The 72,089-nt window shown below is 37.7% G+C and overlaps 4 protein-coding genes and 3 long non-coding RNA genes across 14 annotated transcripts; 3 read left to right on the plus strand and 4 right to left on the minus strand.

Annotated features, from left to right (window-relative positions):
- Positions 1 to 10,574: 10,574 nt before the first annotated feature.
- On the minus strand, positions 10,575 to 12,274 carry LOC6548599 (cyclin-K). The gene has a single exon (XM_001973908.3). The coding sequence runs from the start codon at positions 12,063 to 12,065 to the stop codon at positions 10,860 to 10,862; it is 1,206 nt and encodes a 401-aa protein (XP_001973944.1). The 5' UTR covers positions 12,066 to 12,274; the 3' UTR covers positions 10,575 to 10,859.
- Positions 12,275 to 13,902: 1,628 nt separating this feature from the next.
- LOC113564611 lies at positions 13,903 to 14,888 on the plus strand. Its single transcript, XR_003408131.1, has 2 exons — positions 13,903 to 13,958; positions 14,359 to 14,888. It is a non-coding gene; the product is annotated as an uncharacterized LOC113564611 (long non-coding RNA).
- A 920-nt stretch (positions 14,889 to 15,808) lies between these two features.
- On the minus strand, positions 15,809 to 17,308 carry LOC113564608. The gene is made up of 2 exons (XR_003408127.1): positions 17,122 to 17,308; positions 15,809 to 16,353 (listed from the first exon to the last, which is right to left on the minus strand). It is a non-coding gene; the product is annotated as an uncharacterized LOC113564608 (long non-coding RNA).
- On the plus strand, positions 15,895 to 53,499 carry LOC6548598. Of its 7 annotated transcripts, XM_026982859.1 has the most exons (11): positions 16,347 to 16,500; positions 24,720 to 24,853; positions 24,911 to 25,005; positions 26,052 to 26,219; positions 26,277 to 28,702; positions 31,940 to 33,271; positions 44,329 to 44,939; positions 45,451 to 45,624; positions 48,284 to 48,483; positions 49,781 to 49,930; positions 51,685 to 52,997. In XM_026982859.1, exons 3-11 carry the CDS (start codon positions 24,927 to 24,929, stop codon positions 52,995 to 52,997), a joined length of 6,453 nt encoding a protein of 2,150 aa, XP_026838660.1. In that variant the 5' UTR covers positions 16,347 to 16,500; positions 24,720 to 24,853; positions 24,911 to 24,926. The 7 variants fall into 7 exon arrangements, with proteins under 7 accessions (XP_026838658.1, XP_026838657.1, XP_026838660.1 ...); XM_026982857.1 differs by lacking the exon at positions 16,347 to 16,500 and adding an exon at positions 15,895 to 16,289 and having other exon boundaries at positions 24,720 to 25,005; XM_026982856.1 differs by having other exon boundaries at positions 16,319 to 16,398; positions 24,720 to 25,005.
- On the minus strand, positions 17,596 to 18,348 carry LOC113564607. The gene is made up of 2 exons (XR_003408126.1): positions 17,929 to 18,348; positions 17,596 to 17,872 (listed from the first exon to the last, which is right to left on the minus strand). It is a non-coding gene; the product is annotated as an uncharacterized LOC113564607 (long non-coding RNA).
- LOC26526484 lies at positions 39,590 to 41,266 on the plus strand. Its single transcript, XM_015157324.2, has one exon. It carries the CDS (start codon positions 39,768 to 39,770, stop codon positions 40,506 to 40,508), a length of 741 nt encoding a protein of 246 aa, XP_015012810.1. The 5' UTR covers positions 39,590 to 39,767; the 3' UTR covers positions 40,509 to 41,266.
- A 2,239-nt stretch (positions 53,500 to 55,738) lies between the features above and the next one.
- Positions 55,739 to 58,722, minus strand: LOC6548596 (zinc finger protein 93). Of its 2 annotated transcripts, none has more exons than XM_001973905.3 (7): positions 58,398 to 58,722; positions 57,900 to 58,164; positions 57,638 to 57,838; positions 57,159 to 57,585; positions 56,830 to 57,103; positions 56,578 to 56,766; positions 55,739 to 56,516 (listed from the first exon to the last, which is right to left on the minus strand). In XM_001973905.3, the coding sequence occupies exons 2-7, from the start codon at positions 58,053 to 58,055 to the stop codon at positions 56,081 to 56,083; spliced, it is 1,683 nt and encodes a 560-aa protein (XP_001973941.1). In that variant the 5' UTR covers positions 58,056 to 58,164; positions 58,398 to 58,722; the 3' UTR covers positions 55,739 to 56,080. The 2 variants fall into 2 exon arrangements, with proteins under 2 accessions (XP_001973941.1, XP_015012010.1); XM_015156524.2 differs by having other exon boundaries at positions 56,578 to 56,781.
- Positions 58,723 to 72,089: the final 13,367 nt, after the last annotated feature.

Consider the following 72,089-nt stretch of genomic DNA (forward strand, 5'->3'; position numbering starts at 1 on the left):
AAGCTAATCATCACTTTTATCGTACTGGGGGCTCTTCCAATTTGACCTTCGATAAGCTGAAAACCCTTTTTTGCCACATATCTGCGGTAGTTAATGCTCGACCTTTAGTATCAATTTCAGAAAACCCTGCCGATCTTAATGTTTTAACTCCAGCGCATTTTTTGAATGGTGGCCCGCCTTCATCATTTATCGAAGCCAGATGTGACAAAGTTAAAATTTAATCGCTTGGATAGCTGGCAGCGCATCGCCTACCTGCAACAGATTTTCTGGTTCGATGGAAGGTAGAGTATTTCCCCTTACTGCAGCAGCGATCTAAGTGGCGCACTCCCAAGGCTGGGTTAGTTGTGGATGACGTGGTCCTCGTTAAGGATGAATGTTTGCCGCCCCTGAAGAGGCCTTTAGTGAGAGTCGTTGAGCTGCTGTCTGGAAGAGACAGTCGCCCGAGTTGCTGTGCTGAGGACACCAACAGCATTGACTAAGCGGGCAGTGAATAAGCTGTGTCTTCTTCCCCTTAAGGATGCGGTTGAAAGCCCGAGGGGAGTATGTCGGGTCTCGCAGCCGCCAGCAGCATCTAAGTTTATATCCAGTTGTTTTCAACATTGGGGAAAACAATTAGTCCATGGCACCTCAGCTATATCTATACGGATCAGCTGCAGATCGCTCTCTCTTGTACTCCCGCCTGCATTTTTATCGTTGCGGTTTTCGTACCCCATGCACGCGCATTGCTGCCAAATCTCTCGAAGAAACAATAAATAACATCGCTTGAACTCGCTACCATAAAAACCATTCGCAAAAAAGGCTAATAAAAATGCTTATCAGCCCAACAATTGTTCTGTGTTGATTGACAATATACATTTTTTATCATATATTATATATATATTCACTTTATTTATATGATTGATATTCTTTATTATTAATGATTCATCTTCATCTAATTTTCTTTAAATTTATGCCGTAATTTTTCTATAAAAATACGATGCTATATTATTGGAAATCTCTGTTTGAAAGGCATTCAACAGAGGAAGTGTACAGGGTTCTGTGAGACATATTCCTTAATTCTTTTTCTAGGCTCCTAATCCAGGGAGTAATCCTCGTGTTACAGGCAGAAAGAAGCGTTTCCGACCATATAAAGGATTAGGATCAATAGCCGAGTCGATCTGGCAATGTCGGTGCGTCTGTCCGTCCGTATGAACGTCGAGATTTTGGAAAGTTTAAAAGCTAGAAAGATCAGGTATGCAGATTCCAGAGACATAGATGCAGCACAAGTTTGTTAAATGATGTTGCCACGCCCACTCTACTGCCCAAACTGCCACAGTTTCGGTATAGCCGAGTAACGAGGAACTCGAGGAACTTGTTGGCTCAGTATTATAAATCATTTTCCGAACTCTTCCAACGTATTTATACCAAGCAACAGGGCTTTCTTAACTCAACTTTGCAAGCATTGGTATGACGAGCGTGTGAATCCTTTCAACTTGGGCATTTCCGGGTCAGGTGTACCACCCGCTATGTAAGGAAAGAATTGTATTTAGTGTCCTGCTGCTATAAGACTGCGCCAAAACCGTACTTGGACGCGTCTGTGTGGATTTCTGTCTGTAAGTTGGGGTTGTACAACTTAAAAACTGGTTCGCTCATGATATTTAGTATTAATATTATAAATATATTATATATAATATATATATGGACTCATTATTTGGGTCAATAAATTAGCTTATTGGATTCCAAATATAAATTTGGCATATCCAGAGTAATCAGTTGAAAGTAGTAAGTGGTTTCATAATTTTGTGACGCGTAACGCGCACATTAAATAAATATGAAATGTAACTAATAATAAGCTAAGGATCAAAACATAAAATAAATACATATGAAACGTAAATACAATAATACAAAAACGTAAAACTAATAATAAACTAAAACATGATATAATTCAAAACATTTGCGCGCGTACACCGACGAGCAACGCGGAGGGTCACACTGGACTGAGCAGGCTGGCTACACTGTTCCAGGCAAATGCCACGCAGGCAACAGCTAAGGACATTTAATCTTTCAAGATAACTGTCCCTTACTTTTTTTAGATAGAAATTTACAAGACTAAAATAAAAATGAAAAAATATCAAAAAATGTTTCAAAAGTGTGGGTTTGGTTGTTCTGGGCGATTTGCCGGCGTTTCAAAAAGTTTTTAGACAAATCGATAGAAATTTAAAAGACTAATACAAAAAATTAAAAAATGTTAAGTGTGGATGTGGCAGTTTTGGGTTGTGGGCGTTAAAGTGGGTGTGTCAACATCAGTTAATAAGCTTGCGATGCGTCTATGTCTCTGGAATCTGCCTGTCTATTCTCAACATTTTAGCTTTGATAGTTCCTGAGATATCATACGGACGGACAGACGAACGGCCATGGCGAGATCGACACGGCTAGTGATCGTGATTAAGAATAGATTGTATTTTTTTCAACATTTTTTTTAAACTTATTAAAAATTATTCCTTTTAGTTTCAAAGTAATGATATATATAGAATATGTAAAGCGAACGTTATTGTTTCTATCTTTTTTTTTTCTATTTTGCACGTTTTATCTTTTTAGTCCACTTAGGCCAGTTACTCTCTTATGACACTTTTTGTTGTTCTTTTTTGTGCTTGCTGATGTATGGCCTCAAATACTCCTTGCCATAATTTATAATGGTAACCAAGCAGCGTTTAGTTTATAGAACATATCAGAACATATCAGATTCCTCTGTATCTATTTGCTTATTAAATTTATACTTTATTCCTTACCATAGAGGGAAAAACAAGAAATAATTATTTTTACTACCTTTAGCTGCAAGATTAACTTGGCAAAGCTTAAAGGAGCGGGCCCTTCTCTGAGTCCCTTACCATAAGGGGGAAATATATATTCTACTAATATATATTCTAGACCAATGCAGTGGCTATATGTTCCCCAGACATGGGAAAGGATCTTATCATTTCTTATCTTCAAGAAAATGCTATACGACCGCTTGCATCTTTATTTAGGGGTTGAATCCACGCAGGAGTTCGTGGCATCACAATTCTATATATCCGTGTTCATGTGTGAACATATCTCATTGAATTAACCGTTGCACACAGGCTGCAAAACCGTGAACCAGGCACAAGCAAAGTCCTCGGTTATATCTAGCGCTACCCAACGCGACCAAGACTTCGCTGCGGACAACGCTTCCATCACTCACGGGCGGAGCACCCCTAGTAGCCGCTTACCATTGGAGAATTCTATGAAGATCCATTTACGGGCGGAGACAATATCATCTGCCTAAGATGATATCCGCTTCCGTGAAAAACTTACAACTATAACAGCAGCCGCAACCAGAAAAAAAACCAGCCTTACCGCACTCCGAATTCCACGTGCGGATCACAATTTGGGAAATGTCAAGGGTTCGCCGCGGCCTATTAAAGGACGGCGCACGCGCAGCTCGGGATAGTCATCGAGAAGCCAGGCAGTAAATAATAAACCCGTCAGTGAGAAAGCGCACTAGTCGATAAGAAACTTGTCAGTGAGAACGCACAAGACGCAGTTAGAAACGGCGAGGACCGTAGGAGTCCATATTTAGTGATCTGGTAATAAAGCTGACTTAAGCCTGAAGTCCTGTCTTCTTCTAGGTCGGGCCCTCACACAAATCATAAGTTTGGTGGAACGAACAAACAATAACTCTCTGAGCTACCCGTTGGAACTCGTAGCGAGCAGAACCAAGAATAACAGTGAATATCTGGTGGCCAACCGTGATAGTCCTAAGTTGGCAGATAAGTTCGGGAAGGCGTGGCTATACAACTTGAAAAGGGATGACTCTCCCGCAATAGCAAACGCCCTAGGGATCAAGCTGGATGGCTTGGTCGAGGAAATTCGGAAGACGCTTTCCGAATTCTTCGAACAGACCGCACACAAGGCCGAATCGGTCGCTATACTGGAGGCGTTAGAAAAGGATTACGGAAAGAGACCGGCCGTAGAGCTTTAAGTCACCGGCGTTGAAGGTCTGGTGAGGAGCCTCGACTTCGCTAGCATGACACGAACGACGGGAAGGCAGCCCCGATAGGAAGGAGAGGCTACAGCGAAAGCAGCAGCTGGCGGACAGGTTACAGGCGGCGGGAAGGTCGTACCCACTAGAAGGGAAGTGTGGATGGCAAATGGGCGATATGAAGAAGTCAACTCGCTGATCGAAGTCGATATAGGACTCCGAGAGAGGACTGTAACATAATCGGCGCTCTAGTACTGGGTTAAAACTTCCTAACAAAAACGGGAGTGAGGATGGAGTGCGCAGGACTCAGCGTGGCAATACCGGTTGGCACAACGGGTCGAAGTGAGAGACTGACAGTAGCAATCGTGGAGAGGGCAGCAGACTTCTCGAAGGAGAATGTTGATGCATTCCTAAAGTCGGAACTAGCCGACTTAGTAATGCTGCAAGGAACATCAACAGGGGACATCAATGAAAAGTGATGTCTTTCGGACTCAATTCGTCGTCGGCGACTTTCGAGCGGACCAAGTGATAGGCCCCGAGATGATGCACACGCCTTCGCATACAATGTTGATATTATAGTGATCGGAAAATTTTTCGGTAAATTTTTTTTGATGGAATTGCAGTACTTAGGGCATCGCATAACGGACCAAGGCATTGAGACGGATCCAGAGAGGGTGGCGACGATAGCACAGATGAAGCCGCCAGGAAACGTGAAGGAATACTGGCGTACCAATACTGGCGTGTCTCGACTTCGCAAAGACATTTGTGTTGCAGACAGACGCCAGCGATTATGGGCTTGGCGCCGTCTGATCGCGGCGAGCGAGTAGTATCCTACTCCAGTAGATCGCTGAATGGAGCGCAGAAGAACTACTCTTCAACGGAAAAACAATGTTTAGCAATAGCGTGGGTCTTCAGGAAATTGACACCATACCTGGAGGTCTACCACTTTGAAGTGATAAAAGATAACATATATCCCTGAAGTGGCTGAATAGCAAAAAAAGTTTTATGAAATACAAGCCAAATCTACTACACGCAACCGGGAAAATGGTAACCCAGGTGCCAGAGGAACCATTTGCCGTGTGTGCGGATTTTGTGGGCCCCTTGCCTCGGTCAAAGCACGGGAATTCAATGCTTCTGCCGTCCGACCATTCGAGAGCGAGTAGTAGCCAGATACGGAGTGTCCAAGGTAATGATGCGGAGTGCAGTTTACAAGCAGGGCATTCAAAAAGTTCCTGGAGGAGCTGAGAGTGCGATACCATGTCGCATGACAACACAACGGAAAGGGCCAACAAGACCGTCAAAACAATGATCGCGCAGTCGCTGAGAACTATCAGAGGACGTGGGATAAGAACTGGCTAGAGCTGGCAGTGAATACGAGTGTGGCGGATATTGGATATTCGCTGGCATTCATCACGCAAGGAAGAGAGCCAATGCTGCCAAACGCCTTATTTGACGAGCAGACGGCTGGGATGGGCAGGATTACACATAAGCCGGTAGAGAACGCAGGAAAATTTAAGGAAATCTTCGAACTGGTGCGGAAGGAAATCGAGAAGGCGGCGCAAGAACAGACGCGCCATTATATCCTGCGGAAGGACCCTGGAAACCCAAGCACCATCTGGAGCACCATCTGTTAAATGCAGTCGAAGGCATTGCGGCGAAGTTGGCACGGAGGTTCGGCGGACCTCTCAGGATACAAAAATTCAAGTCACCAGTGATTTGTATGCTGGGGCACGCGGCGACCAGGAAGATAAAGACGGCTAACATCAGCGACTTGAAGCCAGGGAGTGCGGGCGCCAACAGGCTAGAAGAAATTGAATGCTAAAACAGAGGCAGCAGAACCCGCTTGGTGAAGCGGTATCGAAACAGCAAGCAAGGAGCAGGCAAGAAAACCGGGGTTTCGTCGCGAAGAGGATAACTCAAGTCTGTCTTTAGACGGATACCGATTCCTATCCAATTAGCCAATTCCTGGCGTCACCCCTGGTGTCGCGATCTCCATCCCCGGTACTGCCGAAGTAGATCCCGGACGTCGAGAACCAGCACACCCGGTGGCACGGCACGCTCTCCTCCGGGAGCGAAGATGATGAGGGGGGAGACAGTCACCCCGGAGGTGTCGTCGGAAGATGATGAGGTGGTTTGAGGGCCAGGATGTCTTACCGTCACGTGCGACAAACAAAGCAGGGAGGACGCGGAATGGCCTCGGGGTCGCGCCGACGGCGTGAAGTTCAAATACAGCACTTGTGATGAGAAGCAAACAGCCGCAGTAGATGGGAGACTGGAGCAGAGCGCGAGGATCGAGATGCCACGTCGAGCCGCTAAACTTGTCGGCTACTAGGCTGAGAAAACAAGGCTGAGATCAAGAAGGTGATGGTCAACGAGAGGAGGCTGGAGAAGGGCGTCTTAAAAGTCCCCACAAATCGAGGTGCAGGAAAGCGGCCTAGCAACCGAAAAAGGTTGGAACCTGGGACTCCGGCAAAGTGCATCTTTAATAGTGCATCTTTTAATATATATAACAATATATAAAAGGGAATGCCAGCGGCGTTTGCAGCATAAGCCTGTACTTGCACTCAACGCTAAGCACACAATGTGATCATCAAGGCGCAAAATAAGCTGGACTACATTTTTCCACGTGTGCACATTTTGAGCAGCAGATCCAAAAAAAGCTACCAGACCTAATTGATTTTGCTATCACTAAAAGGATTCCTCGAATTCTAATATCTGGTGAGTCACTTCCAGATTTAGCATTTGATAACTCTCCAGTCTTACTTAAGCTTATGCAAACGCCACAAATGGAACGAATTTATAAGATTACAAGCTATACAACCAACTGAACAAGGTACAAGAAATTATATTCACCCAGACTGAACCATCTACATAATGCGGATATTTATAAATTGGCTGGTATAATTTGGTGAGCACTAGTTGAAGCTGCAAACACACGCCACCAGAAACACACGCTTTATTAAAACACAACAAAACAAGCCGACATTATGAACAGCTGTTGCTTGAAAAACGACGACTACGAAGGGAGTGGCAGCATCACAGATCACCAAACAAGAAACATCTTAAGGGTAGCCAAACCAAAGCCTTAAAGCTAGAGGAAGTAATTGAAATCGGTACTATGAAAAACTGTATCAAAGCTTCAGTTGTCATGGATTTGGACATACCCAGCGATACGGCATCCAGGAATTTCGCTGCCTGAAATGTGAAGGCTTTCACGACTCGGAAGAGTACTCAAAAAAAGGAGGAAGAGAAAGCACGCTGCCTTCACAAGCCAAGCCGATCACCCCGCGTCATATAGAGGATGCCCAGTATACAAAAAGGTACAAGTTGCACCCAAAGTCAGGCCTGTTTTGAGCAAAAACAAACCCTCGCCCATCCTATTCCCAGCCGTCACCAACGGGACAAGGATGCTAGGTCTAACATTGGCGGGTGGCCTATCCAGTTTGCTGCTTATCCCAATGTGCGGGAGAGCGCCGATCACCTGATCGCTCGCTCGTTTGTGGGGAGTGCATACGACGGAGAGATAGAACACCCACCTTCGGTCTAACGCGCTATTTATTTTTAACATATACACATACACACACGCCTGTAAATTAATGATTAATTATAACGTCTAAATATATTCGACCTGTGTTTACTCTTGCCTGGGAACCTCTCTTACAAATTCTTCCTGTTAGCGATATACAAGGGGATACAACTGTTCTCACGGCTCGCCGACGATGCTTAAGTGTATTTAAATGATTTAATAATCGAGCTTTACCTAGAAAGAAAGTAATTAAGAAACTGCCCCACACCATAACTTAACATTTCTTTGAAACTCTTAAACAAATCGGTTACCTTCTAATATGAATGCTTCGTGGAACATATCTAAGAAAAAATAAATCTATACTGCAACTTTTGGGAATACCCTTGAAATAAATGTACTATACAATTGTTTTGAGTACATTGGTACCAAATAATTCACATATTCTCATATATTAGACTGAGATCACTCTACAACCTCACGATTTGCGCTGTATACTTACATTATTACTTACATTGATCCTAGAAAGTCTAAAGCCATTTAAGTTTAGTAAGTTATAACGGCACCATATTTAATAGCTGTCTAGATCGGAATGTAAGTCCACCTCCGTCACGGTGCGCGAGTTACAAACCGTGGCTTGAAGGGTAACGCTGTTTCAATTAAATACATATCTAGTCTGCGAAACTATTAAGTGAAAACACGTCTATTCTCGATGATATAAATGTAATATACTCGTGTTGTGTTTTCTGGAAATTGAGTACGATGAGTGCGTGACTTATAGCATTTGTGCATGCTCATTTGCTTGTACTTATTAATATATTATTCTTTTTTTTCGACTTACTAAACTGTTTGCCTATCTTTAATTTTTATTTTTCTTTATGGACTTTTTGTCCTTTCTTTGATTCAATGTTTTCCGTGATCTGCTCTAACTATGTGTTTTGAAAATCTTGGTGTTATTTTATTTCTTCGGTTCTTTTTCTAAATTCTGCTGTTAACGGTATTGGGTCTGTTTTTGTTCCATTCAGTTTCTGTATTCTTTCTTTGGTCTTTACTGTCATTTCTGTCTGTACTTGGGTGTATAATTTTATTTTAAATTCGTTAAGTTTTTGTAAATAATCATGTTCGTCTGAATATTCGAATGTTCTATTAAAAATGTGTGTCTTTCCTGTGAATAATTGTATCTTATTAACGTTTCTGCCATAATTTCGTCTGGTCTTTCCTGACTTTGTAAATAATCCTATTGGTTCTATTAAGCGTTGAGTGCAACCGTTCTACTGTTGATTGTTGGAATGATGTGAAATATAAGTAAATGCTAAATTGCTTACAGATGTCTTTGAAGAGAACAGAGTTAAACTTCGCTCCTTGGTCGCTTTTGATTTTCCTGACATTTTTATAGACTTCCGAAATCTCGCAGTTTTCTTTCTTTCAGTAACTTAGGAGTCCGATAAATAATTTTATGTGTGTTCTTGTCGTGGGTAATTGGAATATCTCTACGGCTTCCCTGTTTTTTCGCTGTTTTTGCTTAATTTCTATAGTTATTTTGTTGTTTTTGGTTTCTCATGGTATTGTTGTTGTAGTTTCCGTTGTTGGTTCGTTGTCCCATGTTCTTGTCAGTTCGTGTTATGGTTGTATTTGTAATTTGTATTGTAAATGAGCATACAATAACAACCAAACAACACTATGGACAACGCTCGAAAGAAAGAGTAAACAAATCTCAAAAACAAAAAAAAAAAAGGTAATCCCAAACGGTTTAATATTTTTTTTTTGTTATGATGAGTTTTGATAATAATTATTTTTATGTTCAGGAATCGCATGATTAAAGAATTCCTAAGAAATCACATCTGTTGTGACCAATAACAACTAAAATATAGGACATTTCGCTTTCAGGGCAAACAAAACGTATTTTAAATTAAAAGAATGTCAGAATGATCATTATGTATTTACTCATGTACCGTTTGTTCGATATAATCGTAACAAGTAAGAAATATAATGATGGAGGGTTAGAGTACGAGCGTTGTTTTGATATTAGGAACTATATGGAAAGGAAAGTTTGGCAATAGTAAGATTAATTTTCTAGACTATACGGGACAATTTGACGGGAATTTTTATTTTCTAATTCCTCAAGACGGACAACGTTGGCCGATACTTAGAATCAGTGCTTGATCTGCTAGCTACAACAAGTTCCAGCTTTCTACATTTTTAAAAAACCAATTTTTTAATGTTTAGATCAAAAATGAAATTTTGAATGCATTTAAGCAACTTAAATCAAAGTTTTAGTAGTACTCCGCAAATTAAAGAAAATAATTTTAAACTTGCAAATTTTTTTGTCATAAATGAAATATTTCCTGAAAATACAAATTTAATCAAATTCTGATAAACTAACATTTGGAAGTCCATAAACGCGGGAATAATCAAAAAACATCTTATTTTTATAGCCGTTATTTAAAGAGTAAAAAACAAGATAGAATGTTATAGTGAAGTTCCCCGACTATCAGATACCCGTTACTCAGCTAGTGGAAGTGCAAACGAGAAATTTTAAAATTTTCTGAAATATCGGTAAAAAGTGGGGAAAAAAATAAAAAATGAGTTCAATCAAGTTCAAAAAAGTTGTTCAAACGCAAGGATTGTTTGTTAAAATCATTTTTTAAAATCCGGTTTTTTATATTTCGTTGAAAAGGCAAATATTAAAATGTACCGTAACATTACAATATGATGGAATTCCGTATAGTTAAGTAAGTTATTAACACATATCTGACTAAAATATAATTTTTTGACTAGCAATTCTAAGATCTTACAACTTGCTCTATAATATTTATATCCGGGTTATGTAGGAATGAACACAAAGGCATAATGGGATTTATGACCTGTTGGAAAGTGGGGCTTTCAAAATTTGTGCACATATTTGTTGAATTCAAAAAAAAAAGGTCTTATGTACACTTTTATTTGCCGTAACGCACGGGTTCCGGGTTCGCTTTGTCGCAACGCGTCGTTCATTGGCACATGTTAGGGTCAAATTTGATTTCTATATTAACATGATAATAAAATTTAAATTAGAGAATCTCATTTAAAATATTTGTTTTTAATTAAATTGGTTTTATTCAGTTTTTTTTCAGTTTCAGTTCAATAATGTACATATAAAAGGGTAAGGGTAAGCAACTCTGCACAAGGAATAGAAATCAGAGAAAAGCAATCGAGAATGTTACGCTACAGTCTCGAACAAAATTGAGTATAGAGTCTAGTAAAAAAAAAATTCCAAACACAGATCTCACCTCTACATCCTACTCCGAACGGTCTGTTAGTACTAATATAAAAATTATTCTTTACTTATTTATTCGTCATTGCATCCATCATGCATCTCTACTGGTACCGCTGCTGCGATGGACGCACGCCTGTGCTGTAGTAGCCACTGCTTCCTGGTGGCAGGCTGGGCGGCATTGGCGGTGGTGGTGCAGCACTTCCGCTATAGTGTCCGGCCACTGTCTGCTGAACTCCCCATCCGGAAGAGGGGTAGGTCGCCATAGGCACAACCGGCGGGGGCGGCGGTGGCGGTGCATGATAAAGGTGGTAGCCGGGAGGCTGGCCAGGAGGAGTTGGGCCCTGTAACATATTCTGGGAGTCGCTAGAACCTATGATTGGCACGCCACTGGCTATGGACTTAATGCTCTGAATGTTGCTAACTTCCAGTACCCCCCCGTTGCCACATGCTGGGGACGGCGGCTGTTGTGGAACGGAAGGTGGACCAATACCTGTCGAATTGGAAAGCTTGACGGCTTTTGGACTGTCGGCCCTGCTTGGCGGTTTTTGGGGCGGACTGCTCGGCTGGTGCGCTTCTTTTTGAGTTGATTGGTATAGGTCTAGAACTTGGTGGCAGATGTCCTCGAGTATTTCCATTGTCACATCAGACACAAACATGTCCCACCAACGCTGGTGCTGTGGCTGGCGGCCTTCCCAGTCTTGCACAGTGAATTTGCTTAGCTTGCTGGCCAAATGGATAAGAGCCACGGCGATAATCTCCGGCTCCCACTGTAGACAGACTACGGTGCTGAGAGAGTCGTTGACAAAGTTCCACGCCATTTGAACCATCTTCTGCAGCTTCTGCTGGTCGCCTTTGAAACACTTAGCGTATTTTAGAAGAAAGGTGTATGGATGCTCTACCTGCAAATCGAATTTGATGGTCTGCAGCAGAATGCGCTCAAGCGTCATCACCTCCTCTTTAGGGTCGTCGCCAAACGAGTAGAAGTAGTTGTCGGTAAGGATGCCACGAGCAGTTTTAATAATGTCGCGACACTTCTTAGGCGTCTCCTCCACCTTGCCAGCAAAGAACAGGCAGCAGCACGCAGTCACGTATCGGGGGAAGCTCCGGAACGAATGAAACATGTAAAATCGGTGAAAATATACAACACCGGTGGCCATCGTGTTGTGGCCCAAGCCCATCTTGGTGCCACATTCCATGATAAATCGAGCACCCTCTTTTCGGTACCGGCGCTCCGTATCGAAACTTATTCCGTCTAAGATCGAGGGCGTCTCCCGCAGCTCCTTTTTGTCGTAATACCAGCACGGCATCGCGGCAATTTAGGCTGCGGGTACAAGACCGCGTCGTTGGTAAGGATTTGTGTTGAACCGTAAGCTAACTGCTTTTCAGTCTATGCGGGACCTCGTCGCGCTGTTTATTCTAAATGGATCAGTCCTCGTTTTATATGTTCAGTTGCAGTGTTACCATGCTGCGCCAAAGATGTTTAACCAAGATGTTTAATCGATATAAGGAAGCCCCTTTTACACCAAGAACATGGTGATTTTGAGATTATGGAATAACTTTATTGGCAATTAGATAAGGGAAAAAATAGTCTACTTCCATCTTATGCGCTTTACAGTGGATACCCGATGTGCGTTTTGGGGCCCTAGCTTCGAAATAGAGATTTACCAAAATTTACATGTGGTTTTGATGCTTACACTTTCGTTTCGTTTCTATTTTTTACGAATAACGAACCTAAGCATAGGGCTTAGTTATGGGAAATAATGAAGTTTTCTTTGCTTTTTTTGGTATTTTACCTAATGGTATTTTGACATTGTTATCTTGTTTATTTTTGAAAATTGGTCTACGCAGTTTAATTGCTATTTAATTTTAATCTTTTATTTAACGCTGATAAAATGCAATAACATGAGTAAGCGTAGTGTAAACGTTTTTTTCGTATTAATACTCGTGCTAAGGTGATGATGGATTTTGGTAATAAAATCCGATGAGTATGTTTTTTAAAATTGTAATAATAATAATGGATGATGTTAGCAGTAAGAATTAGTAAATTAGTAATGTTTGTATTATAGATTTACTTTTTTGAAGAACTGATATATATACATTAGTGCAATTGCTGTTCAACAACAGATGCGTGATTTGTATAGAGCGAGATCAGTTGTTCTCTTGGAACGTTACTAATATAGGATCCAGCTAGTGAGCATTTGATTAAACCATGCCGCTCAAAAAATGCTTGATTTAAATAATTTTACAATTGTCAAAAATGTATTTAAATTTCAAATATATTTTGTGTTCTTAGCAATTCAAAATGGATCAAAAAATATGCTGCACGTAAGCCATGTGCTTTTTCTAGCTCTTTAGCAGTTCCTTTTTAGCATAACGAGAATAAAATAAATCATCACTGAAGAGGGTATAGAATCGTAAAGTCCGTCGTTCGTATGTCCACACTGTCCCACAATACCTTTGCGTGCAAAAAGGGTTATCGCCAGACGCGCAATACGCGCAAGTCCGTCGTTCGTATGTCCACACTGTCCCACAATACCTTTGCGTGCAAAAAGGGTTATCGCCAGACGCGCAATACGATCATCTTATGTCATTTAAAATTTATATCATGGTTCTTGATCCCTGCTTACAGGTTAACTAGCTCCCCCTGTTATATATATCGGACGATTGCTATTTTCATTATTGCTTATTTCATTAAATAAAGAAAGCAGGGTAATGAATGAATGAAAATATAAATTTATCGCGATAGAAATTGGCGATAAAATAAAAAAAATTCGAATATTTTTTAAATTTTGGCCAACATGTTGACATATCGGAACAACAACTGCTCTCGGGACTCCACCGCGGAGACTTCATTTATCGGTTTTTTTTATACTATTTTTGAAGGCCTCGGTGAATGATTAATGTAAACATCTTCTATTTACCTACCAATTCCCTCTCTCACTGGCTAACTTTTGTATTGTGCTGTTCATTGGATATTGTTGGAACAATTATCCAGCGAACTGGTCAAACTATTCAGCCTTTTTTTTTTTTTCAATAACCTGCTCCTAGAATTCTATGGCCGTTCATATTCTTCAAAACGATACAAGACAAACTCTGCAAATACTTCTGATATTACAATATTATATGCTTACAAGCAGTCTTCTGAAACTCTTTCTCATAATAGTATAAAAGAATGAAGTTCTCGGAAATGAAATAATGAAGTGAGTAACGAGTATACAAAATTATATTAAATATAAATACATATAATATCGATAATTTCAATCTTTTGATATATTATAACCTCACGTACCTAATATTTTAGGTATACTATATCACCAATAAGCAAGGAATGCATTTTCTCATTAATAATATTTTTTTAATATTAGGCAGATTACAAATTTAAGAAAAAAAGAAAAACTCATTAATAACAAAGTAAAATTATTAAATTTTTTTCTTTTTTCACCAAATGATTTAGTAAATTTATATAGTGAAAGTATTTATCAATCAATTCCAATATTTTAACTTCATTGTTTTTAAAAATACACGTTGGTGAATTCGTCTGCGGATACTGCATGTTACGCCTTTGATTGCGGACGATTGATCAGTTTATTTCTTTGGCAGCGTCGCTCAGTCTTATTCTCCTGAGGCGGAATACCCCCAACGCCACAGCTCGCAATATAAAGTGGAAAACTATCGACGTCTCCACAACAATAAAAACCTACGACTTCTAAGTTGGTACAATTTTGACGTTTGATCACCCTTGATCGCCGATTGCGTTTATGCGGATTGTGTGTTATCCTGGGAAAGTTTGGTCGCAAACCTCATTGCACGGAGCAGACCGCCAATATATTGTGCCGCAGCGGCAAATTCCTTATGCTTGGAGGCGCGGTTGCTCGGGACGCTCCTGCTGGCCAGATTGGGATTGCCCTCGGGAGCGATTGTTAATGACCGAGGTTTTGTTTTACAAATTTATTCCTGCCAACGCATTATGGGCCACTTGTTCTGGGCAAAATGATTAACTCCAGAACGGAGATAGATATTCAGTTTATGTTGTTTGTGTATGGTAACACTAGCTCAATTCTTTTATGATACCAAAAATTGTGTGTTTGGCCCGCCCCTCATTTATTTTTGTATTTTATAACTCCAGAACGAAGAAAGATATTTAGTTTATTTTTTTGCATTGATTTATTTTTTTTGCATTGCATTTATACCATAAATCTGCGTATCCCAAGAACTGTGGACGTGGCACCGCGCCTACAATAATAATAAAAATTGTTTTGCATTTGGGAAAATAAAAAGTCCCAAAAATAAAAATTTCCCCCAAAAACGTAAAAAGGGATATTTTTAATTATAATAAGCTAAACAAGAATTAAATAAGCTACATCATGATGTACATTTCATTGGTGGACTTTGCTCTACTCATTTTTAATCCATTATCCATAGTCAATTTTTACCCTTTTTTTTTTAATCCAGTTAAGTCTTTATGAAAAAAATGCTTTTGTAAGCCAACTACATTTTTACTAACTTACGCATAAACAGGTGTTTTTTTTTTGGTACTGACAGTGACAAACATCTACCAGTATAAATAAACACGGATATTGATATGGAAATGTAAACGGACTTATTGCAGTTAAATAAAATAAAAAATTAAATATTTATTAGTCCGGTACTTTGGTTTTTATAATCTTTGGGAACACTTCCTCTTCTTTATTTAGAAAACATTCAAAAGCACTCAAAAAAAGATTCTGCAAATTAAACTACCCATTAACAAAAGCATTGTAACAGAAATATTCTAGAATACTTGTTACGGAAAACATCCAAGAGACTTTCACGGAGTGCTTACAGCTTACACGGGAAGGCTTACAGAGTGATTGCTCACGAAATATGAAAGAGACTCTTACTCTCAGCAAAATAGAATCTTTAGACTTGTAGAAAACACCTTGCACTCAAAAGAGAGTGAAAAAAGTTGTGATATATATTATATTCATGTCTTCAATGAATTCCACTCTAACGCCCACAAAGCGACCAAAACTTTTAAAAAAAGTTTTTTTCCACACTTTTAAAAAAATTTTACGTTTATTTTCATTTTATTATTCTGTTTCCCAATTTCTATCGATATTCCAGAAAATGTTTAAATTTCTCGTCCGCACTTCCTCTAGCTGAGTAAGCGGGTATCTGCCAGCGATTTTTTTGCTTAAATAGTACTCATAATAGTAAATAGTACTCAGACGGTATTTGCCATTTTCCTTGCGCCCTTCTCTAGCCGACATACTTCTTAGATTCCCGATGTCTTGAAACATGTCTGCATGTCTAACCTGTTTCTTTGTTCGCCTTGCTCATGGCTTTAAACGGATCTCTCTGTCTCCAACTGTATCTCAGTTCTCTCGACCACGTTTAGTCTAAGACACGTTTACAGCTCTGCTCCGCTCGATTCAGTCTCTATCGGAGCGTTGTCTTTGCGAGTTAACCATTTGCAATCGTGCGGTCTTTTTCAATGTGTCTGTAGCCGCCACAAGTACAAACATACGTATTTCGTCTGCGGATATACAAATGTACATAGGATACACATACATATACTTACAGTGCTTATGTCTCTCTTTTGCCAAAAAAGTGTATCTAAGTGTTTACGTGAATAGCAGAGAAAGAAAAAAATAGCTCATTGTAAATAAGACATGCTGAACATACTATGCCTTGCAAAAACTTATAAAAGTAACCAGAAGATCGTGAAGATTTCATTCTTGCGCTCTTCATATTGCACAACCGGTTGGGAATCTTTCTATTGAACAATCTATTGCTATTATATATGTGTACATACATATGTACGTTTTCTTTTACACCCAAATACAAAATGAAGTATGGATATACAATATGCGACTTATTAACAACACAATCCATGTAATGTATACATATGTATGCATACATGTGCAACTAAAAAGCTTTTACAGCCCTCGCCGCTTTCCATTTTGAAATACATACATATGTATGTACATATTTAATGTACATAAGTATGTACATATTTTAAAATAATTGTACCAATTCCATCTTTCGTGCATGAATTTGATCAGTTCCACAAAAAGACTATAATACCTAGATTATGTCAAAAATACAAAAAAAAAAAAAAAAAAACAAAAAGGGTTACTTTTGCTAATTACAAGAAAATATTATCGAGCAAATATAACATGGTAGTAACAAAAAATGTAGTGACGGTTAAACCTCCAACATACATATGAAACTTCTAATGTTGTGATGGAAAATTAATTTATTCTTGACAAATTGTAAACTCTCTTTTTATATTGTTTTTATATGCCACGTTACATAAACACTTTTTAAGTCATTTAAAAATATTTAAAACTACCTTATACACAGTAATCCCCTACTCCTTACAAATTCAAATTTTCTAATATTTACACCTTTACACTTTCAAAATTAATATTACATTTTGATTACTTTCGATAACTCGTTTAGACCGGACGATGATAGGTTCATAATTGTATGTCCATATGACAAAATGCACTGCCGTCCACAGTGCTATACATATCAAAAAGTCACCGATCTGCAGGCAAAATTACAGATAACTAGAAAAAAAGCAGACTTTGGCAACAAAACGCTTCTATACCCTTGTAACTTAGATGTATTTTGAAACCCAATATTTAATTAGGAAGTCCAAAACAAAAATGATATATAGATGGGGCCAGTCGAAATTTAACATATGTACATATCAACAAATGTATTTACCACTGAACGTTTTCATGCAATTCTATTTAAAGCATTAATTTTAAAATATAAATAAACTACATTTTATAAATTTATTGCCCTATGAATAATATTATAAGAAATATTATCGTTGTTTTGTCACCGAAAGATTTTGTTCAACATGATACTAACTACACATTTCTTTACATTTTTTTTTTATTAAGATTTAATCAAAAATTATAAATTTTGTCATTTGGCTGTACAGAATAATCGGATCCGGGTCTTTTTCGGAAAACAGTGTTCCAAGATAAGTCGCCTTTAAAATTTCAGGTATTCAGGCCACGAAAAACAAAAAACGTCATATACAAAAGAGGCACATTGTTGGTGGCAAAATATTGGGCGAAGTCTTTGGACAGTAGTATTTGTTTACATTGAATCGAATCTGAAAATAGTTTGGATCATTCGTAACTATTGCTTCAGCAACAGCAGCTACTATACCATTTATTTCAATATTAATTACAATTCCCATGTTTACATTTGTATTTTGGGATGCCTTGTGAGACCGTATCTTGGCCACCAAGAATTGCTGAATATAGTACAATATTATTTTTGGGCCAGTTTACCTGAGTACTGGGCCTAAAGTAGAGAAAAGAAAAAGTGAGTCCTCTGATCTGTAGGTCGAAAGTAGCGTTTCCGAAATATAAAGTATATATCAGGATCACATGCCGAAAGCAAAATTCCATCTTCATTCCATTCCTTTCGAAGAGTAAGGGGCATTGGATAGTCGAAAGATTTGACTACACGTTCTCTATACGTGCTTAAAATTGTTTTCTCGTTTAATTTCGTTCGTTTGTATTCGTTTCGATATTAGAAAAAACACATGAGAGAACTTAATCAGAGATAAGGAACTTAAATCAAGTTCCACAACTATCAGATAACCGTTTTCAGATAGTGGGAGTTGGAAAGATAAATTTCGAAATTGTTTTAGCAAATCGGTAGAAACTAGTCAGACAAATAATAAAATAAAAAAATCAAAACATTTTTAATAGTGCGAGCATGGCAGTGTTGGAGGGTTTTTCGTCGTGGCTAACAGTTTTGTTGGCATATATTTATATAGAAAGTTGCAAGACAAATGATACAATGGAAAAATAAGCAATAGGTTTTTCTAAATTGTGGCCGTGACAGTTTGTCTGCATTTATGTCTCTGGAATCATAATGCATAACCTCAACTTTCTACACTCAGAGAAAAAACCGTTCTTAACGATCTCGATTTCAGTATTTTCGTTCTCAAAACCTAGCCAAGATCGCATCATTCACAGCATACTCAGATAGAGATCGAACCATTCTCAGGTTGCAAATGATTATCGATAATTTTTATCGATATTGAGAAAATTTGTAATCGCTATCGAGAAGAACCGAGTTCCGTATCGAGAAGAACCGAGTTCCGTATCGAGAAGAACCGATCTTCGTATCACGACAAACAGATCTCAGTATCAAGAAGGATCGATCGCGCTTTTATCTTACATACATGTTACATTCTTTTTATATTTTTCAACATTTCACGTTCAATAATTAAACAAATACTTAATGCTCAGGAACAAAAAATTGCATTAAAATTAATATATTAAAATCAAACCTTGGTTAGTACATACCGAGTTGGCGTTGCATCTGGCGAGGCTTGCTTAACTTCTGATGAAAATTTCTTCGTAGAACCTATAAAAATCTATTTAATTTAATTTTCTTTGTCGAAAATAATCTTACGTACACATACGTAAAAAAATGTCGAAAAATAAATTAAAATAACATGAAATGCACTCACATAAAGAAGCATTTCTTTTTATAAGTTATTTTAGTCGAATATTCAGCACAACAAAATTTTTTTAATATACATATGTATGTACATACATATGTACAATGTATGTACAATTTTTTACAATACCTATTATCTGACTCCAGGTTGGCAACCTTTCATGTGAAGCCAGCATGTACAAGCAATTGTTTCATTGTGAACGATTGCACATCTTGGGTATAACTATCACATATGTACATACCCACACATGTGGAGTAACCTTACATTTTGTCGAGATTTGAGAGCACAGGAAGACGGTTAGGAATCAAACTTGTCTCTGCCTCTGAAATCTCTGAAGTTCCGAGATCAAGGCGTTCATAGGGACAATGTCATATCGTTGCCATTGGAATATTTGGAAAAAAATTATCTATTTTTTAATCATAAATTGTTTTTTATTCGGTAAAACCCAGCCTTTTATTAAATATATAATTATTATAAAATTTAAGCAAAGGCTTTTTTCTGCCTGCTGCTTACTTTAGTAGAGATCTTACGATTTCTTTGTATTCCTTTTAATAAAAAGATGGTACTTTCTGAAAAAAATATTTGTTTTGTGGTGCTAGGAAACAGAAACGAAAAATAAGAGGCGTGAGTTCATTGACTTTTTTCACTCGTTCACGCTTCGGAGCCACTGAAGAGTTTTTTCCCATATTCCAGTATTGTTGTGGCTCTAGTAGTAATTGGCAATTCAAGCATTAAACAATGCAAAAAGTGTGAATTTCAAATCCAAATTTGAAGCTAATAATGAAAAAATTTCAAAACCAACGAATGCAGTTCAATCCTTCAAATTTTTATCCAATGGCAGGAAAGATACAACGCTTATTCTACTTTTAAGGATCTAATTTTTATATTTATTTTATTTTTTTTTTGTTCTTATAAAAATATTTGTATTTTAATCTTTTAAAGATTTGAAGATAAGCAACAATGAAATAATTATACTCGTTGAAATATCTAGAATGAAGCGTTTCGAATTCCACAAAGAATTCATAAATGTATACTCTTGAACCAAAGACAATAGAATAACAAGATCCGTAACGGCATACGATTTTTTGTGCTGGCTCTAGAGCTGGCTCCCAGGCTCTCTCTTTTGTCCGAGCCAGCAGCTCTACATATGCATGTATTGTAAATTTAACAAAATTGCCTTTCACTTACAAGTTAATGTACTTTAAATCAATATTATTTTTGATCAATAGCCACCATGTGACTCTAATTTTGCATTGCCTTAACATGATAATTTTTTGAATACATCATAGAAATAGTAATGAATAGTACATAATAATACCTAATTAATATCATAAATTACTGTATACTAGACCAATTTTCGTTTGAATATATAGCTGGCGACATGAACAAAATTTCAAAAAAGTGATTCTTAGGTGCTTATGTCCGCTGGTCTTGCCTCAAGTATTCAATATTGCACTAAACAGGTTGCATATTTGCATTTATTTTATTGTTTATTTTATTATTATTTATTGATAGCTGATGGAAAAAAAATTAAATTCAGCATTCTATCTCATAAATGAAAAAATGACAAATAATTCCTACCTGTTAAAAAATATTTAAATAATTGACGACTGAAAATAAATATATGTATATATTTTAAATATAACGATTATTAGATAATATTAATAAGAATATTAGAAAACTAAAATAATAGCCACGGCATCAAATAATGTTTTATTATATATGTATGTATATATATTAAAATTAAATTGAACAAAGCATTAATCAAATTTGTTTCTAAGATCAAAACTGATTTCGGACCGAAAATCGCCCTTCAGTAGCGATATTCCCGTAATTTTCCTCGCGAGAGTTCGAAAAAACAAGAACATATCTCGCAGGCTTTTTCTAGCAAAGTTTCGAACACAGAAGTCAAGCCGAATTCTGTCGTGGCTCTGCCGCTGCCTACGCCCGCAGTTCATATTTGTTGTTTTTTTTCGAAGTAGTTCAGAGCATTGACCGAAAATGAGAGGAGACAAAATAACAGTAAAAAAAAAGCGATGTATAGATTTCTGAATACCATTCCAATAATTGGTTGGATATTTATATATTTTTAAGGGTTATTTAATTTATATTTGTTTACTTAAGGATTTTTAATTTTGCAAGAAATTAAAAGGTCGCTATAGGCAACGCCAATGCGTCCGTGGTTAATTATTTGCCTATGTAATTCTATTTACATGGGATCATTATGGTCGGAAATACCCTGGCACGCGCCTGTCAGAATTTTCGGTATCGTTTCCCGTCACCCCTTTCCTTTTTATTTTCATTCAATTGTAGAACGTGACAAGTGGTGTTTGCAAAATTTTCAACGTGAAATATATAAAACCGGTAAGTAAAGTGTTTCGCATTGATAAGTAAGCATAGCTAATTGCATTCCAAACTATATAATTTTGCGAAGTCTTTAAATATATGTACATAATATGTAAAGCGCAAGAAATATGAATGCTAAAAGGACATATACAGAATGTACACAGAAAAAATATACAATGGAATGCAATAGGGATGTTGATTTTATTATAATTATAAAATTAGCCACGCCCAAATAGAAATTAAAGTTAAAAATGGGCCGCGCTATTTAAGTTTGTTTTCATGCGCTTTTATTTTCAATTTGGTGAATTTGTACCCCCAAATTTAAATTTTAATAAATCGCGCGAAAAAATCCACAACAAAAAGCCACTCACAAGATAAATATTTGTTTGAAAAAGTCGCCCGAAAAAGAAAGTCTTATTAAAATTGCGCCGAATAAAAATATAGGTTTAAAAATATTGCGCTTAAGGAAATATAACAATTTAGCCAAAATATGGTTTTGAACGCGACAAAATTAAAACATTTTTTTTAGGTGACGCATTTTTTTTTTGTACGGGTTGCTTTTTGCGGTTGCTATTGCTTTTTGCTATTACATATTTAAATATTTGTCTTTACAGATAGCATAAGCACATTAGAAGGCCAGCGGAGAAGGCCTTGGCCCACGCACTGGCATGTGTGAAAAACAATACAAATAAGAATAGGAAAAAATTAATGTAAATTAAGAAAAAATAAAAATTTAATTTAAATGTATCACTTGTTCACGTTTTTTGGGAGATTTTTGGATTTACAGGTATTTTCCTGAGGAATTCCCGAGGAATTCCCAAGAATGTATGGCTGTTACGCATATTGCTATTCTAATGTCTTTGCTTAAACAGTATCATTAGTTCTCTCTAACGTCCGCTTAACGGCCACATTTTTTCTGATTTGTATTGAAGTTTTAATTTGTCATACCCACTCTAACATTTTTTAAAAATTCGTATGTAAAAATTGCGAGTGAACAATCTCGAAGATTTCTATTTTCTAACTTCGAGGCTTTAAAAGCAAATGCAGGTAAAAAAAGTAGGTAATCTATCGAGTTTTTAAACTTAGTATTACTTAAATGGTTTCATGGCCCGAATATTGCTCACGTTCCCGACAATATAAAGTATATATGTATGTACATATATTCTTGAGCAGAATCAATAGCCGAGTCGAGAATAGCCTGTCCGTCCGTCTGTCTAAGGAGCTAGACAGTTGAGATTAGTCATGCAGATTCCAGAGACATAGATGTAGCACAAATTTGTTAAATGATGTTGCCACGCGCACAAACTGCCTAAAACTGCCCCTCCCACACTTTTGAAACATATATTTTTTAGTCTTGTAAATTCCTATCGATTTTCCATCAAACTACTCTAACGCCCACAAACCGCCCGAACAACTATCACGCTCAAAAAACTTTTGAAAAAATCTTAAATTTGTTTTCATTTTATTGTTTCCCTATTTCTACCGATATTCCAGATAATGTGGAAATTTCTTGATCGCACTTCAACTAGCTGAGTAATGGGTATCCGATAGTCGACTATACTTGACTATAGCATTATCTCTTGTTAAATATATAATTACTGCTAGGGTACATAAGCTTCGTCTTGCCAAAGCTAACTTTCTTCCTTGTTTGATTTTCTTATTTTTCTATCCTATTATTATTGGTATTCCAAAAAATTCTTTATTGCACTCCCACTTGTAGCTTATGTATGTCTAAAAATGTTTTTTTTTATAAAGGAAGTTTGTCTATGTTTTATCAATGAATAATCGAGTTCGATAATGTCAAACAAAATATCTTATCTCTAAGTACTATCTTATCCGTATACACTGTGTTTCCATGTGGTTGAATCATTATTCACCTGGGGTCTTAAGTTTTGTACAGCACATACATATACCACTGTTGACGGGAGTCCACGTCGTGATGAAGTGCTCCAGAATAGTGTGCAAAGCCGATTTCTATATATACATGAAGAAATAAAAATTGCAAATTGATAGGTATCGCAAATTTTATAACAAGACTTTGAAAAAGGTTCAGCAGAATATATGGTAAATGTGCAAAAATTTTAAATAATAAACACATTTCAAAAGTTTGAATGTTTTTAGATGTTTTTTAATTTACAACAAATTAAAAAGCTTTTTTGGGGATTTCTTAGGAACTAGTCTAAAGATTTGATTGGAAATTAAAACCTGTATATCTCATTAAACTTCCTAACACTTTAGATTCTCCAACTCTTTATATCTCCACTATATATATCTTATATCTTGATATCAACTTTTGTGACGAAACATGGCTTTTATAATCGTCAGAAAATTTTATATTTGAAATTGTTGAAGAAAGGTTGGAAGGTCGTCACTTTTACCTAACCTCGTTAACGAATCTAGTATACTCTTTTACTCTACGAGTAATGAAGAATGAGCACGCAAGCTATGAGCAAGGGCATATCGTTCGTTAGTACCAAAGCGTACCGCAAACGCATTGGTTGGTACAGGGTCTACACTATTCTTCGGTTTTTTTTTTTGCATGGGACAGTTATAAGGGGTTTCCGGTACCGTTAAGCTGTGCGTGCATACTTTCCACACACTAGTATATGTATGTTCTTAATAATATTAGCGAACTCCACCAAACATTTCCTATAAGATCCACTCTCTAATTTTTGACATTTTACTACGTCTCGTTAGCGAGTTAGATAACGCTTATCATTGCTGAATTGAACAATTTTGTAGTGAGTTTTCAAAATTCAGTGTTGTAATTCTTACATACATAACTCTTGTTGTTCAAAAACCAACAGCTTGTGACCTTTTTGAAATTATAAAAAGCATATTACGGATAACAATTGGTTTTAGCCAAAGACTCAATCTAGAAGCATCAAAATATGAATAACAAAAACCAACGATCGGTAAGAATTCGGGTTTTCTTTCATGGTTATAACAAAGAGATTAGAATTAATTGGGTGGAGCCTACCATTCGTTAACAAGTGTGTGTATAACGGCGAAAAATAATAATAGTTATTGATGGTTTCGTTATACTTTACGATTACAAATATTGAGCTTCCTAATAATTAAAAAAATAAACCCCAAATTTGTTTGTGTTTAATCAATATTTTTTTTATTGCAGATGCTTCTCTTGTCTATACAAAATCTTTGAAACAAATCGACAATTTTATAATGAATATGGAAACGAAATGATGAAATCCAATTTTCATTTGCCAATTAAATACGATAATGCCAAAAAGCGATAAAACGACAACGGTATATGGGTACAACTTTTTTCATTTCAGTTGCCCTAAGTTGTGACATTGCTTATAGATTTCCTATCTATGAAATGGAGCATTTAGATCTTGCCGGCTATCTTGACCACACGCCTCAAAGTTGGTACAGTCTGGGAACATTTCAGGAGCAAGGTGAGTGTGGCGATATTGAGAGTAAAATATTATTACTTTGTGAAGATTAAAAAATTCGTGTTTTAATGTCATGTTAACATAATTGTTTTTGTTCGTCAGAAAAACAAATCTTAAAATTATTAAACAGAAACACATTTCAGCAGAGTGAGAAAAAAGTGCCGATGGCACCTTCAATTTTAATAATATCTGATATCTAAGAGTTGTAACAGTAATTGGTAGCATATAAAACAAAAATAATAATTTAACTTGTTACAAAGTCCTTTTAGTGCCGAAATCGAAACAATAATTTGATTCACAAAATTTCTTTTTAACATTATATAATAAACAAGATAGAATGCTATAGTTGAGTTCCCCGTTACTCAAATAGTGGAAGTGCGAACGAGAAATTTCATCATTTTATCGGTAAAAACTGCGATAAAAATTTTAAAAAATTACAAATTTTTCAAAAGTGTGTTCGTGACAGTTTTGGACGGTTTGTTGGTGGTAATGTGAGCGTTACTAAAAGTTCATTGGCAAACTTATACAAATTTACAAAATATTATAAAAAAAAAAATGAAAAAATATCACAACTTTTTTCAAACGTGTGGGCGTGAATGTTTTTGGCGGCTTGTCGGCGTTGGAGGGGGCGTGGCAAAACTTATCTATCAATAGGAATTGGCCAAAAAATAATACTTTTTAAGCAAAATTTCAAAAGTGTGTTCTGTTCAAACGTGTTCTAGTCGAAAACGTTTTCTTTTACCTGTTACATACTTTTAAACGGGTATATACATTATACATTATATATTATATTATTATTATTATATATACATATATTAAATGCCTATGATTCGGACATCAATACGTTTTAATTATATTTTAAAAAAGGTATTCGTGAATTTGTCATTTTATTAATAAATTCACGAATACATTTTTTTAAATATTATAAAGGTGTTGCATGAGCATTTGAAACATTATTCTGGAAGTAAAACAAATTTTATTCAAAAACAATTTATGTGGTGTCCAGTGTAACGCTTTAAATAATTTAATCACTTCTTAACCTCTTGCAGATGCTGTTTACCTGTCTAGCTCGAGACAAATGTTGGAACCCATCTTGGAGGAGACCAGCGAGGATGAGGAACGTGCCCGAAGTAGTTTGATTGTAAGCATAGAGCCGGTACTTTGGAGCTCTGCGGAGTCTGAAACTGGATCAGTCTTACGCATAGAAATGATTAAGGGTAAACTAACAGACTTTTAATTCTATTATTTCGCCTATACTAAAATTTTTTAAGCAGATGTCGATGCTGTTTCTGAGAGGGATTTTGTCTGTCCACCCAAGCGACCAAGGCGCAGCCATGACTTAAATTCTAGCCAGATATCCGAGGATAGCGTCCAAATGCGCCGCCCTATGTCTTACGATACCGAGTACCACAATAGCTTTGAACGCTTTCTGGCTTTAGAGGCATGTGCTCGGGATAGCTACGGAAGCCAGGGCCAACGAAGCAGTATAGGCAGTAAGCGAGGGGTAACCTTCGAAGATTTGTATTCCGACAAGGACTCCTCCCACTCCCTATCACGCAGCTCCTCCCTGGTACAGTTTGAGTCCTTGGAACGGCAACTCACGCTCCAGGAGCAGCATCAGAGTATGAGCAGTCTGGGCAACAGTTCGCCCTCGCTCACCTGCGAGTCTGGTGCGGCAACACGGACCAGGACCAGGGACAGCAGTCCAGATAGCAGAAAGGGATCGGCCCCGACGTTGTCCCTGTTAAAACGTTATGAATCCAGCGACCATAGTCGTCTGCATCAGACATACTATGAGCTGAACAATCTCAATTTTGAATATAAGGAGCAGGAGGAATTCCTCTCCAAACGACTCCGAGAAGCGGAGCTAAAATCTGATGTGGAGAACTACTCCAGCTCTAGCTCGTCCAGCGATAGCAGTGGTCACAGCCTTCTAAGCTCTTGTCTTGTTCCCGTAGATGCTGTTGCAACAGAAAGGGGAAAACAGGACGGGGCTTCCTGCCGGCGAATTCCCCCCAGCTCAGCTGAGAACCTGTCCGAAGACTCAGGCTACTGCGAGCCAAGAACGCTAAAGCAGGAAAAGTCTAGATCCATACCAAAGAATTTCGACAAGCTTTGCGAGGAGGAGGAGGAGCTTCTGCTGCTGGAGGAGGGCGGCCCGCATTCTCGCGACTTCAAAGACGGGCATGATTTGTGTCAGACCGAAATAGAGCAGACTGCGGACACGGCTGCATTAGCATGCTCTCCGTCGTCTATAAATAGTTCCCCGGAGAGGGCCAGTTCCGAATCGGAATCGCCGCTGCCATCGCCGACCGGATCGGCATCAACGTCGTCTGCTTCGTTCACTTGGCTGCACAACAGTTTGCCAGATATCCGCGAGCCACGAGGTCCGCTCTCTGTGGGAATTAACAATTCACAACTTAAGACAAACGGCAAAGCTCTGGCCACCACCAGCAAAAACAGTAGCATCAACCGGAGCAGCAGTTCCGCCGATAGCTGTGACGGTTTATTGCTTCTCGGCCCCACCCATTCACTCAACGAGCTCCAGCAGCTTGGACGGAGGCGACGCCCACGTCACAGTCACTCCAGCCAGAGGAACTGTCACATCAACAGCTCCAGTGAGGAACTGGAGGGGCTGGACAACTTCTTAGATGCCAGCCACAGCCTGCCAAGGATTCGTCGCAGCTGCAGCTGGAACCAACGCGCTAGAAAAGTAGTGGGTGTGGCAAGTACCGGATATTTGAACGCCAGTTACCAAAACCTAACTCTATTGAACTACGAGGATAACCGGTTGCCAGCAGAGCTTCTTCAAAGGAACCACAAAAGAAGCTCAGCAGAAGAAATGTCGAAACAAAGCAACATTGCCTCCGAAAGCTACGAGCACATGATTTGTAAAGGAAATTTTTTGCTGGATGAGATCAGCAAGGTATATGACAAAAATGTGTCCATACTGACGGATAAGCAGGTGTTGGAGACCGAGCTCCCTGCGCCAGAGGAATATAATTCAAATGCGCCCAATGAGATTTTGAAGGTGCAGCACGTGCAGCTGAACATAAAGCCACCACCGCGCCAGAAACGTTCAACTCAACAGCTGCCAGTCGCCATGACTTTTAATGGCCTTGCAAAAACATTTGACCAGGATCCCACTAATTTGAGAACCTCGTACACACAGAGCCTAGAGCAGTGCCACCTTGACGAGCAAGAAACGAAAAAGACTGCTCCGTACCCACCGCCAGCCATGTCACAAAGGTTCCTGCCCAAGCAGCGATTCCAAACCCAAACGTCGACCGCCAAGCACAAAAGCCTGGTAAGTAGCACGCCCAATCTCGCCGCCTGCGACGACGGGCGGCAGGAGTCCGAGTACGATATCTACGTGAGCAGCGCCCACGCCTCAATGCACCAGTTGCCGCAGACACCAACGCACCCAAAGCCACTGGGAATTCTGCTACCAACCGGATCGCGCCATTCCTTCGGAAAGGAGGTAAGCTTTTGCCCAGTGGTAAGTAAGTACTGTTGGCAGGAGCAGCATTCCGAGGAGCCGGCCGAGGACCACTTCCACTCCAGCGAGGGCGAGCAGGCCAGCGACGACGAACTGATGGACCCCACTTTGGTGAACAACACCAGAGAGAACGAAAACATCGCTGCGCTCTTCGAGTCAGAGCAGCCGCATCGTCTAAGAGAGCCGGCGATCGCACAAAAGGTATCTATCCAATGTAGAAGCAAACATATAAATAGGCGTTGGTTTCGTGTATGTACATATGTATAATTATGTACATATATGTATACATACGATGCTGAAAAAAATGTTTTGTTGTTGCTTGAAAAATTCGGAATCTTTCTGCCATTTAAAAACATTCGACCAAATGTGGAGTAAAAGATAGTGAGTAGATTTCCTGAACAAGACATTTTCAAATTAAATACACCCAGAACGAATTTAAACTGCAATGGGTCGCAACTTATTTCGTGCAGTTGAAAAATAAAAGCTGAATCGTAACTGCCGTCCTTTTTTTGGAGGTTTCAAAAATATTTAAATGGGGTATTTTTACATTGAATTCTTTTTATTTATTTATTTATATTTATTTTTAAACAAAATAAATCAATTTTCTAAATTGGCTCAATAAAACAGAAAGTTAAAAAAAAAACAAAAAATAAGCTTACTTTAATGCTTATTTCGTGCAGTGTTTCTATTCAATAAATGCTGAAACTTGTCCCAAATTAAAAGATTTTTTTTTGTTTTAACATGTTGAATACTGATACTATGGGTTGCATAGTAATACTATATTATATGGGTTTCTATGCTTGATCGCACTTCAATATAAACATTCCTGGAAATCACATCCATTGAGCAGCGCTATCGTAAGCCCATCAAGTTGCAATGCATTAACCAAAGGATCGTTTGGGACAACCGTATTCAAGATAGAAGCCAATAGAATCTCGCAGACCCCGATAAGGGTGAAAAACTAAGGAAAACCTCAAGCTATCGGTTCCAAAATTACCAGCAGAGATCAAGGACGAAATGGGCAATAAGATAGTCCTGATACAGTGTGCCTTGTATTACATGATCTCCACTTTTATGGCCGAGTATTACGAAAGAAGCTTTTCATGAGCTAAAAAATATACCTGCTCTAATAATTAGTGATAAAAAGTTATGTAAAAAGAACTGCACGAAATATGCTGCGGCATGAAAAAAGCTTTTACATTTGTTTTTTTTTTTTAAATATTTGTTTCGTTTCTAAAATTATGGTAATGGTTTTTGTTTATTGCATATGTCAATATTTTTTAGCTAAAATAGTGCTTTTAATTTTTCCTGTTATCTTTCTTAGAAGCAATGCCGGACATGAACTTTAATATGTACTTAACATTATAAATCCATGCATAAAATGCTGCTAAGTTTCCAAAAGAATAATGTTGAAAAACATTGCCCAACTTTTTGTTACATGTTTTTTAAGTTACATTAATTTAGTGTTGTTAACTTATTCAATTTAATGGAGCAGGATGAGAGTTGGCAAAGTCTAAAAATAAAGTACCCAAAAAGACCTACTACAAATATTACATTAAGCAAAAAAAGACATAGCTTTGACAGTAATTAGTAATAGCTTTTTAGTAATTGTACATATAAAAATATATATGTATAAAAAATTATAATTATAGTATAATGCTAAAAATCATAGAAGCTATCTTTCCAAAGGACATTATAAATCTCGATTTTGATCAGATTGAAACCGAAATTATATATTGTAAAAAATCTGGTGTATATTGAGTTAAACCTTATTATGATTAAAAATATCAAAACTACGATTTATTTTTATACCCGTTACTCGTAGAGTGAAAGGGTATACTAGATTCGAAAAAATTCACTAGATGAAAAGTTTGTAACAGGCAGAAGGAAACGTTTCCGACCATATAAAGTATATATTCTTGATTAGAATCAATAGCCGAGTCGATCTGCCCATGTCCGTCTAGAATGTTATCTCAACATGCTTAATCTTAAGCACGTAGCTTCCAGAGACTTAGACGCAGCGCAAGTTTGTTTCCAAATGTTGCCACTCCGAATCTTACGCCCACAAGCCGCACAAAACTGTCACGGCCACACTTTTAAATATTTAGGTGATATTTTTTTATTTTTTTTATATATTTTCACAGATTTGGCAAAAAACTATTTTCCACGCCCACAAACCGACAAAATCTGTCACGCCCACAATTTTAAAAAATGTGATATTTTTTCACTTTTCGAATATACATACATATCTTGTAAATTTTTATAGATTGGTTTGCCATGAACACGCCAACGCCCACAAACCGTAAAAAACTGGCACGCACATACTTTTAAGAAATGTGATATTTTTTCAGTTTTTTATATATCTTGTAAATGTCTATAGATTTGCCAAAAACTTTGCCACGCCCATACTTTTAAAAGTTTGCAGTGTTTTATTTTTTTTCCCCCCAATTTTTACGGATCTTTCAGAAAATTTTGGTATCTGATAACGGGTATCTTATAGTCGGGGAACTCGACTTAGCATTCTATCTTGTTTCTTTGGCTGGCTTTTTCTAAATCATTTGTATGATATAATCATCTGAATTTGATCAAATTAATATGGAACTTATATATTTTTAGAAAACTGGTGTATGGTGAAAAACAACGAAGCAAGGATTTATTTTCCATTATTTAATCAGACATCTTCCGACTGCTACATTGCCAGATATATGATATCCAATATTTATAAGATTGAAACCGACATTACATGATGTCAAAAACATTATAATAATAATGACAACCATAGTAAAAATGTTCCATTAATTTTTCGATTAATCAATCAAATAGCTCATTTAGTGGTCCGATACGACCCGTTCCGACTATGTACATATAAATACTACCTGCAAGAAAAAGAAACCAAATTTTTGGAAAATTTCACGCAGAGAGAAGATTAGTTTGCATAGAAACTTATGCAAACGTAATCTCAGTTCTAGTTTTTACAGTTCCCTGGATATTTAGTTTTTACAGTTCCCTGGATATTTACTCAGAAACTTTTCTTGCCTGTTACATATTTTGAACGATTATACAACTTTTTACTCTACGAGTAATGGGTATATAAATGTACTGTATAACCAAAAAATAATTAAGATAAACATAACATAATACAGAATCAGAGTTTGATTGGGTAGTCTATGTCCCGCACGACCGGCTTATATTTTTGTTTATAACTTGGAACCAAAAAAATTCCTAAAATTCAACCATAGTAGTAATTATAGTTATTTTCCAGAGGTATTAATTAGGCTGAATTAAAAATTAAATTTTTCTCTATATCTTATGCTTAAAACGATAGATAAGATCTTTATTCTGCCTTAGTTTGTTTCGGTTTAGTTTACCCCATTGATATTCGATTCTCTTTCTACACGACATAAGTAAAAGTAATTCCACACAATCTCTTTTTTCTAGTTTACCGGTCTTCATACCAATCCGCTCTTATCCGCTTCCACACACGCAGAGAAAAACTCATCAATTGAAGAGAGCGGCAATGTCAAAAACAAAGCAATCTTAGCCACACCCAATTGCCGCGATCGAAGAACCGAAGCTAAGACCACCCTAGAAACTGAGCCCGCTTTAAGCAGCACAGTCAGTCTAAAACCTTGTGCCGTTGCGAAGTCGTCTTCTCAAGGAGAAACTTTAAAAGATGCTACTGAGGAACCTGCTTCAGCGACTGCACGACCTCTCAGCCTGCCAATCCTCAGCGAGCCGCCCACCAACCGCGCGCACCACATCTTGTACTCATCCCAGCAACTGAAGTGCTACGAATCGAAGGCGTCGCCGATTATCAAGATGCCGTCGGCCAGCAAAGTAAGCTCGCAGGCCACTGCTGTCGGCAGGACGGACGACAAACATCCAACCTCCAGGAGCCTCTTCTCCAGGTTCGCCCACGGACTGCGTTTTTCTTTACGTCGCAAAAAGAAGCAGCAGCAACAAGAGCCATCGTGGGTCAATGCGTCGCCCGGAAAGCAGTTCACGCAGAGCCCCGAGGACGGCCAATCGGTCGACTTTGTGCACATCCCTTTAAAGCCGCCAAAAAGTTCGCAATCCGGCCGACTGGACGATACTGTCGCTTCCGAGACGAGCAGTTGCAACGTGAACAGCTGGCACCAACAGGAACAGCTGGTCAAGACCTCAACTCTGCAAAGGGTGACTGGCAAGCCGCCACTGCCCAAAATTCCACCACGCAGTGGCATCCTGGCGCATGCGCCTCAGGAAACAACCAGTGAAGCCGTCAATCTCCATCGTGCCGTGGCGTTGCCGAGCGTCGAACGAGAACAGTACAATCAATTTACCGGAGAGTTGATGGCTAATAACCAAGGAACGAGAATGCGGGACACCGTGCTCAGCTCGCGGGCAGTAGTCGCCCAAGAGACACAAACGGTTAATCGACTGGCCGGATACGGCACCTCGACTAGGCCCACAGTGGTTACCGCAGTCCCGGTTTCTGTTGCTCCCGTCGAAGATGTCGACAAGATGGGTTTGATCGAGACCAATCTAGATACTCATGAAACGGTTATTTCGGGAAAGACACGTTCTCTTATGGATATAACTTGCAACCCACTTAGCATGCCGCAGAAACGATACATCGTAAAGCGTCTAAATGTAAACAGCGTTGCGTATGACGTGGATGAACTGGACGGAGAGGTTAAACTCTCGTCAGGTGGTGGAATGGCATCCGTACGCAGGCCGCACAAGAGTATGGAATTTCTGCTGGACAAGGAGAACCAGAAAAATGTTTTGGTAAGTTTCATTTTATCGTGTGGCCTTGCACATAATTATTGCTTAGTTCTACAACTCGACATAGAATTTAACTAATTAATTTTAGGATATTATCAAAAAACATATGCTTCTTTAAAATTATTTGTTTCTTTTTGTGAAAAATTATTTTGAACACTTTTAAAAAACACCCATGGATATTTCCATTTCTTTTTTTATTAAATATTCTTCTAGTCCTCTTTAACCTTTTGTTTTGCCTCGTTGGGCACAGTGTGTCGCTTGCGGCCAAACGACATTGTATTTAATTTGTAATTGAGTGAAAGGTTTAATGAAAGGAGTGAAAGTAAAAATTTCAGTATGATTTAGGTTTGCTTGCATTTTTCAAAAATACTCACATAAAAATGCCTATAAGAACATTGGTTCTAAGTCAGAAAACGTTAAAGTGCTGTTTTATATTTACCCAGTGCAACCACTTAACTTATTTCATATATTATAAGGGATAAATAATATTGATATTTTAAAGCTATAATGGATTTTTGAAAATATTTATACGGTTTAAATCTACTAGTGAATTAAAGTTAGCGTAGAGTTAGCGTAGCTGGTTCCATTTTAGTTTGCTGTGGTATTTACTGGATAAGTGTTATTTGTGAATGAATTTAATTCATAAAGTCGAATCAAGAAGACACAAATACGAGTTTCTAAATATAATTAAATATCACTCACCTGTTAAGCAGCGTTGCTAATTTTTGACAGGATAGGATAGTATTGAAAAACAGTATTAGAATTCAGCAGACCAGCTCAGCTATATTACAAAAATATCGGCGTTATAACTTATGGGACATGTTGTCATCCACTGTATGTTTGCGTTTCCTCCTAGCCGAATAAGCATTAAATAAATCAATTTAGCCCTGTTTCCTGTTAGATATCGATAGAAATTGCCAAGAAAAATAATAAATAAAAAATATAATCAAAAATAATGTTAAAGGTGTTGGCGTGACGGAGGGCGTTAGAGTAGGCGTGGAAACAAGCATGCGCAGCGTAGAATCTGTATGTCTAATCTCAACTCTTACAGACGGACATTGATATTTCCCACTTTTTAAATGGTATAAAAACTTTTCAAAACAAATTTGAAATTTCTCACTTGCACTTCCCCTCTAATAGTAGAGTATAGCGACTTTGAACATAGTACATATGTATGTATACATAATTAGCTGTTTCTTGACAGTGCCAATTAAATGACAGTGGATCTACATATGTATGTATGTAATTTCTTCATATTTCGATGCATATGCCTATACACATATTTATATATATACACATATGTACATATGTAAATATTATATCACTGATCTGAGGAAGATTAAATTTATATGTATGTGCTCTATATATGTGTAAACGTTTTTACATATATGTATACGTCAATATATTTACCAAAATTATACATACGGATTTTAAGACATAATTACATAAGACATAATACATATTGTACACAAGTACAATATGGTCCACCCCAACCCTTTTTGGCCAACAAACATTGACCTCATTTGATTGGCATTTAATATGGAAAAATGTTACGTTTCACTGTATGTACATTTTAAAAACCGCGTCCGTCCTATAAAATAAATTTTCAGTTCATGCATGCATATACATGTATGTATGTAGATATATAAATATGTATGTACATACATATATCTATAGGATATACATATGTAGTTACTCTCTCATCTATTGTAATGAAGTGAAAGCAAAATTCCAAATTGAGTAAAAATTAAGAGAGCCTCTCTTTTATAAGCAATTCTTTTAAGATGGCTACTCTTGCGGCAGCACTACCTTTCTCTGTGTATTAATTGCGTTTTATTTTGGTATTCACTTACGTACATTGTACGTACATACATGTTTGTATTTACTCACAACCACAAATATTCATTCTTAAATATACATATGTATACTTATGTATGTATGTTTAGATATGTACATACATAAAAGATAAAATTTAAGAAGTTCGCTTGTGACTTATGTAAATCTTCCAGTTTTAATTTAATTGATTTTGCCCAACTGAAAATTTAACTTTTGTGATCTAACAATGAGTTATCATCTTCGCGTCAAAAGTTCATCATTGTCATCTGCGTTTGCTAGCGATGGGTTTAAATTAGTTGGCTCAATGAATACAATACAATGTTATTGCATACAAACTAAATCAGTGTACCATTTTAATGAAAGAGCAACGAGTATATATGTATGTACATCCCAAAACTTAAAATTAACAATAACATAATATGCTGGCTTTTTCATGCCGTAGCTTGTTTTGTGCAGTTCATTGTGCTTAACTTTTTATTACTTTAAAATTAGCTAATATTTTGTATGTCCTCTTTTCTGGTTCAGGACACCTATTGGTTTCCACTGTTATATTTACCCAGTCCTTCAAGATTTTCCAAAGCATCATTTTCCGTAAGACTATGTAAAATTTTCAATAAAATGTGTGCTGTCGTAATAATTACGTGTGGGAAGCTCCAGAAGAGCAAATTATTCACAATTTCTGAGAGTGTTTGTTATGATCGTTATTTGCATCAGGGGTTTCAATTCAATTTGAAGGCACATTTTGCATCCATCATTCGGTCGATAAAATCGGCTGCCATGCTTAACCAACCGGTTCAAGGCCTTGTTATAAAGCTGTGTATTGGTCGCACCAAACATATTGCTTTCCATCAGAGCCATTGGCTTAAAATGTTGTCATCCCATAGAATCGGTTTATTAAACGAGTGTTATGAGATATGGATATGTTAAGAGTAGTTAACCTAATTGCGTTCAATACCGTCTTGAATAAACCAAGTAAACATAGCAGTTTGAAGCTGCGAAGAGTAAAGTTATATTACTAATTATTTGGGAATATTTCATAGAATTCCGCCACTCTACCAGTACTTACCACATTTTTGGGCGTCCATACAAATCGATCCAATACAAAAGTGTGTAATGCGTGTACATATGGTTTTTACCCGTCTGAGCGCATTGTCAGCAAATGGCAACATTAAATTTTTAACGGTTGGCCTTTGTGGAAATGGTAAGGTTCGACGAACTTTCTCTGACCGAGTGTCCCCAAAAGAACACTTTTTTTATACCGTCTTCCAATTACTTATCTTCCCGCCAGCAATTCTTTATTTGTCGCGTGCCACAAATAGTTTAATGGTTTAACGGCTAAAATTGGAGGCGTCATTGTTGGCGTATTGCCCAGGGCTAATTGAAAAATCAAAAGGAAGGAATTGAAATACAACATATTTAATTTTATACCAATTGTATACCACTAAATAACTTTGGTTAAGTGAGTTATTGGTTTCAATAGTCTTGGCAATAAGTTGGTGGTCCACATTTGTTTTAACGGAACCAAATTTCCGAAAGTAGTATATGACAGCCATAGGTTTTTCAAAATATGTTTAGGTATTAGTCATCTGTTGGGCATCTTTGCGAAGTTGCACTACTAATTTGACCTGTTTTGTTGGCATAATTAATATATCGTAAACCTTTTTAGGATACGATGATCATTTTTGTTTTAATCTTATACACACCTTAACAATTATTTTGGCAAAGTTGGCGTGTCGCCACCGCCCATCTGCCTAAAGTTAGAGATGATATTATGGGGTCCGAAATTTAGTATCCTCTGTGAAAGTTGGAAAGTCGGTAAAGTTGGAATTCAACTTTGGTTGAATTTCCAAGTAAGTTCATGCTAAGATTGCCCTCCGTCCATGCCGGGTATTTTGCTGCGACCTTATCCAGCTTTATATTGCATATTTTCCATTTATACAACGAATTCTCATGAAATATGCGCGCTTTCTCCTATACATACGAGATTTTGATTAATTTCAAATATGATGTCAATATGCCCACAAATAAACTTGAATTAATCCCTCTACAGCATGGGCCAACACACTTACTCAACAAATTTCAACAATTTTTTTAAACTCTACTCAAAGTTGAAATTTTATTTTAAAAGTTGGCGGAGGTTACTACTTGCTCAATTGTTAAGTTTACAAGCACAAAATGAGCAAAATATTAGTAAAAACCCATAGAAGAAGAACACATTTGAAGAATGAGTATTTATTTCAAATTTAATGGCACTAAATGTGTAGGCAATACAAAATTAACCCCAGCACTTTACCGCTGTTATTTTTTGACATGGGAGTGTTAATTTAACATTTCCATTACATAACATAAAACTTTGATCAATTCTAAATCGGTTAAAAAAATGTACAAATCAGGTAAAATTCCCATAGCGAACTGGATAATAACACTTCGGAAATTAGCAGACTACCACAGCTGTTTTAATACAATTGTGGACGCATGTCCTTGTTTTGCCGCATACACTTAAGAAGTCATTCACAGTATTTTAAATCTCCCTTTCGGAATAAAGTTGTAGCCCAATGAACCAAAATGTCTTATCTTGTTAACACTATTGTGTTCGGGCTAAAATACGCGATACTTTAAAAACGAAATCGTTTGTCCCTGCCTGGCTTAAGAATTTATGTTAGGTTTAATTTTGAAATGTAATGCAATTATATCTTATAACTACCATATAAACGAATAAATTCGTTATAAATTTATAAAATAACCATAAAAAATCTTGAAAAAAAATATTTAATGCCCCAAAAAAGCTTATTTTTGAAATTTTTTAGCCAACAGTAAAGTAAGGCGTTATTCCAGAGTCCTTGAAAAGTATTTAACAGCTAGAATAAAGCGTCGAGACTTGGATAACTATAATAACTAGAAGATTGTTATTGAGCATGGAGATTTTAGGGACGTCGAATTATACCAGATACCCCGACTATCAGATACCCATTACTGAGCAAAGTGCGAAAAAGAAAATTAAATATTTTTAAGGCATAGATAAAGTTGGCCTAAAATCTATTAAAATAAATAATATGTTAGCATTTATTAAAACAGGTGGCTTGACAGCTTTTTCGGGCTTGTGGGCGTGGTTAAGATATTTTTGCCATGACGATATAAATTAGCGAGAAAAATAATAAAATGAAAAAACATTATATGTATATATAAATATCTGAAAAAATGAACTAGGCTAGTCGTTTTCAAGAAAATATGTGTATACATATGTATATGTATGTTATAGAATAGGAAATACACCCTAGTACATACTTATTAAAAAATTTAATATATAATACTCTTTTACCAATGACATTAGAATAACAAAATGCGTAACGGCCATACATTGGGGTTGCACTATGCAGCTACTTTGTTGGCGGCGGAAATAATTGCTCTCTCCCCGCTCGCTTAAAATCTAAAAATAAAATTCTTTTGTAAACAATAAGCAAGAAAGTGCGCAAAAGTACGAAAATACATAAGTACACAACTAAAACGTTTTTTATCGTGCACTACTTACAACTACTTACAGTTACTAATCGAACTTATATTAATGTGATTTCAATCCAATTCCAATTCCGCAAATCAACTTTTTGCCCCACCCACTCTAATGACCACAAACCGGCCCAAGCTGCCACGCCCACACTTTTGAAAAATGTTTTGATATTTTGTCAATTTCTATATTGCCCACTAAATCACCTAGAACTACAAATTGGTATGTAGCGTAGTTTTATGAAGTTTCATGTTTACTTAAATTAGAAGTTAACAATGGAGTGGAGTTAACTCCACATTTTATTTTGGGATCATTAAGACAATAACATGGTCCCTCCGATATTCCGTCAACAAACAAAAGACCATCACATATTTATTTTTTATGGGCGTGTGTGCATAAATAAGTGTTGCCCAACGAAATGAATTTCAATATAAAAATCAAATCATTTTAGTGGACCTGACCGTTTTTTTTGAGCTTTTTGTATATTAGAGTGGGTGTGGTCATGTTTTAAAACAAACTAACCCATTGCCTTAACTTTAAATCTTTAATAGTTCCCGATATCTCGAAGCTTATAGGTTCCACCTGTTTCATGTTTCTAACGAATCGACAGTGTGATATACAATAAAATTCTTGAAATAGATATTCGCCAATAGTCAGATTTTTTCCACTTGTTTTTTTGCTGCAGAATTCTAATTAGTAGTTTTAGTAATATTTATTAAAATCATCATTATAATATTTTGTTCTATTTGTGAAAAATGTCATTTTGTTTGTCAAATAATGTATGTATATACATTAAGCGATTCAAAATTTTTAGTAGGAAATAGCTGACGTCTTTGCACATTTTTTTTAGATCTAGTAGGTGCACCAGCTGTGCACGGTAGCATATGGTAAATTAATTTTCCAGCCAGGTAGCTTTGGTGGATTTTCCGGGTCCCACTTGGGCACACATGGATTTGGGAAAACCTATCATTAAAACGGATTTAAAGAAATTACAGAAATGAATTTGATCCCCCTTATCTGCTACCTGTGTCTCAGGTATAAAGTCATAAAATCCGCGAAATTACTTGTATAAATAAGACATTGGCACTGAGAACCAGTATCAGTTTTCAAAAGACTATCCTACCGAAAAGAGCTATCAGCACTCTCAAACATATAAGCAGTATGTCAGCATTCACCTGCACACAGTTCCTGAACCTGAATTCAAAGGATGTTTCGTCGATGTCTACCACCGTCACCTTAAACGCAGCCTGCTTTGGACGGGGCGACTTGAACTTATTTATTGAGAGTCTAGAAACCATATCTCGCCTGGAAAAGGAGAGGCACGAGCGGCGCCAGCTTCGGCGCGAGCAAAGACTACATCAGGCGCGAATGACGGCGTTGGCGGATGAACGATGCTCCAGTCCGACACCCACAGCCGAGGAAGCCGTAGACGAACCGCTCTTATATCTGGAGGCAAAGTGCATACCTTATGCTGTATCTGACCATCTGGTTGCACAGAGCGACAGCACACCTTGTCCCGAATACCAAATGTGTGACGACGAAGCGTACGGAAGTGTTTCGTATTCAGCGCGCAGCAGCGTCACCTACTGTAGCTGCGTTGGAATCTCCTCCCTGGATTCGGACTCCGGAGAATCTGAAGCTAAGTGGGTACCGTTAGTGCATCCGAGCTCCCAGGCTGTAACGCGGAATAAATGTAGTTCAACGCGATCCCGCATAATTAACTTTGTGTTAAAGAGAAATGATGCTAAGCCCACTTTCGCCAAGCATCTGCAACAACAGGGACATAGCGACACGTTATCTAGCGAGAACATCGGTCACCAGTTACCGCGGCTTACTACTAGTCAAAAAAGGTCGGCTGAGCATAGTTTTCTGGATAAGGCTCTTCGATATCTTACATTATAATATGCTTCTTTATATAATAATTATGCTGTAGGTTTGTTTATAAAACATTTAAATCTATTAAAGTTAATTGCCACAAGCTTAAAATCATTATGACATTACATTAGCTTAACAAGTAGTACGGGCTTTGAATAAGGTTAAAGTCAGTGGCCAAAATCGGCCAGCTACAGATTTGTAGGTCCCGAGCAGGGGCTAGAAATTGCTCTTGATCTTTCAAATAGATCTCTGCTATAACAAACAGTACGTTAACCGCAATCTGCCTTTCAGCAAATCGGGGGCCTTTTCCAATTTTTAACTTTTGAAAGATTTACACGGATTTTAATTTCTCAAATATGTTCCGATACTTACTTCCAATTAAAACGTCACGTAACCATAATTCCTTCAGCTTACTCTATTAAGCTAATACTTTTGACGAGAAAAAAAACAAGTGTCGATCGCACCGATCTTCGAAGTCGATCTTCACTTTCGATATCAACTTTTGGGCACTTGACTTCATAGATTTTAGGCTAGCGGGTTTTTAGAAATTTGCTGTTTATATAATTTATTTGCATAATATAATTGTTTGCATAATTTAAATAAATAGTGTGCTGATGCGCTAGAGCAAAATGTATAACTCAAAAGGGGTTAGTTGTTTTGAATTGGCGGAAGAAGCAGTATAAATTTATTGTTTCTCCACAAACAAATATTTAGAAATGATGTGCCAATCGATGTGTATTTTCAAGAAGAAGTTTGTAAATAGTGAGTAATGTTATTCCCACCAGCCCCAATAGCACAAAATTTTACGTTTACACTTTCACTACTTTTTCTCCAAATTTTTTTTTTTATTTATTTTGTTTTTAAGTTTATTTTCTATTGTTTTTTCGTTAGTATCGGACAACCCCACAACAGATTTGAATTTATTCGTGTATATATAGAAGTCGGCTTCGCGCCTTGTCACAGCGTATATATTTCACAGTGATATCAAAAGTTAGGAAATTTTAAGTGCTTTGCAGTTTGAAATCCATACTGCCCGGGGGTCAAATAAGTGCAAAATAATTTTTCGTAACATAAGTTGATTTCAAAATTTTAGGTGTTCGATTAATTTGTTCAATTAAATGTATTTCAAGCCGATACCATATGCATTCCCAATTTTAAGGAAGGTTATTTAGGTACTGACCAAATGGCAATATTTTTTAATACATTGGGTAGTATTCTTCATACAATTGGCCATGCTATGCCCTTCAAACCTAAACTTTTAAGATTTGTATCCCTGAGGCAGTATTGAGTATTTTTATAATTTTATGGCATATTTATCTTAAAGCTTAATAAGAATCTTTAATATTGCAAGCAATGAGCCATATATAAAAGCCACCTATAGTCAAGCACTCTGATGACAGCCTGTTGCTGCCATGAGAAGAGTGAGGCCACCTGATACACGGCGCTTCGACCCTTGAATCCTTCCGCGATGCCATAAAGACAATATCGGAAAGCTCTTTCTGTCTGACATGCGCAAAAGCTTCCATAAATTGTGGCCCCATTTCGGTCGGGTGTCTCCTGGCCAATGGGCCATTAAACGTGTTAGTATCTACCACAAGTCCAAGCGCGAAACATTCCCTGGTGCGGGGCTTGGCAAAAGGCGCTTAGTGTGTTATGCGCCTAAAGCAAGTGTGTTTGCAATTCGGTGTTGTGTTTCTCGCGCCATGATTGACCAAGTAAAAGCCAAATTTGTTAAATTAATTTTATCTTGTGTTCCAAAAAGTGCTAGGCAAAGAAAACATAAGAAAACATTTAAATAGCCGATCCAATAGCCGACCCGAATGCTCCGAGTTCCTTTTCCATTTGCGTTGTACTGTTGGTGCGTGTATTTCACACGTTTTCGATGGCTGCTTTCACACACTCTTCGAGGTTGTGTGTCGTTTTTACATATGTATATGTTTCGAGTCCAACCGTGTAAAAATTAATTATTATTTTCCCTACAAATGTACACCCCATTCCCTATATATGTACACACCAGGGCGCCCGAATGTAACTTATTGGGTGTGACTTTGCACTTCTGCATTTGCTAACATTTCCAAATCCTTGCTCTCTTACTTTCTTTTTACCCTTGCTTAGGATATAATGATTTCAGAAAGAAGTTTGAAACGCCGTAAAGGAGTCATTGCAATCATATAAAGTATATATGTATGCCTCAAAATATATTTTCCGTCTGTCTTTCGATTTGAAAGCTATCTACATGAAATTTTTCCAAAAAGTCCTTTTCCTATTGCATATAAATTATAAATAAAACGGGCTGTCATAGGAATAATCGGAAAATATTGACGTTCGTTGTTGTTAATCATAAAGTGTTCTTATTCGGTATACACCAATTTTTTGATAACTTATAATTTCAGTTTCAATTGGTTATTATCCGGAGGACTTGTCCATCCGAACGGTCTTTTGTAAAAAAATTATAGTTTAAATGTGTTTGATAATAAAATATTCCTATTCAGAAATCATAGTTTAAATGTGTTTGATAATAAATTATTCTTATTCAGTATATACCATTTGTATACCCGTTACTAGTAGGGTAAAAGGATATACTAGATTCGTTGAAAAGTATGTAACAGGTCGAAGGAAGCGTTTCCGACTATATAATGTATCAAGTATTCATAGTCAAGTTGATCTGGCCATGCCCGTCTGTCTGTCCTGTTACATACTTTTCAACGAATCTTCTATTCCCTTTTACTCTACGAGTAACGGGTTAGATTTAAAAAAAAACAATATAGAATGCTGTAGTCGAGTTCCCCGACTATCAGATATCTGTTACTCAGCTAGTGGAAGTGCGAACAAGGAATTTCTACATTTTCTGGCATATAGGTACAAATTGCAAAAAAATAATAAACTGAAAAAAATGTAAAATTTTTTTAAAAGAGTAAACTCCGTTGAAAACTATGTAACAGGTAGAAGTATAAAGTACATATATTTTTGATCAGGATCAATAGCAAAGTCGATCTGGCTATGTGCGTCAGTCCTTCCATATGAACGTCGAGATCCCAGAAATTATAAAAGCTAGAAAGTTGAGATAATCTAGAAAATGTTGAAGTTTCTCTTTCGCACTTCCACTAGCTGAATAAAGGGGAACACGACTATATCACCTTTTTTCTTTTTAAATAGGTAATCTAAAATATTTCATTTGAGGTAATATTTTCAGTTCAATTCAATAAGCGTTGAAACTCCAGTTTGGAGAGTTGCTAGGAAGCTGGCAATCAGGTGCTACACCTTCCGAGAACCTTTTATTTTTTAATTTAAATGTGTTCTTTTTTTTAAAGCCTTCTATAATAATTTTTTTTATAAGTCAATAAATTAATGAAATTAAATTAAATGAAACATCAGAGCTTAAAACACCTTTTTTTCTGCAACTTACAACTTATAAATACCCAGTCCACTCTAATCTTGGAAGGTGACAACTCTTAACAGTCAAATCCGAAAACGTTGGTTAAAAAAACAGTTATGCGGAGTTATGTGGCACGGTGGAAAATTTGTTCCGAAGTATTTTTGGAAGCGCTCCAATTTTACCGGTGGTTTTTTGCCAATACGGCGTACTTTTCTCTAAATACTTTTTAACGAATGTTACTCTTACTCTTCCTCTTACTCTTACTCTTTTACTCTACGAGCAACGTATATCGCTTGCCAGTTGTTGGCGTTCAAAATGGCATCTAACCATTTTGAGTGTTTTGTGATTTTGTGATTTTGGTCTCATTTTGTATCATACTGTAATTTTGTTATTCAACAAATGTAGATTCAATAACTCAACAAATAATTTAAAAACTATATATGTTATCTTTACATTTTTCATCCATTACAGCCCCCTGAAAACGAACTGCAGAAATCACATGACCACAATTCTGGCGCACTAAGCGAGCACCAACTGCGCGTTCAAGCGTCGCTTCAGCGGCTAAATATTCCCGACTGGTTCCGTCATTACACCAAAGGCGCCGAAAAGGCAGCAGATGGCGAAAACGCATGCACAAGTGCGACTGGCGGTGGTTACCGACCTGGCAACTTCACCCGCAAACGCGCACAGGAATCGGGGCGCTGGCAAGGGCTCAACTCAAAGACCACTTCCCTCAGCTCGCTGGGATCGCAACGCTCCGACCGAAGTCCTTTGTTGATGAGTCCCTCAGCGCACAGCCATCACGGCGGCCAAAGCTCCTATTCATGTGGGTCGTCGACAGTTCACGGTCCAGCCCCTGTACAGATAGGTATGGGTGCCACTCGCTGGTCTACCTCGCATCTAAATTCCACTCAGATGTCCCCCGGTGCCTCGCAGCGCGGAAGCTTTACGCGCGGCGCGCCCATTAATAGCAGCTTTATGTCTGTGGCCAGTGGCAGCGGTTTGTTGCGCAATTCCTACCGGCAGCCGTATTTGGGTTGGCGCAGCACAGAGAAGCTCTCCCAGCGTACTCCCCACGAACGGTAGGTTCCAATAAACCATTAGCATAAGGTGTGGAGGTCAGAACTCTTGCTGCTTGCTTATAATATTAATTCTTGTAATTGTAGTCAAAATAATAACACAAATTTAGTGTTAGTGCATAAAAATTAGATGACTATTTCATATACCACCAATAGGATTAATAAACAAGATAAATTGCTACGGTCGAGTTCCTCGACTATTAGATTCCAGTTACTCGAATAAAACTGCGACGCCATTGATTTTTTCACGCCCACACTTTTCGAAAATGATTTCATTCTTATTGTATTATTTGTTTTTTCAATTTCTATCGATACGAAAGGAAAATAAAATCCTAGCACTCTCACTAGCTGAGTAACGGGTATCTGATAGTCGAGGAGACTATAGTGTTATTTATTGTTAAATAATTTATTAGGCGGTATTAAGTATTATTTTTTCGTCCTAAAACTAAAACCGTCCTTGACTAAGTATGATACAAAATTTTCACCTTAGACTTTTTCTATTTTATTTTTGCAGTCTGGCCAACTCGCTGCTAACCCAACGAGCAGCCAATGAAACCCGCGCCTTACATCCTGTATCGACAGAGATTCAAAGCTCCATTAAGGAAGTCACATCCGCCATCGTTCACTTCGTGAACGACCAGCAGCAGTCCCAACATCCGCACAGCCGTTCTACCAGTCCAAATGCAAGGTATACGAACGCCTACTAGCCCTCTACAAAAAAGTAATGTTTACAGTTAGATCGCCCATTGTGTCTGAGCCCTTCCTAAGTATCTAATCGGCGAGAGTTAAGCTCATGTTATATTACACTCCTCGAACCATACCCGTCTATTGAGAATATATATGCCCATTATTAGTTGAACTATTTACCAATTACATAATTCATTGGTACCTTTAAAAGTATGTACCTCTTAGCCAAGGTAAGACTTGGGTTGGGTTTATGTGAGCATTCTAATAACATTTACAAGGACTGTTCTAATTTTTGCGCGAAAGTGAGTTTAAAAGCAGTGATCGAATTCCTCTTTTGAGGCAAAAAAAATGTCCGTTATAATATATGTTGGAGCCATTTTATAAAAATTCCGCTTGGTTCCAAATATAGCGTTTGTTTTTATTTTAAAGGCGCATGGTTGATTCAACTTTGGCATACTGTAGACTTTTTAAATGGGGCTATTTGCAAACGATTCTTATTTATAAAGCCGTATCAAGGAGCCACAAATACGTGTTTCTAATACATCAGTTAAAAGAAGGCGCTTCCGCCTTATAAAGTATATATGTATATTGATAAAGATCACTAGTCGAGTCGATCCGGCAATTTCCGTCTGTTTGTCCGTCTGAACGCTGTAAAAGCTAGAAGATGAATATTGAGATAAGGAATGCAGATTTTAGTGACTCCTACGCTGTTCAAGATTTTTTCAGATGGTTGTCACGCCCATTCATTCTGAAACCCACAATCCTCCACAATTGTCACAATTGTGGCAACATTTGGAAACAAACTTGCGCTGCGTCTATGGCTCTGGTATTTCATTATACTAAATTTATAGTTTCTGAGATCGAGGCGTTCATACGGACAGACTGACATGGCCAGTTCGACTCGGCTATTGATCCTGAATATATCGAACTTCTGAATATCGAATCCCTAATTTTTCCACCTCTCGATTTTCAGTGGCCACCCTTTAAAAACTTACAAAACGATATTCCCTACACAAGTACACTAGCGCATTGAGGTGGTTCCAATAAACAAAAGATCTTACACGTTATTTGTTTAGAATGTGTACCATGTCAACAGTAAATCATGTTATACAAATCCGAATGGAATTTAAAACATGCGCTACGTACTTGTGGTGCTCCACAAAATAAATATTTATAAATACCTAAGTTTCAATATATCAATTTAAGTATAATCACCAAGAAGAGTATTATAAAATATCAGGTGCAATGTTATTGCAACGTATTTTTTAAAAAATTAGTGTTCGTGTGCCGCCGTATTGAAATTCTCCAGCCGAACACTTGGTTTAACATTATTGTGAGGTTTTTGTGAGGTTGATACCAGAACAGGATTCGACTCCTTGGCAATATTATGGAAGTGGTTCTTGGAACATGGCTGGGAAATTTGAACTCTTGTAAGTCTTCCGGAAGTGGAAATTGGAACAGTTACGAATGACTAACCAAGGTCGAGTAAACCGGTGTGTGTACTTCTTATACTCATCTATCGCATTTTGATGCAAAACTCCGATTAGTAAAAATGTAACCGAGTCTAGTAATCGTGTCTGACTGCCTGGGGCGAAAAATTATTATTGTTGTCTGGTAAAGAGGCTCCTGCAATGGTTCAAAATAAGAGAGAATACTATAGTCGAGTTCTCCGACTATTAGATACCCGTTACTCAGCTAAAATCAAATGTTTGTCAAATGTGTGGGAGTGACAGTTTTGGGCGTTTTTGTGGGCCTAAGGGTGGGCGTGACAAAAAGTTTGATTGAAAATCAATAGACCTTCACAAGTCTAATAATCAAATTTTAAATAATTAAAACATTTAAAGTATGGGTGTGGCAATTTTGGGCGGTTTGTGGGCGGTAGAGAAGGCGTGGCAAAAAGATTTTTGGCAAATAGATAGAAATTTACAAGACGAATAGAAAAACTAAATAATATCAAAACATTTTTCTAAGGTTTTGGCGTTTATGGTCACTTTGTGGACGTTAGAGTGGGCGTGGCAACATCATTTAACAATATGTTAGTCTGAACATCCATATACAAGTCGAGATATTGCGGAAATTGTGAGAGCAAAAAAGTTCAGATTTAGGCATACGAATTCTGGTGACGCCAAACTTGAAGCACAAGTTTTTTTTAAAACACCACAGCCGCAGCCCATAACGTCCGGCACCGACATGCTAAAAGTATGTGTAAATAACATTTCTATTTACCTAAAAAATTACCTTCTAAGGGTCAAGATGTTTTGAAATCGGATCTTTAAAAATGTTTTGACAGTTAACAATAAAATCATTGAAATTAACTGATCAGCAATGTAAAGTTGTGGGCAACCTTTAAAGGCCACTATTTGTAGTACATTTTAAGCTTTCTCAAGTACTGGCTGTGCTGCTGAAATATCTTTATCAGTATCTAATGTCAGCTTTTGAAAATCTTTCAGTTTCTAAGTTTTATCAGTAGCCATAATGGGGAACCTAAGTTAATCGAGTCGTCTGATTTTACCCTGTTACATCTTTTTTAATGCCATCATTCAACAACAGAATATTATTTATACTAACTTAATGTTTTTAGCAGGCTTTTGAATAAAATCATGTTTAATATTCATATTTGTATATTGGTCAACTATCATTTTTGTACTTTCTAACTTCAGGTGCTGGCTGGAAAGCAGCTTCGTTGGCACACGGACCCTGGACTCGCCACAGACACCCGTAATGGACAACAATTCTCCCGAATTAGCACGAAAGCAACAGCGGCTCCAAGTGCATCTGGATGTTGGTCTGTCGCCTGTAGTCTCCGCTGATCAGCTGCCACATCGCATGAACAAAATAAATCGTATTGACAACGGTGGCGGTGAGTCCGCCATCCAAGTTTGATAGTTTACCAGAGTAGAAATACTGGTAGCCGCAAATTATGCTTTTTTTTGGTGCACGGCAGTTTTTTAGCCTATATGCATACATTTAAAATTATGTGTACGTAGGTATCCACTCTTTTATTCCGTATAAAATCATCAGCCTATATGCGCAAAAAAATATTTTGTTCTATATTGCGTCTTATTTATTTTATTTATTCAATTATCAAATGTGCACGATTTTCCTGTGCTTCGGTCTTAGACAAATATTGAGTTGGGCAAAAGATTATATCCGTTACTCCTACAGTAATATATTAACTGGATCCGTAGAAAAGAATGTAACAGGTAGATATGCAATTAATCTCCGTCTGTCTGTCCATTTTCAATTTTGTATGAACTTCGAGATATTCGGTATCTTAACGAGGAAAACTTAAATCAAAATGTTGTTGACCAACTTAAAACTTAAAAAATAAGACCGATTGTAAATCTCTTTGTCTTCACGATTTTGTTCTTCAACGACTGTGTCACTTATTAATGCTACTTCCCATGTATTTTGCCATCGGTGCGGGAAAACTGGAACCCATGTTTATTTTAGATATATGCCTATATTACTATACCTAAAATGAGACCATTAAGAATGAAATCGAACACATATTTTTATATGATTTGTTAGTTACGTGAATTTTATATTTTAATATGACTATACACAAAACCGGACTACACTTTGGTATTTGTTTCTATAATAAAATCCGAATTATATTACAAATTGCTATTATTTTATTTATTTCCATACATTTGTATACCTGTTACTCGGTGAAAAGTACACGCGTAACAGTTAGAAGACTTATGAAGTTGAGGTCAAGCAAGCGCCAGTGCGCAAACGCAAGATTGTTTTAGAAATTGTACATATCCAAATGATGTGTTCAAAGATTAACCAAATGTGTAAAAAACATTTAAAACATGTTTGTAAATACCAATATGTTGCTTGAACATTAAAACTCATTTATTCATGGAACTCGTGAGCACTTCCAGAAAAGGTCTGTCGATTATATACTCATTCCTTCTAGGGAATGCGAGTAACGGGTATCTAATGGTCGAGGTACTCGAGTATAGCGTTCTCTCTCGTTAAGTTTATTCCTGTGTTTGATACACATCCATAATGCACATCCTTAATTTTATTTTGAGTGTGCTTGCTAGGTACTTTGGCGTTAGTTACTTTTTTATTCCTTAAAAATTTAATTGTTTCGTATGTTTTACAACCAAAATTGTCATTTCCTGGCCTGCTTAATCCACTAACAGTACCAACAAGTAATATAGCGCCCGAACGGTCGTTAAGCAGCGCATCGCTAGAAGATGTCCTAGCCTCGCTATTAGGACTGCCAACTACCTACTTATCCGGCCAGAACAACAATTCCTACAGCAGCTACACCCCCAATTCGACGACAACAGGTATGAACCTGTAAGTTTAATTTTACTATTATAAATACACAACAATAATAGCGTAGATTCAGAAATAGGTAGAGGATTTACATCTTTCATTTTTTTTGGCTTGCTTTTATTTGACTTACGAAATATCACTGACCACAAACCGCCCAAAACTGCCACGCCCACACTTTTGATAAATGTTTCGATATTTTTTCATTTTTTTTTTTGGCTTGCAAAGTTCTATTGATTTGCTAAAAAACCACCCAAAACTGTTACGCCCACACTTTTAAAAAAGTTTAATTTTTAGCTGACTACTGGTATGGTCTCGGAACTCGACCACAGCATTCTCTCTTGTTTTATCATATATTCAAAATTAAAAGAATTCCTCTTTTAGGTTTAAGGAAACAAGCAAAGATGAGTTCAGATTAGAAAATAGAGAACGTTATAGTACATTTTCTGTACTATTATATAAGTGTTATTCAGCTAGATACATTTTTTTTTAAATAGGCAAAACAAATAATAAATTCGAAAAAATCATATTTAAAATTTAATATTTATCTACGTGTCACAAATTCTAAATATCGGGGTATATATATAAAGTTTATTAAAAATGTTCATACTGCATGCTGAATTCTGCTTTCTACGCCACTCGGTTTGCTGCTTGCATATCTCTATCTCTGCCGTTCTTCCAAAATTCTCACTCCCACACTTTTGAAAACGTTTTGAATTATTTTAATTTGATTATTTTTCTATTAAGTTTGTTGAAAGGTTTCTGATAGTGGAGGAACTCGACTATAGTGCTTTCCCTTGTTTTTTCATTAATGGACTTAGGGATGATATGGGTGATTAGATCGAGTAAGTGGTGCGAACTAGGAAATTAGGCATTGAGGATATGAAGAAGCACACGCCCAGTTACCTTCCTGCTAAATAAAATTAAGTAAATTAAGATACATTTTGTTAGAGTTAACTAAGTTAATTAAATGACATTCAAACATTCATCTGTCGACACATAGTGCTAGTTATTTTACACGGTCTGATAGGAAATACATGATTTAAATACTACGGGAAATTTTATGACGGTAGTCCACTTAGTGTCAAAGCAAACCCGGAGAGAATGCGAAAGTGACTACTACAAAAATTTAAGTCTGTTGTGGCTGGCCATATTATGACTTAATATAATAATTTAAGGCAACACCCACCTATTTTAGACGTAACTCGTTCTCGTAGAGTAAAAGCAAAGACATTAGAATAATGCTATAATGTCTTCGGTAAAAGGATATTCGTATACTAAATTGGTTGAAAATTATGTAACAAGTTGAAGAAAGTGTTTCAAAACGTTGCCACGCCCACTCTAACAGCCAAAAACTACCACCCCCACTCCGTTCCCATTTTACTTTTTAAATTTCATCAGTATGCCAGAAATATTTTCTACACGCTCACTTTAAAATCGCAATCCGCAAAAAACCCAAAATTTTTAAAAATTATTTAATTATATAGAGATCTGTTGATTAATAGTTAGGCTGCAGGCGCTCCTATTCCTTTTTTAAGACAAAATACAGCGTATATTTTTTAAATGGCCTTTTAAAATGATTAGGTATCATTTAATAGGTAACAAACTGAAAAACATATATAAATTATTATATGTATATATGTAAGTATACTTACTTATATACATATGTACATATGTATATGTTTACTTGGAATGCCTTTTGTTCTTATTTTCAAAACACTACCAATAACCAAGGGTAACTAATCCTCAAACATATATTTCATAACAGCAGGCGCAGCAGTTCGGCAACAACTGGAGGTGCAATCAGCCGCCGAGCAGCAGCGGCTCCGTCGTCGGAGTGAAGGCGACACCCCCTCGCAGGAAAAACGATATTCCAAGGACCAACCCCATCAGTCCAACTCGCATTCAGTTGATACTGTAGATAGTGCTGAGCCAAATATCCCCAAAGAGAGCCGGCGAGTCTCGCTGGGCGACTCCGCCTTCACAGCTACGCGCTCGGACATAGGAAGCGGCGGACAGCTGCAACTCATCGAGGAACCGAAGCCGGGCTTGGGATCGGAACAACTAGTTCGCTGCCGCAACAGCAAATGCGACCAGAGTACCTCTCCCAGCGATGCAAAGAAGCTGTACAAGTCGTGCCACAATTGTTCCCATTTATACTGTTCGCGAGAGTGTCGGCGGGCGCACTGGGAAAAGCATCGAAAGGCGTGCCTGCACTCGCGTGCGTCTAACATTTGTCGACAGGTGCTGGCCACGTGCAAGGATGACCTTGACTCGCATCGCCATCTGAGTCTTTTGGCCCGCAAGGGCAGCCTGTCTCAGGGACGTGGCGTTGTGCGTGTGCTCTTTCGCAGTGCTGAGGCGGCGGAAGGATTCATTAAGAACGGGTTCCAGTGCATGGGAGAGGCTTCGTACGTGCGCTGGCCGGACCTTATGCCCGCCGAGATGGGCCTAGAGCTATACTCAGAACTTCTCAAGCTCAGCACGGAGTACAAGCCGGAAACCAAGATGCTCATTTACGTGGCAATTTGCGTGGTTTCCGAGGCACCGGGCATGGGGCAGGCTCCTGTGCGCTGGGAACGCCAACTGGTGAGTCGTTGTGCCAAACTGAAGCTCTGCAAGTCAGTTCTGGCCGAACTAGAGCAGCATCAGGCGGCGATCCTGCAACCGGCACCTGTTGGGGCATTGCCGGAGCGGACGGAAATCCTCATTTTAACTTTCAATCCCGGACAGCAAGGCAATAGATCGCTGATCCTTTCAAACATTCTGGACATTTTGTCAAGGCGCGGCGTCATGCTGAGCAAACACTATCCGGAGGTCTTCGAGCGCCTGCAAACGTACTCTGAGGGACAAAGTGACAAGTTCAATCCTGTGACATTGCATCCGCGTGACACGCAATCTGGCCAAAACTTTGTATGCATCATTATGGCGGTGTACACTGACAATGAGCATACGAAGCTTCCCTCAGCAGCGGATGGCGACAATCGAGTTACTACCATAGATGTAGGATCTCATGCGGCCCTTATGAAACTGGAGCTAGGCGAAGATCCTATTTTCAAAACCACATCCAGAGATAGTTGATTAAGAGCGTTCAAAAATCAATCAAAAGAGCTTCGGAGGGAAAGCACTGGCAACAGTCACTCCTTTCATTCCGATCTGTTCAACGACACCTTGGGGTGTCCCATAGAAAGCACCCGCATGTAAGATGCATTAGACATGTAATACAATTTTCCTGATTATAATAACGCAGTGCTCGGAAATACACTATCTCTTTTTTCGTTTGTCTTAAAAAAGCTAAAAAAAAAAAGTATTCTTTGGACCTGTTGGCACTATGGCACTATAAGCTTTGAAATTACACACTCATTTTATGAGTGTGTCCGTCTGTATCACGAAAACCATGAATACTAGAGAGGATTCAACATGCATGTTCCAATATAGCCACGCCTAGTCTGCTTGGCATACTAAAAGATATCGTAGTGTTATTGGAAATGTAAATGCGGACCTACATATGTACAAGACGTAGGCTACATCGTACACTATGTATAACAAAAATGTATTAGTTTCATTAAAAAGTTATGACTAAAATTAAATTTATTTTTTTATAGTTAGTAAAACCATTATATATTTTAAACTTTAGGGATGTCTAGCTCGAAAAGTAATTCATAAATGGATCTGAAAGTTTGTGTGAATAAAAAGTATTTGATTACGAAGACTGTGAATTAAATACATTTTGATTAAACTACTCCAGAATTTCAAAATAACAAAAAAGTATCAACAAAATAAAACAAAAAACTTCCGATCAAACCAGTATTTAACTTTAATGGCTATCGTCTGTAAACAATAATCTGTAAAAGTACTACTTTGGAATTTGCTTTTGAATAAGTAAAAGGGTTCTTTAAAATAGCAACAAACTATCTTACAAGCTTGAACGAACTAAGACTATTCACGAATAGACAATAGTATTTCGGCCTTTTGCCCAATACATCAAGTCGATAAGATTAAAAAATCCTGTAAACAAATAAAACAGGCTTATCGTCAATAAGAAATTATTGGAAAAATCTGATTTATTTACAAAATTTCGTAAAAACCGTGCTACTTGCGCTTAATGTTTATGTCGAGAAGTAATCATTTATGTATGTATGATGTAAATGCTTTTTTGTTTTGACTTTAACTTGAGTCTTGTCCAAGACTCCATAACAGCCGGATCGACGCTTAGGCTAGGACTTTTAGACCTTTATAGAATTTAGTGGGTGAGCTGTCACAAGGGAAGGCGGTAGAACAATAAATGATTTGTTTAATTAGTCTGTATACAAAATGTTTAATTACGAGTGAAATACCAAATAGCCAAGATCGGTTCACAAAAATAAAAAATATAAACTAATAAAATTCAAATGAAAAAATTACTACAAAATCACATGCTTACATTATTGTTTAATGGTGAGAGCAAAATCTAACACTCCTGCTCCTAAAAAAAAAAATATAAATCCAAACTGATACTGAAATTTAAAAGTAAGAAATATTGAAATTGATTTTTAATTTAAATTTTAGTTTATCCACATTTTGTTGATTTGCATTTATTTTAGGCGTTGCTTATATTGTTTCTGAACATTTCAAAGCGTTAGAAATATTTGTTTTGAAAGGAGGAAATTATTTACATGAATAAAATGCATAAATATACAAAATTCACCAATATTTGCATAGGTAAATACTTATGTCTTCAATATAGCTAGAACAAAAATGAAGGACTCTACCAAGCTGCAAAGCCCATGGGCAAATGTAAAAAACGTAGCCTTGTAACGATTTTAGTTTTTTAAGTAGAAGCTGAATTATAAAAAATAAACCGTGGACCATATCCTGAATATACATACATAATTGCGTATTGCATGCATGCCTGCCGTGTAACCAAAATATATTCATTCTTGAATAATCTATGATTATATGGTTTGCAATTTCAAAAACGGTACCATAGCAGGATCCATATTCGTTAATACGTATTCGATGGGATACGCAATTCACGATATATGCATTAAAAATTCTCCAATAACTAACCTACACAACTTTACACAATGCAAATTATAATAATTCAAAGGAAGCTTATTTCCAAATAATATTAACTATGAGTTATATATTTTAAAACCTTGTTTTTCGTAAAAAAAAAAAAATACGTTGCCACTTCATATCCTTACAACATATCTCATACTAATTTATTTAAAAAGTCATACGAAAATATATAAATAAGTAGTTTGAAATAACGCATTCATTTTACAAATCAACTTTAACACGAAAAAAATTGTTGGAAAGACAGCCAGTAGTTCACATTATCTGTTTATTTTACTCTTTTATGTATATGAATATTTAAAGTTTCGTCTATTTATTTATTATATACATACATAACCAAAATTCAAATTAACTGACCTACACGTAGGAATAAAATGAATTTGATAAAACACTAACAAAATAAATTCGAACTAAAAACTATTTGCTTATCTACATTAAAATAATTTATAAGACAGTAAAATAGTTCTCATTTCTGGGATCCCTCTGAATTCTAGGTTAATGCACTTGCTTTTGGTGTAGGTTATTAAAAAATTGTATTTTATTCAAATATTTATTTGATTTTATGCATTATTTAATACATACTTATTTTACATACATTTAATCAAAATATATTTAAGCTTATAACTTTCAACTTATATGTGTGTGCTATTACCTGTGCATATTCATACGTATCGGACTTGGTCGTAAATCCATTTTTACACCTACAATTTGTATAAGAGAATAGCCTATAACACTTAAAAATACGATGCCTATACATTAATGCGTTTTATGTTTAAAGATGTTTAAGTATATTATACAAGCTACCAAATAAATTAAGTTTATTTGTATGCTTAACGTAAAAAGCGTTTTTGGGTTTCGCCCATTTTTGAAGATCCCACATGAAAGTGGAGAAAGAAAATATGCAGCTGAAGTGTTACCGATGAAACATCGTTTGTTTTGTTTTTTAAATATCTTTGTGGTGAGAATGTGCCCTTGGTAATGGTTCTGGGGCTAGCATAGTTGGAGGCAGCTGATCATAGTAACCTTCGATAAACTGAAGCTGAACAGGGTGGGCTCCAGTGTTTGTGACTTCGAGAAGCTGCCTGTAACCTTCTCATTTAAGCTATCTATAACCCACCAATGATCACTTCCTGTTGGGCCTCATCCTCCATGTCAGGAATCTCCTGCTTGTGCACTATCATCCCATCGCTACTGGTCTGACGAGGCCCTGTTTGGCCGTACTTTTGGTGTATACCTCGGTGACGCTTGAGTGCAAAACGATCAGCAAACGCCGCAGTGCAAATTTCGCACTTGTAGGGCTTTTCTCCGGAGTGCACCTTTGCGTGGTTCTTAAGGTGCGCCGCCTGAGAAAAGGCAGATCCACAAATTTCACACTTGTATGGCTTTTCGCCCGTGTGAATGCGCCTATGGTTCCAAAGAGTGGCGTGGCGCGCAAAGCCTTTGTCGCAAACACCGCATACATAGGGTCGCTCGCCACTATGCGTGCGTTCATGGTTCTTGAGATGCGGTGACTGTGAGAACTGCATGCCGCAGGTTTGGCATCTGTATAAAGTTAACGCAATTAGTAAAATGAAATCAACAACAACTAAAAGATTGGTATTACTTATAGGGTTTCTCGCCCGTATGGATACGGGCGTGGTTTTTCAAATAAACGGCTTTAGCAAAGGCCAGCCCACAGATGCTGCACTTGTAGTTTTTTTCACCGCTGTGCAGCTTTTTATGGGACCACAGACTTGAGTATCGTGAAAACAGACCACCGCATATATTACAACTGAAGGGTTTTGACGGATTTCTGCAGGACAAACACCTTGGTTTTGTTAGCGTAGGATTGGGTTGCAATTCCATTTATACTCACTCAGTTTTAACAGTAACTGATTGCTTTACCGATCCGCCCACACCGCTGTGCGAAGCGTGTGAGTGCTGCCCCAATAGCACCACTCCAGAACCATTGCATTTTTGGCATTTGGTCATCTGCTGGGAATTTCGTTTTTTCACAGGATGGTGGCCAGACCCACTGCTCGCCTCCCGCTTTGGCGTCGTACCGCCAGTCTGTGCAGCCACAATTTGCTGCAGTTGTGCTTGGGCCTGAGGAGTCGTGGATATGATTTGCACTGGATGCGCCATTTGACCTGCAAAAGAGGAATTTAGTTATGGTCCATTTGACAGATAAACCTTTACAATTACCGTCCTGCGCGACGAAGAGCTGTTGTTGCTGCTGCGCCGTTTGTTCAGCCTGCATGCAGGACTCGCAGCGCACCTGCTTTGGACCTTTGCGTTTGGACTGCTGCAGTATAGAGCTTCCGCAATTTATGCACTTGCTGGCTTTTGACTCATGTTGCTGCTGTTGCATTACAGATTGCTGAACCGGCTCCAGCGTGTCAGAAGACACAATCTGTATCTGACCCATCTGGCCATTTCCAATGATGTTCTGTGCCTGCACAAGCCCCTGCGCGCTGACCACGGCAATAGAATCACCGCCTGATTGGGTATTATGCTGCTGTTGCTGCTGTTCCCCGTCTGTATGCATCCGCTTATGAGCATTGAGCAGTGCCAAATGAGGAAACATATCTGAGCAGACGTCACACTTAAAGCTGATGTTGGATATTGTGTTCTGCAAAAAAGAAATGCATTAGGCTCTGATGAAGGAGAACTTTTTTACATACAGCTGCAATTGGCTTGTTTTGATTAACTATCTGGATGCGGCCTTGTGCGTCTACCGTGGCGATGCCAAGAGCTGCACCCTGATTGAGAGGCATTCCGTTGACCAGGGCGTAGTTGTAGCCGCCCACTGGTTGGGCTATGTAGCACGTCTTATTGTCGTCTGTTGTGGCCAGCTGAGCGAGATTGACGGTACCGCCATTGCCCTATGTGAAGACAATATGAAGAAGTCAGCCCCCATTTACATATAGTAAATAAAGTACTTACATTTGTCGTATAATAGAAGGTAGGCTGCTGCTCTGTTTTTTGACCCTCTATTTTGGGCTGTTTAAGAATGGTGCCATCCGCCGTTTGGTACTGAATTGTGGCCGGTTGCCCATTAATGGCATTTGTGAAGATTATGTTTTTGGTAAGGTCTTCCATGGTGCCTATTATTCGCTTATGCCCAAAAAATGATCTTTTATCATACGTTGGCCTTTTATTTACTGCAGCTGCGGCGCGCTTTTCAACACTGCATCACGCGACGCTAATTCTATGAAATGAGAAAAAGAGATGCATATAGTGCCATAGAAATCCAGCGAAAACGACTGATTAAAAATGGCGACGGTGAGACAAAAAATATGTACATATGCGACACACAACATACACAGACGAACGTTTAACGCAGCATCTCTTCACATTGATTGGCACTAGCGTCTAAATCTTTGTTTTTCAATCATACATCATAACACTTTTTCTATTTTTTTTTTTTAAATAAAAAATTACCTTTTACGCAACCAGACCACACCATAAAATGCGCTTTGGCTGCGTCACTAAACCACAATACAATTTTAAAAGACGGTAGAAGGTGTTAAATTGTATTCGTGGATAAACAACGTATTTGAACGATAATTTGTTTAGAATAATAAAATAAATATATTTAAATAGTGTTATCTTTTTCTAACAAATTCCAGCACTTTAACTTTTAGCCCATTATTTTTTACGATAGCTAAAGAGAGATGGAGACAACGCTCACTGAGAGAGCAGACGAGCAGCAGTTCTACTTTTCAAAAATGTGACCAAGCACTGACAAAAACACACATTGCCCACGAAAATATACCAAAATGCACATACAACTTGATATAGTAGAAAACTTAAATATTCTGATATACTTTTCATACTTCTTGACTTTAGACATTAACACAACATTTACGACGTCCTTTTATTATTCAAATAGCAAGAGATACGATTTGTTTTCTATAGAATCTGGTTGTGTTCGACCGCGTTCAAAAAACATCTTAAGAATAAAACTTTTAATTTTCATGTCAGGTATAAAAACTAATAGTCTAATAGCATGGGCCAACTTAAAAAAAACGCAGCGTGATTTATTTAGGTGAACCATGTTTATTTGTAAAAATATTCAAAATTATAATTTGTTTGATAGTAGGCAATATACATTGCATTAGTAGGTCGTATGCAAGTTTTTCTTTAAAAAAAATTCGATGTAAAAAATTTGCTAGCTGAGTTTGTTTAGGAATTTTCATTTATCTATGTATATGTATATTACTTCGAAGTAAGTGGTCGCATTGCTTTAAGATCATAGGTTTGTTCAGGTCGCCATTAATATTTAATACATCCCGAGTTTGAGGTCAAGAAATTTCAAATTATATTTAAATCCCACCAACCGTCCGTCTGTTCGTATAAACCTCCCTAAACTGGCCCACACTTATGAAAAATGTGCTAATTTATTTAGTTTTTTCCTAAAACATTATTCGTCGCGCCCACACTTTTTAAAAATGTTTTGATTTGTTTCTATTTTAATCTTTTTCTTTCCCATTTTTATCCCTGTACCAGCCAACAAAATGTTAAAATTTATCAATAGCACTCCCATTAGCTGAGTAATGAGCATCTGATAGTCAAACAAATCTTTTACAGCGTCCTCTCTTGTATAAAATCAAATTACTTAAATTCAGCATATGTATATCGCAAAAAAAAAATTGGAATAAGAAATTAGAAACTTATGCACTGTTTACCTTAGGGCAGCGTTTTGCGCTTCTCAACTTTTTTAAAACGCCATGTATTTTTATACTGGTTTAGTATAGGTTTTCGGCGTTGTGAAAAATGTTGTGTTTTAAAATAAAACTTTTTTTGTGTATATTTTTTTTTTTTTGTTAGTAGTGGTTATTTAAAGGAAAATAGGTAGCGAGAAAAACGGTATAAATCGAGTTTAACTGTACGTATTTTAAAACCATTTTGAAATGGATTAATATTGTTTATTCAATGTTTTGCTATAGGGAAATTCTCTTCACCTGTGATGTTATGTGATCTTATTAAAATAGGATATATCACAATATACCCTACTGACAAATTTTTTTGTGCAGTTCATCCCTGCTTTGTATAAAAAAAATAACTATTACATGAAAAAATCTTTTGTCTCTTTCTTTAATGCACAATATTTGTTCTTACATTTTTTCCGAGTTTTGGTGAAATATAGAACTTAAATACAGTATTTCACTATCAAAGCTATAGCAGTTTAAGCACCTCGAACAGCGGAGTTTTCAAAGGATGTGCGTGATTTGAAAAAAACTGTACTAGCTTTTCCCACTAATGCGTAGAATGCGTTGTTCAAATCTTGTAATTTCAAAAAAGAGAGAAAAGGGGAAAAATTTCGAAATTCTTTTAGCAAATTCATGCAACAAAAAACGAAAACTTTTTTTTTTAGCTGTGTGCGTAGCAGTGTTGGGTCGCTTGTGAGTGTTAACACAAATTGTTTGGCATATCCATAAAAATTTGCAAGACAAATAGTAATACGAAAAAAATCAACAACTTTTTTAATAGTGTGAATGTGAATGTTGTTTTGACAATATGAACGCGACAAAATGTTTTCATGTCGACTCATTATTAGATTATAGATTATAGAGAAGCAGGGGCTGCTGGTTTTAGAACGTTATCACAAACCACCAAACCACTACCACTGTAGTTTTAGCCACTTTTAAAAAATATTTTCATGTTTTCTGATTTAAAACTCGACTTATGCCACTAAATTACCGTGATTACTAGGAAAAACGTTTTTTTGTAAAGGCTCAGACAAAGTTCCGCTTTATGTATATATTGATGAGACTTGCATACGAGGTGTTAAACATGTAAGTTAACAACAATAATATCAAAATCCAGAACAACGAACCCCAATATGCAAGCTCAGCATCTGCATAATTTGATGCACACGGCGAGCTGCCAAGCAGAGCTCCAAGAATTTGTTTAGCAATTGCTTCCTCTCCCACCACATCGCTTGCGATTCCAAGAAAACTGCAGTTCGTTGTGGCCTATTGGAAACAGCGAAGCCGACGTCGATCCTCTGCCCATAAGGGCACAGCCGACAGCTAAAGACTCGCAGCTTATTAGGGACAGCATAGGTAGTTCAATTGCTAATTGGATTTTAATAAATAAAGACGTGGTTCTCACTTCAATTTGAAGCCCACTTTTTTTATTTTTTTATTTGCACTTTGCAAATAATTAACTTGCATGTACAAACTTCTTCTTCACTTTGGAAATACAGCAGGCATAATTCACAATGAAATACAAAATGTAAGTAGCGAACACAGGCCGTAAGTCTCTTGTTTTAAGTTTACTAATATTTATATTAAGTTAATGCAGCAAAATATGGACAAAACATTTGTTTTTATATAGGATTAGATATAACTGTAGCGTGTAATGGTAGGATAAGTGTTCCGGTGTTGCGGTGCTCGTTTTAGAATCCGGCTCTCGCTCGTCGGCTTTGGGGGGTGGTGGTCTTGCGGTCACAGCTCCTATCACTAACTACACTATAATTATATTTAAGCCAAGAATACAGCGAGCTTGCGACAATAGAGAATAATTTAAAGAAACCGGAAAGAGGCAAATAAATAAATTCAGGAAATATGTCGAAGAATCAGAAAGGTGGTGAAGAAGTCAGAGTAAACGAAATCACTGATGGTGTTGTGGTCGCATTTAGCCCTCCCAACCAATAATCACCTTCCTTGGAGGCATATCTCCGGTGACCCCTATTGATACCCTACGATCACGCAGGGGAATTTTATTAAAATATTTCTAAGTGTAGCAACCATAAGAATGTATTTAATTGACTCCATTGACTTTCTTTAAGTTTGACGATATCTAACTATCTGTAATTAAATATGCATTTAGGTAACCTTAATTAATTTTCTAGATGTATTAAAAATATATTTTATTAAGCTAAAACTAATGGATTGTAGAGAATTTTTTTTAAGCTAAAATTCATTCTTAGCTAATAATAATTGTAAATAATATAGTCAAGCCAGACTTCATAAGTATGGCAAACCGTTTAACACTTTAAATTTCAACAGGTTTCATTTCGATAAGGGCATTGGAAAAAGGCATTTGAAAAAGTTCAGCCGAAATAATAAACACACTGTAATGTGGTTGTTTATATTATATTAGTCACTCAGGATAATTCCAACAATGAAGATTGATTTCCAACGTGTCATTCGCAAATTGATTCGCATTCATTTTTGAAATGCCTCAGAACGAAATTAAGACCCGTTATACAACTGTTTCCGGGACTCCAAAAGTCATAAACAGCTCTCCTTCGAGATATTTAATTACGACACTGGCATTTATCTTATGAACTGGTTTTAAGAAGAGAAACTTTGAAAAGTGAACGAGAACAATAAATATTCCTATATTGCCACTTCTAGAACGTGGATACGGTCCAAGAAAATCAATGAAAATTCGCTGAAAAAGCCTCACAGTTTCTGGCGCTCTTCTTAATGGTGGCCTGAGAACATGGTTCGGCAACTTCGTAGTTTGACAGTCATTGATGTAAGCTTTTACGTCAGGTACGAGTCGAGGCCAAAAATAGTATCTTCGTACTCGTTCTATAGAAGCTAACGGACTATTGTGTGTTTGGAATATCACTTTAAATACTAATTCATTAGGTATTCATAGCTTCCATGCATACTCATCATGCTTTTGCTCGCCAGATGGATGTTCTGCTTTTCTATACACAAAACCATCTTCAGTTTTAAGATCCTGAAAGTTATTTTTATTCCCCTTAACCTTCGTTACTAAATCCTGGTAATCCGGGGACTTAAATTCTTCAGGCTTTAAGTCAACGAGCAAACCTTCTTGCGTATACACGTGATCTTGAATCCGGAACAACGTTAAGAGTATCCTTACGACGTTCGATTTTAAAACGATATCTTTAAAGAGCCAACGACCATCAAGCTAATCGTGAGCTGAGATCATGATTGGACATGAGCCATTTCAGCGAGGCATGATCAGTTACAATCTTAAATTCATGACCTTCCACATATGCTCCACCATTACCTATGATGTGGACAAGTTAACTAACTCCTCGCATGCAAAAATGACTTTTGCCAATATTGATAGTCAATGCAGCACGTTTGTGTTCTGCACAAGATATTCGCTCCGAAATTTTCAACAGTGAACATCTTGTGCAGAACACAGACCAATACTCCAAAAATGTCTTTCGTTGGCAATGAGTACAAGCTGGACAAGTCCGAGAACTTCGATGAGTACATGAAGGAACTGGGCGTTGGTCTGGTGACGCGCAAGATAGGTAACTATAACTATATATAATATATATAATATATATATAATAACGAGTTCGCGGTTGCAAGTTTTGAAAAAAATATAAGTTTTTATTTCAAGATAAAAATACAACTTTGAATCGGAGTCAATTCACGTCTTAATGGTATAGCGGATGAATTAGAACTAAATCTGGAGTGTGAGTTGAACGCTTAGCAAACCCTTGGTCGACTTTGTTTATATGAGCTTGAAGGCTCTCCTCTTTATTCAAATGGGTTGCGCTCTTTAAGAGAGTTGCGCATGGAAAATTACCAGGATTTGTGCTGCGTAAGCTATTTGGTTGCTTGATGGGAATAACGAATTTCGGCATCGGCGGATGTTTATGTCTATGAATCAATTGTGTATGTTAACGCGGCCGAAATTGTTATTGTCGCCAAGAGCTTGGGATCTGACTTATGTGTTGGGGTAAATGGATTGGGTGGGTGTGATCAAGTGTTATACTATGGTACATATGCTACTATATATATCAAATATCTCCCTTCCGTCTTTTTGTCATTTGAATTTCGCGGCTATGTACAAAGCGCTACAGAGCTCGTATCTGGCAATACTATACATAATTTGAAAGGTCTTGACATAACCTACAAAACGACGCTAGTTTGGATTTGATTAGTTTGGATATTGCGTTCAACAGTTATAGACGTGTAAACATGGAGTTCACTAACGCCGAAATTCGCGCTATTTTAAAGTTTTCCTTCGTTAAAGGCAAATCCATTTAACGTTCCGTGATATTAATGGTGTTTTGGGGGATGGTACTCTATCACTTCGAACCGCGGAGGAATGGTTTCGACGATTCAGAGCCAGTGAAAACGACACCATGGATAAGCCAGCCGGCGGAAGACCTGTGACGACAAATACCGATCAAATCATGGAATACATCGAGTTAGACCGGCATGTGGCATCTCGTGACATCGCCCAGGAGATGGGAGTTAGTCACCAAACCATTTTAAACCATCTGCAGAAGTCTGGATACAAAAAAAGCTTGATGTTTGGGTGCCGCATGATTTGACGCAAAAAAACCTTCTGGACCGAATCAACGCCTGCGATATGCTGCTGAAACGGAACGAACTCGACCCATTCTTGAAGCGGATGGTGACTGGCGACGAAAAATGGATCACTTACGACAATATCACGCGAAAACGGTTGTGGTCGAAGGCCGGTGAATCGTCCCAAACAGTGGCCAAGCCGGGATTGACGGCCAGGAAGGTTTTCCTGTGTGTTTGATGGGATTGGAAGGGAATCATCCACTATGAGCTGCTCCCATATGGCCAGACGCTTAATTCTACCATCTACTGCGAACAACTGGACCGCTTGAAGCAGGCGATCGACCAGAAGCGTCCAGAATTGGCCAACAGGAAGGGTGTAGTGTTCCACCAGGACAACGCCAGACCACACACTTCGTTGATGACTCGTCAGAAGCTACGGGAGCTCGGATGGGAGGTTCTATCGCATCCACCATATAGCCCGGACATAGCGCCAAGTGATTACCACCTGTTCCTGTCCATGGCGAATGCCCTTGGTGGTGTAAAGTTGAACTCAAAAGAGGCTTGTGAAAAGTGGCTGTCCGACTTCTTCGCAAATAAGGAGGGGGGCTTCTATGAGGGAGGTATTATGAAGTTGCCGTCTAGATGGAAACAGATTATCGAACAAAACGGCGCATATTTGAACTAAATCCGATCACTGTAACACTTTTTATAAAGATTTGAATAAAGCGCAAAAAAAGCGGAATATTTGACAACCTATTATATAGCATAATCACCCTGGATGGCAACAAGCTGACCCAGCACCATCGACATCGTGAAGTGCGTGCGCGTCTACGAGAGCGTATAAGAGACTGATCTAAAACTACACCTCCCCACCATAACACCCTAAGCCCCAAGCCTAAACACGGGACCACGGTCGAGGACACCGCAGGACAATGAAGGGCGTCGGCATCGCACAGGAACCTAGCACGGTCAGAAGGGTCAGTGGAGTCATTGGTCGGGCAAGGTGGTCCGGATGGAACGGCTATCTCTGACTCTCGAAGTCAGGTGACTCTATCAAGAGGTCATCAATGTACACAAGCACTTCGTTCCTAAGATGCACAGGAACAACTTTATCTATTAAGCGGGACATAGTGCTGGTGGCATTACATAGCCTCAAAGGCATCACCTTAAATTGATAAAGAGGCCTACGAGGTACTGTAAAAGCAGTCGTATCTCTCGACTGAGCTTCAAGAGGCACTACCCTTAAGTCAAGGCTGGTTATAAATTCGGCTTAAGGTAACCGACTTAGGATTCCACTGATTTAAGAAAGTAAAACTGATTTTTCAGTAAAACTTGCGGCAATCTAAACAAATTCTCACTTTACCTGGTTTTATAACCATGATAATAAAAGAAGACCATGTGCTATCTAATTCTTCAATAACACCAAGGCTTAACATTCTATCAATTTCTTCATACATACTCATCTCCACTGGTACGGGGAAATGCTGGTGTTTAACAGGTTTTGCATTCCCTAAGTCAATCGAGTGAGTTATCAAACTAGTCTTGCCAAGAACTTCATCTGTAAACGAAGGAAAAACATTTATTAAAATAGTTATCTTGAACTTCCCTTCTTAAGTCGTGTTGATCAACTCCGACCTTACTGTCAACTTTACTCAATTCGAGTTCAGATATCTGCAAATTCTTGGGAAGAAGGTTATACAGACTTCAAAAATCTATATTCTAGTAAAGAAATTGCTTTAAAGAAGGCACTATATAGAAATTTAAAGTTCTTAAAACATTTCCATATTCTTCATCGACTATCATTTTTCCTACAATCCGTTGAGGATTTCTATCTGCTGTGGTAGCACTTACATTCAACGACTTGTACGCTTTTCCTTTGGCTTTTTTCTTTGTCTAATTCGCCGCCGAAACACCTTATGGAAGCGCCGAAATCAAGTAAGCCATAAACGGTATGACGGTAATAACTGAACAGGTAAGAATAGACGAGGATCTCGTGTTCCAGTAGGAAAAGAATATACGTATTTCAATCCGAGTCTGCAGCGTCACACTGTCTGCCAAAATGATTTGATTTGATTATCTCTTCACGATAAGAATTTTCGATTTGGAGATTCATAACAAAAGTATGACTTTGTAACTTCAGGTAAATTTTGTACCTTACGATGCGGTAGACTGTCATTGCTAATTTGAACGTCAGGGATTGTAGATGGTGTTGCTTCTAAATTTGGAACAACCTTTAATTGTTGACTGATGACGAGCGGCATTCAAAGTCTTCGGTTTGGGTTGTGACTTCTTAATGCCGAATTGCAAGTTTTTTGTACACTTATTACAATTCGGTTTGTATGTGATAGCTGCGCCACAACCGTAACAAAAGACACGCTTTTCCGACAAACAATCTTGGTATCTGTGTCTATCTCTGCGGCAATTCCAGTATACCAAGGATAATGCGTCAAATTTCTCTCAGTTCGGGTGTACATTGGAAATGTTGGAAATGGGTTGGAAATGTATTTCCAACATCCACGTTCAGTAGTTCATTCCCTATTTCAAGTATTAAATTGTTCTCGAGCGGATCGATTAAGACATTTCAACTGTAATGAAAACTGTCGAATGTCTCATTAGGTTTATGTTTCTTATTTCGAATCAACTCCTCAATGTCTACATCGCCCCTTCTTTGACGAAATTGACAACGCAACGAAACATAGTCTATCCCAATGTACTTCGGACACTAATTTCTGGCAGCGCCAATAAAATTTAAAACGTTGGCCTTACCCTCGAAAAGAACGCTAGCATGCCTACAGAGGTGTGAGGAGTTTCCTTCTAACGTTTGGTGTGTAAGCGCTTCCAGAGTATTTAAGTTTCCATCCGTTCAGGATGTGAAAATTTTTGTTGGGTATATTAATGAGATCGGACTTCTATGTGAAATGGGTGTTTCGAGGTTAGTCGTAGCCACATGTGTGGTTGGTACTTGATCCTCATCACTAGTATGTGAATGACTGACTTCTACAAACGGTTCAGATGTAGTTGACCTTTCATCACCATTAGCAGCGGAATCAGTAGGTGTTGCGATAAGTCTTCGAACACTTTCGACTAATGTGGTTTGTACTAATTCTACCATTTGCTCCGATAATATCGTGAGCATTCTACGCTCAATGGCGAGTAAAGTGAATATATAATATATTTGATTTTACCGCACCAAGAAGAAAACCAAAGTTCTCAATCATTGTTTTCCCAATCAAAAAAATTTTTTTGAAGAAATTAAAGTTAAAATTTTGAAAGTAAAGAAAGAATTTGAATTTATCTATTCGTCTTAATGAGTTATTACTGTACTCACTATGACCCCACGTTGAGTGCCACATTTCTTTAATAATATTTAATAATGGAGATGTGGTTGCGGTGCACGCCTTAGAATCCGGCTATCGCTCTAATGTCACTAGACATTAATTATATTTAAGACATGAATATAGCGAGCTTGCGACAAGAGAGAATAAGTTAACGAATCCGGAAAGAGGAGAAAAAATAAATTTCAGGTATAATGAAGTATAACTTTAAAGTACTTAAATGATTTAATCTATTGATGCCGTGTGCGGTTTGCTCAAAAATAGCTGTCGCAGTTCGGCAAGCTCGCTCTTTGCACCAACATTGCCACTCTAATTAGTATTCGAACTGTCCCGGAGGCTGATGAATCTTCTCAGCATCCGTCGTGAGATCCTGGACTACTTCCAAATGAGCTGCCTTCGTCGAAAAGCAAACGAAGACGGCGATATAGCACTTGTGGGGTGCCTTGTTTCTGGTCTCCGCCTTTTGATAGAGTGGCCCACAATAGTCCTGTAGTATGAAATGCTGGATTAGGATTTGTGGCAGGCTGGCTTCCCATTATGAGCTCCCAAGTCACAGGTTTAATTCTAAAACATCGGACGCATTTATTGATGACACTAGCAAAAAACTTGCGGATTCCAATCGACCGAAACCTTTGTAATGTGGTAAGCAACGCCTGCGGTCCTCCATGCAAATATTTCTCATGATAATAAACAACGAGTGCCTTGGTGACTGGATAATCCTTTGGTAAAAGCATCGGATGGTTCGTACCGTAGTCCATGTTTTTTTCGTTCTGAAGCCTTCCACCGACTCGAAGTAACCCTTTGAAACTGAGTATAGGCGTAATCGAAACCAGCTTGCTTTTCTGTAAAAACGGCTTGCTCTGGCTAAGAAATCCATACTCTTTCGCCAAGTGAACGTGCTGGATGCTCATCAGAAGAAGTACAGTTCCCGAGTTAATCTCCCCCACTGAAAGACGTCCTTTTAATGGCAAAGACATGGATCGGCGCTCTAGCAGATCCTTTACTGTATCTAATAGGGACGGCCAAATTGACGAGTTTGCGAAAGGAATGGAGGCCCGTTAGTCCAAAGCGAAGGCTCCAGCAATTCTTTCGGGGTACATCCTCGCGGTACGACGTCTGCCTGGTTTAAGTTCGTCGGAACATAATGCCAAAACATTTCTTTCGTCATCTCTTCGATACATTAGTCTTCGACTGCAAGTATAAGCACGCTCCATTAGCTCCATATGTCAGCATCACAGAATCCAACAACTCAACGGAAGTCCTAGGCTGCATTACGAATCGTGGAAATGTTAAGTTCTGTACGACCGATAACTGTGAGGTCAACTACCCCATGACGAATAAATTGGATCTGGCAATGCGTCATCATAATCCACGTTAGCACTTTATAGAGATTGCAGAAATATCTTATATTTTTTTTGCTGGCTCTAGAGATAGCTCCAGGTTCTCTCTAATTTTTGTTCAAGAGCCAAAGAGAGACCGCTCTAAAGCCAGCAGCTCTCTTGTACGCGTACAGCGACAGTCGATCACTGTATTTCTGCACATGTATGCTTGTAAATTTGACAAAATATGCCCTTCTTTTAGAAGTTTATGGACTTTCAATCTATATCATTTGTAATCGATTAACACCATGTAAAAATTTCTAATTTTGCATTGCTTTAACATGGAAATTATTTAATTATAGTTTATTATTTAGTAATAGTTATAGGTGGATAACTGTACATAATAATACCTAATTAATTTCATAAATTACGTTATACTGTAAAATGTGTTGTTAGAGTATTCAGATTGCGACATGCAAAATATATTTGAAGTTAGTGATTCTTAGGTGCGCTGGTCCTGCCTCAAGAATTAAATTTTGCAATAAACAGGTTGCATATGAAGTTTTTTAACTATTTATTAGTACAAATTACTAGTATACAAGTAATAAAAATATGCATACTTATGTAAATCATCAATTTTCAGTACTTGAAATGCACATATTATTTTGTTGAATGTTTTTATTATATTCTAATTTGATATTTTTAAAAACCCCGCAATTTTGGGTGGATAGGAAAGCGCGCCAAATTTTGTGTTTCTTCTTTTAGTTCCTCTTAATCCGTTTGCTTAAAGCTGACAAATACATAGAGCTCATCAATAATCAAACAATAATTAAATTCGTTTCTTAGATCAAAATTGATTTCGGACCGACATAGCATCTTTTAGCACAAGTACGCACACATGCACACTTCTTTGCTTACTGTTTTCACTCACACAAGCAGGTGAATTCTATTTTTAGATTTTTATGCTCTCAATTTTAAGCGAGCGGGGATAGAGCAATTATTGCCGCCACCAAAAAAGTGGCTGCATAGCGCGAAACCAATTTATGGCCGTTCCGCATCTTATTATTCTAGTGTCTTTGATTGGACTCTATTTGTGAAATATGAAAAATAAGTTGATCTGAAGCTGGATCCCAGGCTAATCCCAATACTTTGGCGATATCCTATCCATCGTGAAATTTGAATAACTGCTTCTTGTCGCAGTCAGACAGTTCTTTCTGGGCTGCTGACTCATTTGAACACCATTTACGGATCGAAAGTGACTTCGCGACAGTAGTTTCTTCACTTGACGACGAATTTCTATCACCTCCTCAACTGAGTCCCCTCCAGAGATTAAATCATCCACATAGATATCTGTACGAACAACTCTTGCTTCAACTGGAAAAGATTTCTCCTCATTATAAGAGAACAAATGCATGCCTCTTATAGCCAAGAAGGCAGCTGGCTTGGTTCCATAGGTCCCAGTGTTTTTAATTTAAAAACACTCAACTCATCCGTGGAGTTCTCTCACCAAACGATACACTGCAAAAAGTCATCAACACGCACGCAACGGTACATCTTGCGGATATCTCCACTAAGGGCCACTTAAAAAAAAACGAACGCGATGCGTATATTAAAGATTTTTTGCTGAATCTGCAAGAAGTCGTTAGAAGTGGTTTTAGCAGATCTATTAAATACGACACGAAGCTTTGTGCTCGTGCTCTCCTGCTTATGTACGCAATGGTGAGGCAAGAGACATGTGGCCCAGATTGATGGCTTTGAAAGATGGCTTTGACGAAGTTAAGCCTTCAATTTCCCAAAATTTATTTACTATTGCGGTAAGTGTGTCATCATTAGAATGATGAGAATGATAATGATAGCTGCTAAGCCGATTTATGATTTGTCATATTCGATATCCCTCCAGATACTATCCAACCAAGTTTGGTGTTTTGAAGAGTTGGCAACGTCCTGTCCAAATGAATTTGTCCCAGAGAAATTATTTCGAAGAATTTGTTGTAATTGATTGAAATATGGATCAGCGAGAAAATGTGTTGTGGTATCCCCCATAATGTTGCATTTATATTGAAATTGGGCTGATAATCCGTGATTCTGTGATTCACAACAGCTGCGAATGAAGCACGTTAGCTTGTATCCCGTGATTGCGCAAGAATATCGACTGCCTTATCAGAAATCATGAAAGATTCTCCGATCTCAGAAATCAAGGTTTGAAATCTAAGATTCAAATTCAGTTGACTAGCTAAGCGAGTTATGAAGTTTAGCTGAGAGGCATAAATTGAGAGCTGAATCTAAATTGCCCGGCAAGGCATAAATGATCTAATTATATTTCTTACGCAGATAATAACAGTTGGAAGCAACACGTAATCGCTCGAAATAAATTTGATGATCCCTTTTCGACACCATTTAAACCAAATATTGCCTGAATGTGTGCCTGAGCGTAAATTCGTAGGCTATTCGTAGGCCAACTACGAGAAAGTATAAAATAAAATAAAATGTCCGAACGTGTCAGAGGCACGAAACACCCTTTACTTTTACCGCGAAATCGTAGAGGTAACAAGCGTCACCGAGATGAAACGGAACCGTTAACTTTGTTGTTGTTGTTCTTGCCGGCAAATTGCCTGCCTAGCAACAGCCAATATAACTGACGGTGGCTATATGTACTCCTTGCTGCCTCCTTGCCATCTTGTCCCTCCTACTGCCTTTAAGGCGATCTCATCTACCGTTGCGACTGCATCCAGGGTAGAACTCGCCTTCCTAAATTCAAACTGCATAGGCGAGAGGTCCCCTGCAGCGGAGATGGCTTCTTAAAAATATCTACCGTGAGGCCCTTGTTTACAATATTAGCGAATGCTTCCGGGTGCTCATTCATACCTAGCTTAACGTTGATGTCAGGGATTTTATCTAGCCCTGGCGGTTTTCTCGAGGATATATCCTTGGCGACCTTGCGAATTTCATCCTGTAGGAATGTTATTTGCGATGTGTCTGCTGAAGCCGCGTGCGCAGCTTGAGGAGCCGACTGGGAACTGGGAACAGGTGTTCCACGATCTGGGTGGCGTCACCGGCTTTCAGAGGTTTCGCTTGGCTAATCTTTTTGATGACTTCCTAGTAGGCTGGTCCCTATGGGTCCTGCTCGGCTGAATCGCATAGTTCCAGGAAGCATTCCTCTTTGTTTGCCTAATGAGTCTTTTTAGAGTCCGTCGGTTCTCCGCGTATTCTTGCCTC

The sequence above is a fragment of the Drosophila erecta genome, unplaced genomic scaffold (genome assembly GCF_003286155.1).
Source record: "Drosophila erecta strain 14021-0224.00,06,07 unplaced genomic scaffold, DereRS2 tig00000246-arrow-arrow-pilon, whole genome shotgun sequence".
Taxonomy (NCBI): domain Eukaryota; kingdom Metazoa; phylum Arthropoda; class Insecta; order Diptera; family Drosophilidae; genus Drosophila; species Drosophila erecta.

What these genes read in the sequence shown, in the direction of transcription:
- LOC6548598 (XM_026982857.1), top strand. Translation starts at nt 24,858, where the DNA reads ATGGGTACAACTTTTTTCATTTCAGTTGCCCTAAGTTGTGACATTGCT. An exon ending in GGGAACATTTCAGGAGCAAG is followed by an intron (nt 25,006 to 26,051) that starts GTGAGTGTGGCG and finishes AACCTCTTGCAG; the next exon opens with ATGCTGTTTACCTGTCTAGC. An exon ending in CCCCAATTCGACGACAACAG is followed by an intron (nt 49,931 to 51,684) that starts GTATGAACCTGT and finishes ATTTCATAACAG; the next exon opens with CAGGCGCAGCAGTTCGGCAA.
- LOC6548596 (XM_015156524.2), bottom strand. Translation starts at nt 58,055, where the DNA reads ATGGAAGACCTTACCAAAAACATAATCTTCACAAATGCCATTAATGGG. An exon ending in TCAGTTACTGTTAAAACTGA is followed by an intron (nt 56,782 to 56,829) that starts GTGAGTATAAAT and finishes AACAAAACCAAG; the next exon opens with GTGTTTGTCCTGCAGAAATC. An exon ending in ACGGGCGAGAAACCCTATAA is followed by an intron (nt 56,517 to 56,577) that starts GTAATACCAATC and finishes AACTTTATACAG; the next exon opens with ATGCCAAACCTGCGGCATGC.
- LOC26526484 (XM_015157324.2), top strand. Translation starts at nt 39,768, where the DNA reads ATGTCAGCATTCACCTGCACACAGTTCCTGAACCTGAATTCAAAGGAT.
- LOC6548599 (XM_001973908.3), bottom strand. Translation starts at nt 12,065, where the DNA reads ATGCCGTGCTGGTATTACGACAAAAAGGAGCTGCGGGAGACGCCCTCG.